The sequence below is a fragment of the Phasianus colchicus genome, chromosome 2 (assembly GCF_987193195.1).
Source record: "Phasianus colchicus chromosome 2, bPhaCol1.hap1.1, whole genome shotgun sequence".
Taxonomy (NCBI): domain Eukaryota; kingdom Metazoa; phylum Chordata; class Aves; order Galliformes; family Phasianidae; genus Phasianus; species Phasianus colchicus.
In genome coordinates, this window is record NC_143437.1 from 101,149,046 (window position 1) to 101,211,177 (window position 62,132).

The 62,132-nt window shown below is 39.9% G+C and overlaps 3 protein-coding genes across 3 annotated transcripts; 1 reads left to right on the forward strand and 2 right to left on the reverse strand.

Annotated features, from left to right (window-relative positions):
- The first annotated feature begins 992 nt into the window (after positions 1 to 992).
- On the forward strand, positions 993 to 17,041 carry LOC149919220 (uncharacterized). Its single transcript, XM_090136416.1, has 23 exons — positions 993 to 1,419; positions 1,518 to 1,576; positions 1,688 to 1,780; positions 3,380 to 3,507; positions 4,475 to 4,621; positions 5,460 to 5,531; positions 6,447 to 6,614; positions 6,700 to 6,796; positions 7,655 to 7,872; positions 8,884 to 9,037; positions 9,933 to 10,141; positions 11,338 to 11,455; positions 12,309 to 12,514; positions 13,083 to 13,200; positions 13,280 to 13,446; positions 13,571 to 13,671; positions 13,746 to 13,867; positions 14,281 to 14,331; positions 14,450 to 14,633; positions 14,716 to 14,839; positions 15,500 to 15,596; positions 15,805 to 15,897; positions 16,439 to 17,041. Exons 1-22 carry the CDS (start codon positions 1,391 to 1,393, stop codon positions 15,876 to 15,878), a joined length of 2,736 nt encoding a protein of 911 aa, XP_089992542.1. The 5' UTR covers positions 993 to 1,390; the 3' UTR covers positions 15,879 to 15,897; positions 16,439 to 17,041.
- A 4,727-nt stretch (positions 17,042 to 21,768) lies between these two features.
- Positions 21,769 to 23,745, reverse strand: TTC32 (tetratricopeptide repeat domain 32). Its single transcript, XM_031610876.2, has 3 exons — positions 23,474 to 23,745; positions 23,224 to 23,384; positions 21,769 to 22,098 (listed from the first exon to the last, which is right to left on the reverse strand). Exons 1-3 carry the CDS (start codon positions 23,596 to 23,598, stop codon positions 21,971 to 21,973), a joined length of 414 nt encoding a protein of 137 aa, XP_031466736.1. The 5' UTR covers positions 23,599 to 23,745; the 3' UTR covers positions 21,769 to 21,970.
- A 64-nt stretch (positions 23,746 to 23,809) lies between these two features.
- WDR35 (WD repeat domain 35) lies at positions 23,810 to 60,122 on the reverse strand. The gene is made up of 27 exons (XM_031610875.2): positions 60,016 to 60,122; positions 59,347 to 59,464; positions 58,017 to 58,088; positions 56,354 to 56,446; positions 54,955 to 55,083; positions 54,629 to 54,762; positions 53,949 to 54,114; positions 53,707 to 53,852; positions 53,119 to 53,244; positions 50,279 to 50,464; positions 47,273 to 47,333; positions 40,697 to 40,841; positions 39,664 to 39,733; positions 38,935 to 38,988; positions 38,142 to 38,251; positions 36,417 to 36,627; positions 35,760 to 35,840; positions 35,498 to 35,634; positions 34,188 to 34,391; positions 32,142 to 32,288; positions 30,862 to 30,994; positions 29,850 to 29,960; positions 28,628 to 28,792; positions 27,559 to 27,693; positions 26,616 to 26,772; positions 25,648 to 25,888; positions 23,810 to 24,421 (listed from the first exon to the last, which is right to left on the reverse strand). Exons 1-27 carry the CDS (start codon positions 60,037 to 60,039, stop codon positions 24,274 to 24,276), a joined length of 3,504 nt encoding a protein of 1,167 aa, XP_031466735.2. The 5' UTR covers positions 60,040 to 60,122; the 3' UTR covers positions 23,810 to 24,273.
- Positions 60,123 to 62,132: the final 2,010 nt, after the last annotated feature.

A 62,132-nucleotide genomic window follows, 5' to 3' on the forward strand; every position in this document is an offset into this window, starting at 1 on the left:
CTCTTGGAAGTGGCTTATCAGAATTGGAACGGTTTGCTATCCAAATATACTGAAGTTTTCACTCAAAAATCAAATTCTCATTGTTACACCACACTCATCACTGTGGTATCTGAGCACCGCCACTTCCAGCCGAATTCAGCCGCAGCTGGATTCAATGAAGAGTCACTCCGAGTCCGAGGACACGGTGTTACCGCAGGCCGGGATCACACGGCGCGTTCGATGCGAGCTCACGAGAAGTTCACTGCAGAAGTCAGACTTCAGGTCCTGCTGAACAGGAAAGGGTCTTACAGCCAACGGGCATTAATTATGAGATTGCTGAAGCCCCTGGGCTCTGCTCCAGAGCACTCCTATACCACTTCCCACTGTATAAAGTGAGTGTACGTATCTTGCAGGGTGGCTGTGTGCATTCTGCCATTTCTGCCAAGGACCTCTGAGCTAGGGGGACTAAGTGGGAAGTGGCTCTGGCCTGAGTAGACATCCTCACTGGCTTTTGTTGATGCCAAAGCAGTGTGAAGCATACCATAAAAATAATCCCATTTCCTTAGTACAGCTCTGCTTACACATCAACAAGAGTTAATTAAGATTGGTTGGGTATCACCAAAATGGAGACAAAAAGGTAATTGAACTCTGAATGTCCTGTATTCCCCACCTCCTCTTGCCACATCCATGCCACACAAGTTGTATTTCTGCCTCAGCCTTCCTGCTCCACAGCTCCCACCAGGAGCATGGACTTTCTCTTCCCAGGCAATAAGTTTGGCTGTTTACAGACCTGTACATGGTCTGACTGATCCAGTGATAGCAGAGCACAAGATGTTTGCAACAAAACACTCTCTGATAATCAAACAAATCAAAGGGCGAGCTAACTGGATCTACAAAAGTGAAGAGTGTGGCTGCCAAAGAACTGCTGTTATCTCTGGCATGGCTGGGTCATTGGGACATTTCACAGAAACAAAAATGTATTTCCTGTATAGACCCAATTAAAATATCTCCGGAGACATGTTTCATGTGCACTTGAGACCTGAAGCCAAAGCTACTCCACTGGCTTACCGGGAACAAGGTTGCTTCCCAGGGCCTGAAGGAAAGCTGTGAGCACCCCCTGCTGCAATCACTAAAGCTGGGCTCAGCAGCAGCCCCTGACCTTGGGACTCCTGGCAGGAGGGTGCTCTGCCCTCCCAGGGGCTGAGCGAGAAGGACGCTGCCTCCTGCTGCCAACAGTTCAGATAAAGTTGGAGGGCAGTGCAGCATTCAGGGGCTGGAGGAGACGGCACAACCTCTGTTGTAAAAGGTCAGATTTACCTTTCCCCCTGAGTCTGACTAAGCTCCACAGCTGGGTTAGTTTCTTTCAGAGTCAGGAGGACTTCGCTGCCCATGCACAGGTCTCTGTGGACTGATGGAAGCTGTGAGTTACTCGCTGTGCAGGTACTGAGGCTTTGGTTGCTGCTTCTTTCATTTTCCTTCTTGATCTTGTTTTTTTTTTTATTGCTCACCCCATTTTTGCACATATGTTTACACCGCAGGATCTGGATGCTTTTCTTGCTGTTCTGTGTGGGACAAGAGAGGCAGATGGCTCCCCCAGGTTGGTGAAAGGATAGTGGGAGAAGCAAGGATGGTTATTTCACTTGTAGTAAGTAATGCCTCTTGTCCTTCAGTCCCTCCGGCTAATCTGCTCTCCATGTGCCCTCACCAGGTTTGGTACAGAGCAGTTGCCACTCCAGAATTTTCTGGATGAAACTGAATAAACTTTTGCTCCAGGGGAAATTCTTCCAGCTGGAAATCAATGGTGAGTCACAAGGGGCTGTCCTGAGCACCCTGATGGATGGGGAATCACCTACATGATCACCATGCATGTGATCTGGATGCTGCTGCCATCTATGTTGCAATTAGCTGCTCATTACCCCAAAAGAACCTACCTACACCTAGCCTCTCACACTTCAGTCTGGTCAGCAACCGTACTGGTGAGCAAAGCCTGTATCTACAGCCACAGTCCCTTTGCCCCTTACTTGTAGCTTGCCAGAGGAAAGGTGGAAGGATGGTCCATTGAGGAAGGACTGACATTTGGCTGTCATGTTTTTCTCTGCTGAGACTTTTCACATCTAACAAGGAAAACTAAGATGAAATTGCAACTTGGATACATCCTAGATGGCATAAATGACTATGGCAGTATTGGCTGGGTAATACTTAGAAAATACTCTCAGTGAGAGCTGAGCAAGTACTTGAGCAAATAAAGGATTATCTTTTTTTTTTTAATTTAGCATCACAATATTAGCAAACTGTCCTATATCAAATCGAACAAATGGTCTCCATTTTGCTGAGGAAAACAAAAATCTACTTAACCAAGATGAAAAACAGAAAATGTTAGCATTGAATTGAACAAAGTATGCAATTTGACCCCAAAACAGATTTCTTTCTGTTGAGATCAGTCCACTTTTTCCTGGGTTTTGAGCTTTTTTTGATTGATTTGGAGGCAGAACTGAAAAAGTCAAGTACAGCAAGGGTGTGGAGAGAAGTGATAGCTTTTATGAGAGCAACTGATATTGCTGGAAAAAACATATAAGCCTTCAGGCACAAAAAGGTTGTTTGTTTCTTCCAGCTCTATCAGTTAGTCTCATGAAAGCTATTTTCTCCTCTTCCAAAATTCCTCTCACTTATCTGCTTAGTCTATCCTGGCTGCAAGAATACATCTACTGAAACAGCAGTTATTAGTACTGTTCGACATATAAAGATGACAGATAAATCTTGAAATTACAATGACAGCTAATTAAACCCTATCTATTTGTACAGATTCTTGTGTCTAACCCAAGACCAAAATAGCTCCTTAATCAGAAAAGCAGATAATTAACAGAATATGATGTCGTTAATTCTACCAGCATCAAGAGCTGAGCACAGCCAGCTCCCAATGTGCCTATTACTTGGCTCTCCCATAGGCTTAACAGCACACAGCATCCTGCCAAGATGAGCAAACCTGACCCACTCATAGAACTGCCTGTCCAAAATGCATCTTGAGGACTTTTAGAAATGGATGGCCCATAACTCTTTTTTTGAGTAAAATCAGGGAAGGGAAACACATATGATATCTCGGTGGAACTCTGTAATAGTGCTTCAAGAGCGCTACAGCACAAGCTTCTGGACACAGCACAATGGGCATTAAAGTGTATGTATTTAATGTGGGTGAGCATGAGACATGCCAGACTATCACATGCTCTCTAACACACACCAGCTGAGCTTTGCCAGCTTCTTAACAACACATGTTGTTGGAGCACATCCAACGCAGCTGGACTTCTTTTCTGAAGAGAGCAATGTGAGGAGGCCTCAGTTCTGTTCAATCTGCTGCTTTCAGCTTTCCAATCCACATGTCATTTCCCAATGCCCTTTTCTGTAGATCCTTATGCTGGCCCCATCCTGCTGGATGACAAACTAGCATCTCGCTGTGGCTATGTCCTGTCAGAAGATGTGTGGGGCAACCCCGTCTTCCGCGCGTCGGTGCTTAGCTGTCATGTGGCCAACGAGGTAAGACCTACAGATGGGCCTAAAGCCACTTCAGATGGTACATCTTCTCCAGCAAGGCAAGATTGGGATATTATATAGCATTCCAACAGCATGTTTGGAGAACCCAATAAGTATTGAACTAATGTTGATGGTGTGTGGAAATGAATAGGCAATGGCTCTTCAGTATGATGTTCGTTCAGTGTGACTGACTTGGGATTTCCTCTCCCCAAGAAATGACAGCGTAATGCTGCTGATAAGCTGCCAGCCCCCAAGCATATCCTTGTTACTGCTGATTTGCCAGAGATTTTCTTGAAAGCCTCTCTGGAAAGAAGTAGGCATCTGCTTGAAAAAGCAACATTTGCAGTGTGATTCTGGCAGACCATTTCCTGGCTTAATTTGTGTGGTAATGTGCCTGTTAACACATGCCGAAGGACATAGATCACACACATCTATTAGATCCAAATTTGCCTGGTGTAACTTTAGCCATCTGAAAGATAACGTCTGGTCTAAACTAGTTGTTTATGCTTCCACAATAGTCAATGGAGAGAATCAGGCATCTCCGGAAGGTGATTCACTCCTTCCTAAAATATGCATAAAGTTTAGCCTGGATTTCTAATTTCTAAATGTTAGTCAAAACTAAATGAACCTAGAAACAGAACATACCAGAGAAAAACCTTCTTATCTTGCCCACATATTTTCTGGCTTGTCCTGAAAGCCCCACAGAGAAAATAAGGTAAAAATGTATGGGGAAATCTTATGTTAACATGAACAAGGGATGTACACTGTGCTGTGCAATGACCGAGATTTTCAGACTGAAAATTTTTTTAGAAGGGTTTTGCCTTTGTTTGCTTTTCTGTAGATAAATATACTTCCATGTCAGATAGAAGCATAGCCCATGGCTTCATGTTCAGCTCCTGCAGGACTGAAGGATCAAGAAGACTTTGTAATGGAGCTAGTCAAGAGCGCTTACCTCCATTTTCCTTCCCAGGCAGATGAGCTGTTTTCACTGACTGTAAACATTAAGGTCTCCTCATTTGCAAGCATGAGGGCAGCTGTGACCTACACCTACCCTATGTACTGCTCCTACTCTTCCTGGGCCTCAAGAGAAATTGTGTGTGAAGAAAACTACATGGAGGTAAAAGTTTTACCACTACAGGCCAAGCTCTCTCCAAGCACAGCAACCTTCACAAACTCCTACCAGACGTAGATTTTGCTCTGTGCACAGCATGCATGCTGCTATTCAGCACAGGGTGCAACTGTGGATGCTTATCAATAAAACATTTACCTGCCTCAGGTATTTGCATGCAGTGAAATTCAGGTAAGTATACAGATGCTGTAAGCTTGACCCTATAAGAAAATCAGCAGTAAGGCAGCCTGACCTCTTCATGACAATAATGTCATGTTATAGAGTGCTGCAGCACAAATAAGAATGTCATCCTTCTATATGAAATATTAAAACCTGGAATCCATTGCATCATGCAACTCAGAAGACACCCCTTGTGAGCTAGAGCCTGCCTATTTCTAGATTTGGCTGTTCAACCTTCTATCAGCATTTCTGGGTGCCCATTCTGCTTGGGAAAGGGGGAACCAGTTCTGTTAAAGCAAGTTGCCTGTTTCCCTGTACCGTTAGTGAAGAGAACCAGATGCTTCTGGAAGTCTCCACAGAATGATTTAGTCTACGGCTTGCCAGTTATGAAACAGGACCTTTGATTTACCTGGTTATATACCAAGGTACCCCTCCTTCTGCACATGAACCACTAAAAATGCAATGGTTTTGACCTCCAGTTTAAGGTCACAGAACTTAAAAGAGTACAGAACCCTTCAGGACACACTTTAATCACCTGCAGAGAATGCAAATTGCTAAATCCATACAGATACTGGAAAAGTAATTTGAAAACCTTCTACCTGCCTCCCATGTCTGTAATAATGCTGAAGTTTTGTTTGTTTCCAAATAATCGCCTTTGTGTTCCCAGGTGTCAGTGAAGACCGATGTCCCTGCAGTTTCAAATGACTACACTGTAGCATGGATGTCAGCACTGCCAGAGGTATGAAGGAGTCTTTTCTAACAGCTTCTTCTTAGTAACCTCATGAGTAATGCTCAGGGCACAGCTCCCATCTCTGTCAAAAAAAGGGATACAACAAAGATGTCACCAGGTACTCAAAAACGCTCTCATGTTTTCTTCAAGCTCTAGATTGCAAAAAGACATTTAGGAGGGAGAGCAGAGCCATGTGCTTCTTATGTTTGTGGAAACTGAGTACAAAACAGACAAAGGTAGGCAGTTCTTCACGCAATGGGTAGTGAATCTGTCAAACACTCTGCCAAAAGATGTGGCTGCTAAAATCTTGCTTGGTGTCAAGGATAGCCTGGAAACGTTCACATAGGCAAAATCCAATAGGACATACAAAGAGGCTACAGAAAGCTCAAGAGTCTCTGAACTGAAAATAATTCGAGGCTGGAAAGTATTAGGAGGTAAATCTATATGCTTGTTCTATTTTTCTTACGTTTCACTTTCTTGGCCATTTTTCCTTTCGGTTACCCCACACACGCCCACCCCCCACACACATGGATACCATTTGAGAAGGAGACCATTCTAGATCACGATAGATATTCATCTCATCTTATCTTTGACACAGCATGGCCACTTTTGATAAAAGGTATTCTGTCACGTGACTACTGGACTGCTGCAATAATTGACAGATACAAACAAAGCAATCATTCTATTAAGTGTACAGGCATTTTTTTTCCAAGGGGATTTGATCAAGGCCAACAATCAGAGTTTCTGACAGAGTATAGAGATAGATGGAACTATCTCTATAGAAAATTCCTTAGTTTTTTATATATCAAGCATGTTTCTTGTCTGAGTGGACCAGTTGTGTCCTAGTAATAAAACAGATACTACAACATCACAGCTACTTATAAGGTAGACTTGGATCTGATGCAGCTCATCTCTCTCTTGCAGACTCAGAATGTTGCATACCAGGTATGGCAACTGATGTTTGTTTCTCCATCAGGGAGAAAGAGAATACTGGTAAGCGATGCAGCAAAACTGGGCTACAGCTTCAATAATACACTTTCCCGAGTGTACCTCCGTGCTCCCTACCACAGCAATGAATCTGAAATCAGTGTGGTGAGTTGCTGCTCTCACTTGGAAACTGTGCTCTTCCACTGTCTCCCTAGCACATCACTTCGTCTTTTTTCCTGCATCCCAACAGGTCGGTGGTATAGATATGAACATGATCACTTCCACTTCCATGTATAGGCAGCGGTGGTTACTTTTGCTGATTGACATGACAGTCTCCTGTCCTCTTGGTAAGGTTTTCTTCTGTGCTCACCAAAAATTACTACCTAAGTAGCTAGTAAGAAACACAGTCTCTCTGTTTCCCCGTGACCTAGTCTTTAAGAGAAGAGGTTTGCAAGTTGCCCTCTGAGCAGCATGAGCTAAGAGTCCATGGCCTTAGTCCTGAACAAACATGTTTGTTCCCTGCTATGACACATTACTTGTGTTCCTGGTGCAGTTTTGGCCCTTAGTCTAGTTTCTCAGACTCCCACATTAGAACTGGAGACAAATAAAATTGCTGCAGAAGGGCCAGGGAGCATTCCCTGTTCTAACCTCAGCACCTTTGGCTCTTCACTGTCACATAACTCCATCTGTGGATGAAGCTCTGTCCTTGGGACTCACCTAGACCTCTTCTGTAGAGATGTAGAGCTAGTCTGGCTACAGGGGTAGCTGCACCTTCTGTCTCTCAGCTCAATCTGAACAAATAATTTGATCAGTCAGTGAGGAAGAAGGATATCTTAAATTGTCACAACCTTGAACCCAGTATTTTTAGGAAAAAAATCCAAGCAATTGGCTGTGTCCTATTCCTGTGCCAGTAAAGCAAAATTCTGGGACAAAAAAGACAACAGTGCAGATAAGGGGGAGCATGATTGTCAGTAATTAATAAATTAATTGCTCATTTGAAACTGGTAATTGAAGTCTAGTATGAGTGTCAGGGTTCTGATGGCAGAAAAACCATCAGTTGGTAATATCTTACAAGGTGTTTCATTAGTGAAAGCTGTAGAAGTGCTGTAGTGGAAAGGAGTCAGGGAAAACAACCAGTGCAGAGGGAAGGCTCACCAGTAACTCCAACTGCCCGGCCTTCTAGGACTGTCTATCTAACTCAACAGATGGTACCAGCTTCACTGATACTGCACTAACATGGACTGTGCCAAGTATTATCCCCACATTAGTGCTTCAAGAATCCACCTTTTTGTCTAAAACCATTTTAATGGGTGTCGACGGCCAACATATAGTAAACCCAGACAAGAACAACTACTTACTGGAGCACAACAAGACACATATTGGAGTAACTATCCCCATTGGAGCAGAAGGAGGAAAACTAAAGGTTAGTATGAACCTGTCACAGACTAATACATTTTAGATGGATGATGCACCACGGAAAACATTTCCAAGCCATGTTCCAAAAAGTGATTGCTGTTTAAAATTCTCAGATACAAGAAATACCAGAAAACCTAGATACTCCCTCTCTATGTTTCAAAAGTACTTTCTCAAAAGTATTTCTGATTAGAAAACACGGTAGATGCAATAGACTGTATTTTCCTGATAACATCATTGCTAATAAATTATAAGGGCTTCCTGGGTACTGCAGTTCAATCATCTACATTATTACATTAAGATCTGGTCCTGGAATATTTCTGGCCAGGTCAATGAGCAGTTTCCCAAACAACTTCCATGCAGTCATCATGAGTTAACATGGAACAGGGTTTACTGCCAGAACATAGTTTGGGCCCAGCCACTTATTTGGACATAGTGTAATCTATGTCAATCTATAGTCACAGGCACAGAGGCAGAGACCAAAGAAATGTTAAAAGTAAAAATGGAGCTGGCAGTATTCTCACAAGACTCTTTACTAGTTAAGTTATGAAGGTGACAGTGGTGTGCCTTTGACTTATCCTCCTCAGCAGTTAACTTTTTGGTGTATCAGTGGATACTTACATCACCATGGGCACAGTAGCACCAGACACACTTAGTCTGAAGAGCTGCTGGAAGTGCTGAAAAATTTTCCAAGCAAAATGGGACAGAATGAGAGACATAACTGATTGCCCAGTGACAGCTAAAAAAGGAAATACATGCAAATACTAAACTTATTTACTAAATTTACTGAGGATGTCCCGGACCCAATACCACCTTACTAAGAATCTCAGCAGCATGTGAGCCAAACATGGACCTGACAAATGGGCCAGGCAAAGAAACAAGATCCCAACACAGCAAAATCCATCCCAAACTTCCCTACAACACTATTTTCTCTTTCTAGTGTAAGAATTTAAACCTTATTCCATCATTCCTTCATTGAGCCTTTGACTATTAAGGCCTAATCACATATTTTACCTCCTAGAGTTCTGTATCTGGTGGTGTATATGGAATCATTTACAGCATTGACTTGTTCTTGGAGCACACGTGGACAGATGCAGACTGGCAAACCACTAAGTATACTGTCTTCAAATCCATCACTACGCCTTTCATGCCACAAATACCAACTGTTATCAACAGTAAGTCGTTCTTCCCATTGACTTTCCCAGTCTCATCCTTCTGCTGCAATATATGTTGCTCCATTTGACCTTTGCTACACACTGACATTCGCCAGAATGTTCTCAACTCCCACTTCCAATTTGCTAGCCAAAGACAAGATTCGAGATATTAAAAAAACAAAATGAACCTTTAGCACGAATAAGTGTACCATTTATCTCCTGTCTTTATGAGATGAAACAACAATTTTAAGTTGCTGATAAGAACATTTCTGTCACTCCAACCACCAGATTTTTTTCCAAGAATAGAGATCTAGAGTAAAGATGCTGCATTATGCAATTATCACACTGAGAGGAAGAACTGTCTGAGACCAGTGTTCATGAACGGCATTTTCTCCTCAAACCAGCTTGCATTTGTTATCTGAAAATACTGAAATCATCATGTAAAATAGTGGTGCAGAAATGTTTGTGTTTTTTTAAATGATATTTTCCAATGCACTAAGGCACTAGACATCTTTCAGAGATATTTGGATAACCGATACTTAAAAGAAAATAAATTTTAAAAGAGCCCGTTAGCATTTATTATCATAGCTTTCCCCTATTTTATGCAGCTGAACTAGATTCTAGATTCCATGGCAGAAAAGTCATTGCATGTCCTAGTGCACCTCTAGAAAGTTACTGAACTCGCTTTCTATGAGGTTGTATATATGTATATATTTGTTGTTAATCTCTCACAGCTTGAAGCAATTCTCATGTACTCAGAGTATTTCAGATCTGACTAGAATACAAACAGTCATTAATCAGAGCCATTAAAGAGATGGCTGTTGGCTAAGTTTCCTGGAACATGAATGGGAGGCCACCCCAACAGTCTTAGTTACTTGATCCACATCAGCAATAATTTGATGTTCTCTCCCTACAGATACTCTGCCAGAGGAAAAGATATTTAATGTTGCATTTGGACACTTTCTTCCTGATGTCTCTCTGGTGGCAATAACAATAGGAAATGTGCCATTTACCCTCAGAGAAGCACAGCACCATGGGTACAAGATTTATGAAACTCCTTTTTCTAATGGAACGAAAGAATTTATCTTGGAAGTCTCCTTTGATGATCCATATGTTCTAAAGGAGGTAAGATACGGTAGATCTCTGCTGTGTGGAGGAGGTAGGGCAGTCCTTTTGCTGAACAATTGCCTGTCTCTTATTAATCAACAAACATTCCTTTATTGTAAAGGTGTCAGTGATCCTGAACTCATCTGAATTAAGATTAGAGATTTGCATGTTGCGTGTTACTCTCCCAGACCTCTGGGAGAAACGCAGCATCAAGTGTAGCTAGATAGCATGAAATATGACTTCCTTTAGTGTCTGTCAGCACAGCTAATTTCCAAGCACAATGCTGAGCAGGAAGAAGTTTGTCAAATCTCTGTTAAGTGCTGTCCCTTGAAACAGGAGTGCCTTGGAAAAATAAATCAATTACTGCAATCCTGCAAACCAGCCATTACCAACATCCAGTAACTCCCAAACCTGCTGTTTATGCAGAGCCATTTGCCTGTTGGCACAGGGCAAGCACCACACGGATAGGTGCAGGCTGACTCAGGTTATTCTACATGTAATTCTGTTCAGCTTCAGACCATTTGTAATCTAAATATTTGTAAAAAGTATAAACTAGCAGAGAGAATTCAGCATCTCATTTTAGTGGGAGGATGCTGAGCTGCACCTCTGCCACCTTTTTGACCAAATCACAGAGAGCTGCAGTGCTATTTTCTGTTACAAGGAACAACATTGTGAACACACAGGATCTGGACTTGCGCAAATAATTTCAGACTGCAGTCAAACCACAGTTAAATTGCATTAAGGAGCAAAGGAAGCCAAAACATTTCAGCAGAGCTAAGTACTTCTTTCAGGTTGAAAGCAGGTTTAGCTTCGGGGGCACTTTTACTGAAATAAATGAGAATATTGAGAAATTTCTCATAGCACCTCCTCGTATTTTCTACCTTACCAATTAATCATTCTCCTGCATTCAGACCACAGTAAAGATAAGGATTTGGACCCAGACCTCCCTCTTTGAGCTCTTTTGCTAGTGGGCTTCTGCCTCCATTTTCTGAGCAGCACTACATTCTCCATATTTATGTTTGGCCAACAGAGCTGTTGAATCCAGTCCAGATTTCTGAATAGTTTTAGGCCAACTGAAGCGACGTTTTTGGAGAAAAGCTGTTTGTTAAAGAGAGGAAAGTGCTAGAATGATTATTTAGTGCTGCTCAGGGTATGCATCCCTGTCTGTGCTGGAAGCCATTGCTACCACAGCCTTATACTTCTCTCTCTTTCAGTATGTGAATAGAAATGAAACAAAATATACCCTCCTTCTTAACTACACTATAAGCGTGGGTCCAGAGATGATACCCTATTATCATTCTGCAGAGGTGGAATGTGTGATTGCTGATATTGGTAAGTTTTGCCACAGTATTAAATTGTTTGCATCAACAGCACGGATCAAATTTTCATTGAACTCACAGTGAAGTTAGGCTGAGGATGAGAGCTTTTGGGAAAACCCCACCCTTCAATAGCTCATTATTGGTAACGAGGCCAACTTGCTGCTTTTCTGATGGCAGCTCTTCTGCATACTGGCAAGACAATCTGCCCTCGAGACACTGAGAGCTATAAAAACCAGTGTGTAAAAGCAGTTGGCTAGCAAACTCAGCGAACAAGATGCCTCATAACTTGAACATACATCTACTGGCAAAACTTTCAGACATTGCTACGAGTTTCAGTTTGTCCTCAAATGCAGTTCTGCCTGTGTCCAGGACAAAACACAAATGACTCAAATAAATTGCTGTGAACTCCAAAGAGAGCATTTCTATAAAGAGAAAATCATTTGCTAAGAGCTGAATTTAGCAGCTTATTGAAACAGCCAGGAGGTCCAATTGGTATTTTTTCAAACTTCTTAGATTTTGAATGTCCCAAAGGTGACAGTCTCTTCACTGTCCTGTTCCATCTTCAAAGTTGCTCTGAGCTCAACCTAAAGAAGACTGATCAAAAAAATCAATTTACATATGTAGTCCATCTTGCATTACTAAACAGGGAGCAATCCTGTCAGCAAGCTGGCAGGCCAGGGCTAAAGTATGAGGATTCCAGATCCTGCTGACTGTGAGCTGTACATCCACGGCACAGCCAACAACCGTAGGTGATGCCAGTACATGTGTGCACTGCTGCAGTGCCAGTGCAAAATTGAGAGACAGAGATCTATGCCTGAGGCAAACCCTCATTCACCGCTAACTCTTTATCCCACCTCCTCCCACAGAAATACCAGAAGCAGTTGGTTACTGTGATAAAGAAAACCTCTACCTTATCATTCCTGGTTTTGGCCTGCACCAGTACTGGAACCTCTACCTTGGTACCAAGCTTCTGAACAGGCACACTGCACATACAAATGGGTACCTCACAGCTACCAATGCTACTCATCTGATCCTGCAAATACCTCTGTTTGCTGTGGGAGTCATCTATGAGGTATGTGAACTGCATAACAGCCTTTTTTAAAGCACATAGGACTGTTTGTCCATACAGATACAGTCACACTGCCACAGTGCCACAGTATAACAGGTATTGGAAAACCTGTAGAGGGAATACAAGGAGGACAAGAATTACCAACACAGACTCTTCTGGTAATGCCATGTGTTACATGATCTGCAGTGCTAACGCTATAAGATGTGCACCAAGTGTTCAAAACAGACTCCTCAGTGTTAATAGTGAGAAGAGGCAAAATGTCCCATCTGCACAAAGCCAAAAATTGTATTTCAACATAGCTTTGATGTTCCTTTCAAAGGAACATTTTGTAGAAATGTTAAAATTGATGCGGTAGTAAATATCTGGAGCATTTTACAATAATCAGACAAAATTTATCTCTCTTTGACAGTGACAAATTAATTCATAACAGAAAACTCCTGCCTCCATGCTGCATCAGGCTTGAGTTGTCACACTGACATAACTCTCATGACTTTTTGGTATTCAAATGGCACAAACTAAAGAGCAGAATTTTGGCCTTAACAAGAGATCTCTTCCATCCCCTCCTTCACAGGAAGCATCCTTCCAGAAAATTAAAGCAAGGTTTGATGTTGCCCTAAGGAAAGTGAGAACCATGGAGATCTTGCAGACATTCTCTGTTAGCTGCAATTTTAATTCCCCAGCATTTATACGTAAGTTGTAAAAATGATCAATAAACAAAGAGGTCTGTACTTCTTCCCTCGAGTTTACAACCAACTCTGATTTTCTCAGTATGCTACCCAGATGGTACTGTAATTATATCTGCCCAAATGAAGACAGTTCCTGGCATTGATATGAGTAGAACCCAACTAAGGGATAGCTCATGCAAGCCTAAAGAGTATAACAAAGAACATGCCTTCTTCAAGTTCCATGTCACCACCTGTGGTACTTCAGTAAGGGTAAGTCTGTGGCCAGAACAAATATATCTGCTGCAAGTCTCTGTCTCTTCTGCATTTTCTCTTCTATTGCCTTGCCCCAGAACCTGAGACAATTCAGTTTTTAATGAGCTTCCTATATGCACAGTTTGAAGGTGACCGCATTGTTTATGAAAATGAAATCTCTTATGAGAAAGAGACTCTTCCAGGACAAAGCCAGCCGACAATCACAAGAGATCCAGACTACAGGTAGGAGCAGCAACTGCTCACTGACCACTTCGGTGGTGGAACGAGAACACAAATTACTGTTTTTTCTATTATAGATTAACAGTCTTGTGCTACTATCGAGCAAAAGAGACAGTGATGCTAGGTGCCTTCATTAGCAACCCTTCTGCATCGCATCCCTCTGGCTCTGGTACAATAGTGCCAAGGTCAAATTCTGCAGGTAGGCAATTATCTTTTTTCTTTTAATTAACTTTTTACTCAGGTAGATAGTGATAGGATAAGGGGGAATAGTCTTAAGCTCAAGGAGGGAAGGTTTAGATTAGATGTCAGGGGGAAGTTCTTCACAGAGAGAGTGGTGAGGTGTTGGAATAGGCTGCCCACAGAGGCTGTGGATGCTCCATTCCTGGCGGTGTTCCATCCAGCTTGGATGGTCTGGCCCTGGGCAGCCTGGTCTAGTACCAGATCTGGAGGTTGGTGGCCCTGCCTGTGGCAGGGGGGTTGGAATTGGTGATCCTTGGGGTAAAGAAGCATTCTATGATTCTATGATCTTCCTACAATTTGGAACTGCTGTGACTTTTTCACTTATAATCTGCTTTCTACTAAAGAACATCACCAACATTTCCTTATCTGCAGTACACAGAAGGATAAGACAAGCTCTGAATGTAGTTTCAAGAGTGTCCAAAAGTAAGTCTCCTTCAAAAAAAAATCAGAAAAATTCTACATGTGCTTTGATCTAAATAAAATTTTAACCAACAACAAAATCCTTTTAACCAACAACAAAATCCCCTGATGTTTTCTCAAGGTGAATCTTTCATGGATTTCTATGAGCCCAATATGGCAATACTCAAGCGACCCACAGAGTCTGTGTTTCTCGAGGTGGAGCTGAAAGATGAGAGCCCTGATACTGAGTTATACCTGGATAACTGTTGGGTGACAGGGTCTCTGGATTTCAACAGCACCCCAAGGTGGAACATCACTGTGGATGGGCAAGTAGTAACTGAATGACCAATGTGTTCATCAGAGGAACTATGATTTCTTCTAGATCTTTTGATCTGTTCTCTCAAATAGGTGTGAGATTAATGGCAGTGAGTATGTTGCAGAGTTCTGCTCAGTAGCTGCTAGCTCTAGAGTGAGACACCCTTCTCATTTCAAAAGGCTGGCAGTAAGGACCTTGACACATCGACTAGAACAGGTAAGGTTAAGTAAAAGGCTCATCCACCATTCATGGGCCCAATCTGGAGTACTTCTTAAGATCAATTAAAAACCCAGCCAATTTAAATACCTCACAGAGTTAAAACCTATCCAGCGTCCAGCCCAAGTAGCCTGACTGGTGTGTAAATTTAGTAAAAAGAGCAAAGAAAACCCAGGACAGTCAACTGGGAGTACATTGTTCCTCAGGTACCCAGTTGAGTTGATTCTAGCTCAAGTCATGGCAGCACCACTGTCTAGGCAGCTTAAGCACATGATTTTTTTACTTGGCCTTTTTTGAGCTGTTCAACTTGTGAACTTGCTAGAAATGAACATGATGCAATTCTGGCATGTGCTACTTCCTAAATGGGCAGCTGCATCTAGCGCAAGATTGAGTTTCTGTCTAGCTTTAATACTCAGCCTCACCGAGGCTCATGAGGTTTTCACTTCTCTCGTCTCAGTCTCTCAGTTCCCAAACTGCCTGAGGGCTTCTTTGACACCAAATTTGAAATTCAAAGCAGGTTCAGCTAGAAGGTGTCATATGCAAGTGTTCAGACAAACCTGAGTCTAATCAGCTGTAACTTCTGCAAAAGGAGAACAAAAGGCATAACAATGCTCTGCAAGAGAGATCTCATGTGGACCAAATGGTTCTGCTTCTTCTCAGGTGTATGTGCACTGTTCAGTGGCAGTCTGCTCTGCTGCTAACACACTGCCTGGAATTCCTTGCAGAGGACAGTGCAGCCCAAGCACGGAGAGGAACAGTAAGTGCTCAGGAGAAAAAGATCCATAGCAAAGCACTCCCGGCCTGATGATTTCAAGGGATTTAGGACTCTTGATTTTGGTATCTGAAATGTCTTGAATATGGAGTCTGTAATGTTACCTTGAGCTCATAGTTTAATACATTAGCGCTGAAGCACAGCATTTATATGTTCTTGAAAAGATACACAAATACGTGTCATTTCTTTCCAGGTCACAATTCAGCCCACTTCTATGGTTATGTACTTGCTGGACCAGTCTGGATTGTTGAATCAGACCTAAGATGAAGCACATAAACTGAATTTGGTAAGAACACTTGCACTCACTTAGGTCACCATGTTTTGAGTCACACATGTTACATACCTTGTCTTATGAGACCTTAAGTTTCTGGGACACTGTCTCCATCTTGGTTCTGCTACCTTTTCAAAAGCATTTGGGACAAGAACTTGGGAACAGGCAGGGCATGTGGTCTCCTGGTCTAAGCTTGAACCAATAAGAAAGGAAAAAAGGAGAGCTACCTGCCAAGCAAAACAGGCAGTACAGCTCTAGGGAAGATGCCAGCAGTAAAGCAGGGTATGCTGGAATCAGGCTGTAGAAGGCAGTTTTGGAAATCTGGAAGATGCTATTTCAGCAGGTTTTCAACTGGACTGCCTTCATCAGTCATTGGAATTCAACTGAAAGAAAACAGATTTAAAATATTAGATACAAAGAGTAACAAAACATCATTGCATCCAAATCCCCCCAAAATGTTAGGGCACGCCCCATAGCTTTGTCTCTCTTTAGAGGACCAGAGCTATTCACCGAGTGCTCCAGCTTCACTCATCACTTTGCTGTGTGTCTCCAACAGCACCCAAAGGCTCTGCTATGCTGGCTACTCTCTAAACGTGCATCCAGACACTGAAGCTACCTCTCAGTGATTACAAAACTATCTTGCTTGAAGTGAAAAGTTCAGACTGTGGGACTCAGGACAGCTCTACAACACTGGAAAGTGCTAAGGTCTGCCAACAGGATTAGCAAATGGTGTAACCTGTTGTCTCTCTAAAGTGACTACATAAGAAAACTTACCAGAAAATAACCCCAAGCTTCAAAATAACACTTCTTGCTTCTTCCAGCTGTTGAAATATGGACTTGCAGATCACGAAAATTATTCTTCCAGCTGTTGAAATATGGATTTGCAGATAACTAAATTTATTCCAATCCTGATTATGGCTGCTTCTTGAAGTGACTGCCAATTCCTCCATGTGAATGTAAAGTGAAAATCTGAAAAGTCAAATAAAAATACATACAAACTAATGTAAGCACAGAACATCTTTTTGCTAGCTTGCAACAGCAACCGTCTGGTGTAATACCACTGGCTCCAAAGAGTCAGGCAATCTGCTACTTAGAGCTTCTTCCACATGCAACACAGTGTCATACCAGTTGTTCTTTGATTATAATACTGCATTGATGTGAGCTTCTTGGAAACTTCTTAGTTCCCTGCTTTTGTCTCCCCTAACTCCAATGAGGGAGAACAGATGCTCCAACATCAGGGAAATTAACAACTCATTTGATTACTTATTTTCTTTGAGCACAGAAAACATTTTTTAAGAGAATAAAAACATAAGAAGAATTTTCCAGAGATCAAAGACAGAACAGATATGTAATCACTTCTAACTCATTCTCAGGATGTGCCTACGCTAACTGAAGGTGGGACTGCAGCATGATTTGGTGTTCAACAGCAGCAAAGATGTGGCAACTGCAGCAATGCCAACAACACACACAACTGTGGTGTCCGATGGGTTTGTACAGCTCATGCAGCCTGATCAGTGCATAGACGTGGATGTTTCCCTCTAGCAGCAGCCTGACAGATACATTCCTCTCTGCTGTACATGCACTGCACTCTGCTGTCCGGAGCTAGCACTGCACAGCCCAGCTGGCCTACCACACGTTCTTCGAGGCAACACAGTCCCCATTTTTGGTGCTCACAGTAGCAAGTTCATCATTTTATCTTCACTTAAAAAGCATTTTGAAATATGTAAACTAGGGCTGAAAGTTAAATACTGATAAGTGAACACGAGCTCTCCTTTTCCCCATCCACAGGGGACACCATCTGGTTCCACGCAGATGAGAATCGTAGAATCATAGAATACGATCATAGACTGGCCTGGGTTGAAAAGGACCTCAAAGATCATCTAGTTTCAACCCCCTGCTACGTGCAGGGTTGCTAACCACTGCCCAGAGCATCAGGTCCCCCGAGGTTCACTCACTATGCATCTCAGGAAAACTCCTCTGCAGCGAGTGGAATAACCCACATCATTCCCTTTTGCCCTGGGAAGCCAGGAAGGAGTCCAGCATTGCTTCCTACTTGTGCAGCCAGCACCTGGCCAGCAGGGAGATAATTCCCTCCCTGGCAGGCTGGGAGGGGACAGGCAAGAGGTGAGATGCACCTGCATTTCTTTTTCCACAAGCATTTCAGTTTCCCACATTTACAGAGATCCAACAGAGAAATACCACACTTTGCTTGCCTCCTCCTAGTCTGGTTGCTCTTCTTGTCATACAAACTTTTTAATGATCAATCACAAGCATGTTGGGTTTCTGCACTCAGTTTAGATTTGAGTGCATCCTTCCAACACTGTGCTTTAGTCAAGCACACAGCTCTTCCAGCACACATGAAAGCTACAGATCCAGCCTCAACCTCAGACCTACACAAATGCACTAACACACAAAATGCATCCTCCTTCTATCAGTAGTTTTAAGTTCTGAATGTTGTTTTTGCCTTTTTGAACCTCTGCCTTTCCCATAGGGGCCAGCACTGCTGCATAGCTGAGCTGGGTTGCACGAAGGCATCCATTCCACCCTGTATGAACAGCACACCTTTCACTCCTACTTCACTTTTAACTAGGTTACCTAGCAAATGAGAACATGCATAGCACAGCCCTCAGTTTTAACAGATTTTCAGCTATCTAATGTTGGCTTACCTCTGCTGCCGCTATGTTGAAAAAGAATTAATTCTTACCCCTTACAACGTAGGCCTTTCCCCTCAATGTGCCACCAGTTCCCTGTCAGAATGACCCTCCTTGTTCTCCATGCTGCACCTCACATGCTAACAATACATGAAATGTTTCTCAGACTGTTCCATGCCCTGGTTTGGCCTGCTAGCCTGCCCTTCTGTCATCTTTTCCTACCTTGCTGCAAAAGCATGGAAGGACCTTTGCAACACAAAATGGGCAAGCTGTGTGACTCCTCCTCCTGTGTCTCGGAAGAAGGAAAATCAGGGTACTAGGAAAAAGCACAGGATGATGTCATTCTTTGCCACATCCTCTGAACAAGTAAGATTTTGGAGGCTGTTGATTGTTTTCCTTCAGTACCTGGAACATTCTGTAATGCATCAGGGAAAGCAAGACTTTTTATTTAACTTAGGGTATCATGCGATGTGCCCAGGTGGCCAAGAAGGCCAATGGCCTCCTGGCTTGTATCAGGAATGATGTGGTGAGCAGGAATAGGGAAGTAATCCTGCCCCTGTAGCAGCATTGGTGATGCCTCACCTCAAGTACTGTGTTCAGTTTTGGGCACCTCAGTACAGAAAGGACATTATGGTGCTGGAGTACCTCAAAGAAGGGCAAGAAGGCTTGTGAAGGCCTTGGAGAATATGCCCTACGAGGAGCAACTGAAGGAACGGGGGCTGCTTAGTCTGGGGAAAAGGAGGCTGAGGAGAGACCTTATTGCTCTCTTCCAATATCTGAAAGGTGCTTACAGCGAGAGCAGGGTTCGTCTTTTCTCACCGGTGACAGGTGACAGGACGAGGGGAAATGGCTTCAAGTTGCACCACGGTAAGTTCAGGTTGGATATCAGGAAAAACTTCTTTACAGAGAGGGTTGTTAAGCACTGCAATAGGCTCCCCAGGGAGGTGGTTGAGTCACCATTCCTGGATGTGTTTAAAAACCGCTTGGATGTGGTGCTCAGGGACATGACTTAGCGGAGGGTTGTTAGGGTAGTATGGTTAGGTTGTGGTTGGACTCGATGATCTTTAAGGTCTTTTCCAACCTGAGCAATTCTATGATTCTATGATCAGATGAGAACAGTTACTTGTTGCCAAATTAATCCCAGCTATGGGGAACAAACCACACAGTGGAACTGCCAGTGAAGGCTACGCAAAGGAAAGAATCAATGGCTTTTGGAGAGTAGGTTTATAGGTAGGAAACCTTGGGAAAGCGGCTGTGAATTATTCATGTCTGAAACATTTCTGGCCAGAGCAACAAGCCAGTCAGCACACATTAGCAGCAGCCACCTGTTGGACTTAATGGTACCACACTGCAGCCGTGGCGAACACTCTGCAAGGGGTGGTGGAGCGGACAGCCAGGACTGACCCAGATGCTCTACAGAGCTTTGCAGTTTTCAAGCACAGACAACCCCTCAAGCCTCGTGAAAGTATAAAGCCACCACACCTCAGTGTTGCAATGCATCCAAAATAAACAGTCCGGGCTTCTTTCACAAGCTGAAGTTTGTCTGAATTTCATATGGAACACTATGTAAAGAGTTTTACTGCTCTCCATTAGATTTTTAGTTCTTAAAAGGATTATAAACAGGAAACCTTGCAGGACAAGGAGAGTTAATAAACACGTCCTCAAGCCTTTTGATACATTTTCAATAGTCGTGAGTGACAGACCACCACACAGCTCTATGTAATAATTTCTCAAAGTAAAACTTCAGAGGTCATATTCAACTGTTCATATTGCCTTACAAATTTTGATGACAAGTACACTCACCTTCTCACCATCAAACGAGCTGGTAAGATTTCTCAGCTTTGGAGACTGTGGTAGCATGAAAAATACAAATCCTTATGTGCTTTTTTGGACATGGAGCATCAAGATTCAACAATGGAAATGGAGCGTGTGCTTAATATATTCACAAAGTCCAAAATTCATCTCTGTAAAACATAGTCACAAACTCCTACAGCCACATTCCAAACTGTAAACGGTTAAATTATGCCATCACGCATCACATTTACTTAATTTGTCCATTGCAGCTGTTAGTCACTCATCCCAAACCTGAAAGCAATCTTAGTATGACTGCTAGGGAACCACAGAAAGAAGGCAAAGAAGTTCAGAGGCTGACATCTGCTCCTATAACTTACCCAAATGTTTCTACCACTAACTGTGCATGCTTCAGGATCATCCATATCGTCACAGGAAGGAGAATCATCATTAGGACCATTTATTAAAATATATGTGTGTGTGTGTGTGTGTGTGTGTGTATTCTCCTAATGTCAAGTGGGGCAAACTAATATTCTTTCTTTCTTAAAACCTTTATATTTTTATAAGCATTATTAATTCTGTTTTTAATCTCTGACTGATGGATATTTTTACAATGACATCAAAAAAATGTTCTGTTGCTATCTGTTTAGGTAATGTAAAAGTAGCTCTAGAAGAGAATGAACTTAAAAAGGACTGAACTCTTCATGAAAGGTACAGTTGGTGTCTCCTGAAAAGGTCTGCAATTTTTCTCAATACACAAACACCCCGAAGCCTTTAGCTTCAAACTGCTGTCATGCAGACAAACACTAAGACCTTCATTACTGTCACTGTACTTCTCACAAATCAGTCTTAATAATTTAAGTGTTTTAGATCATAGAATCATATAGAATCGTAGAACGGTGTGGGCTGAAAAAAACCACAATAATCACCTGGTTTCAACCCCCCTGCTATGTGCAGGGTCGCCAACCACCAGACCAGGCTGCCCAGAGCCACAGACAGACTGGCCCTGAATGCTTCCAGGGATGGGCATCCACAACCTCCTTGGGCAACCTGTTCCAGTATGTCACCACCCTCTGTGTGAAAAACTTCCTCCTAATATCCAACCTAAGCCTAATCAAACTAAATGAGGTTGCCCACAAAAGTTGTGGATGTCCCCAACCCTGGAAGTGTTCAAAGTCAGGTGGATGAGGCCTCGGGAAACCTAACCTAGTTGGCAGCAACCATGCCCATGATATGGGGCTGGAACTGGATGATCTTTAAAGATCCCTTCCAACCCAAACCATTCGATGGTTTTTCTCCATGAAGGATATTTAACACAATATGAGAAAAAAGACAGAATCACGGCTTTAATAAGGGAACTACATAATTCTATAGCTGCTTCTGACCTTCCAATAGCTTTATATCAAGTGCTCCTGAACAAAATGACAAGTGACTCACAGAAATCTAAAACTACACTTTTCCAAAACACAAACAATATCCAAAAATAGTTTATTTTAAAATTACAATACATTTTTAACTTATTTACCCCAGAATGACGTTTCTTCAGTAGAGCATAGCAAACGTAAATAAATGATCTTGTTTCATCCATCAACGACAAAAATCACTGAAGTGTTCAGTAAAACAAGTTCACACCATTAGCTGTGTTTTCAATAACCTCGCTTTTGTTTTTCTTCTTTGTCAAGAATAGCCTGTTTTAGACTTAATGCAGCATCTTCAAACTGAGGGTTCAACTCTAAAACTTTCCTGAAATCTTTCATGGCCTCGTCAAAGCAACCTGTCCAGAAAGAAAAAAATAAAAAAAAAATAAAAAAATCTTTCTGTTAACTGCATAGTCATAAAACAGAAGAAGGGCTCCTAATCATAGAATTATTGAAGTTGGAAAAGACCTCTCAGATCACCTTGTCCAACCACCCACCCATCCCCACCATGCCAGACTTATGCAGTCTGGAGCACAAGTCTGGGGTCTGGAGCACAAATCTTACGAGAAGCGGCTGAGGGAGCTGAGATTGTTTAGTCTGGAGAAGAGGAGGCTCAGGGGAGAGCTCACTGCACTCTACAACTTCCTGAAGGAGGTTGTGATGAGGAGGGGTTTGGCCTCTTCTTCCAGGCAATGAACAGGACCCGGGGAAATGGCTGCAAGTTGCATCAGAGAAGGTTTAGGTTAGACATAAGGAAAAACTTTTTCTCTCAGAGAGTGGTCAGGCACTGGAATGGCTGCCCAGGGAGGTGGTGGAGTCGCCATCTTTGGCAGTGTTCAAGAGGTGTCTGGATGAGGAGCTACGAGATTTGGTTTAGTGCTTGTGGTAGCAATGGCAATAGGAGGACAGTTGGACTAGATGATCTGACAGGTCGTTTCCAACCTTGTGATTCTATGATTATATGCCCACTAACCACATCCCTCAGTGCCACATCTCAACAACTCTGGAACACCACCAGGGACGGTGACTCCCCCACCTCCCTAGGCAGCCTGTGCCAATGCATCCTTAGAAGAAATGTTTCCTAATATCTGACCTGAACCTCCCCTGGTGCTACTTGAGGCCATTCCTCTCATCCTGTTAATGTCACCTGGGAGAAGAGGCTGACCTCCACCTCGCTACAACCTCCTTTCAGGGAGTTGCAGAGGGCAGTAAGGTCTCCCCTGACTCTCCTCCATTCTGAACGACCCCCGTTCCCAGCTGCAGCCCCATCACACTCAGGTTCCAGGTATCTTTCCCCGGCTCGTCGTCAGTCTCCAGGCTCCCGCAGACGGAGCTCTCCAGCCCGGGCCGTCATTCAGACACCACAACCCCTCCCAGCTCAGACTGAGCTCCCGCCCATCCCGGCTCAGAGCAGGGCCGAGGGTCGCTCCGCCCGCCCGGGGTCAGACCGGCCCGGGTCACTCGTGGAGGCGGTGCCGTACCCAGCCGGTAGAGCACCAGGCCCCGGTTGTAGTAGGGCACCTCGAAGGCGGGCTGGCTCTGGATGGCGGCCGTGTAATCCTCCATAGCGGCGTCGAAGTCCACCCGGAGGTATTTGATCTGCCCGCGGTTATTGAGGGCGGTGGCGAGATCGCGGCCGGTTCTGCGCGGGGAGAGAGCGGCCGTCAGAGCCGTGAGGGCGGGTAGGGCCCCGCACCCATCCCCCCGTCCCCCGTCCCCTCCCCGCCGTACCCCGCTCCCCCCGCGATGAAGCGGCTGTACAGCTCCTCCGCCGCCGCGAACTGCCGCGCCGCGAACTGCGCGTGCGCCGCCGCCAGCAGCTCGGCCGTGCCGCCCGCCGCCGCCTCGCGCTGCATGGCGGGCTTCCCGCGCGGCGCTGTGTGGAGACTTCCGGGGCGGCGGAGGGGACGGGCAGGCGCGGGAAAGAGCGCCGCGCTGCCCGCCGTGGCGCTGCCTGAGGAGAACCGCCCCCGCTTCTGCGGTGCCTGGTGCGACCCCCAGGAGCTGTGACACGAACGGAGAAGAGCCTCGCGTGTCAGAATAGAAAAATATTTAATAAAATCATTCTACACAGAAAGCCGCGTTTGTTCTTTGTGCAGTAAGATGGACGGATCAATGTGGCCGGCTCTTGAAACAGCGGGCTTGTCGCTAAATAGAAATGCCGCTTCAGAAAAATGGTAGTAGAAAAATGTATATAATTCTAGCACAATGATTTCAACTGAAGAATTGCGCCCTCCAAGAAATGGCCTGTTTGACAAAATGCAGTCGTTTCTTATGGGACTGCAACAATGAAAATATAATAAAACACTTTGCATGATTCAGAAATCAGGCTCAAAGAATGCTGTTACCTTAAGCCGTTCTTACAGAGGAAAAAAGGTGGTTATTTTGAATCATTTCTGTAACAGTAGCACTATCTGCAAGAGTGCAGAACGGGCAGTGTAGTTTGAAATGTTATACAAACAAAAATAACCATTTTTGAAAGTCCTTTTCTGAGGTGCAACAGACTGGGGAACTCGCAGTCCTGTCCTCCACTACGCTGAGCAGTGGCACAGAGGACAGAAGTTGTAATTGCTTCTTTCTTTGGCTTTCATACAGTGCTTACACACACTGCACATCCAGAATCGATACTCCAGGATAGGGTCTCCTGTTGCAACACATACAGGAAGCTTCCCATCTCCGCTGTTTAAGAAGAGTCATAAAAATTAAAAAACATGGTTTTAAAACAGTAAAATAAATAATTTAAAAAAACCCTACTTGTATAAATTTGTAAAACACCATAAATACCTTTAACTATGTCCTAATTGTGTGCTTACAGATACTTTGAAAAGTGCTGCTGTTCACCTATAAAATACTGCTTCTCTATTCAGGAATGTGCTTCTTCCTTTTTAGAAGCTACTACATCATGTAACTATGGTTAGCAGAGCCAAGTATGTAAATCTTCACACAATTGAATGCACACCCACAGAACCATACAGCCAACAAATTAGGACCAGCTGACCCAAGGACTAAGAGAAAAGCAGTGAAGAATATATAAAGGTAAGGTCCAATTAACACCTGCACTACTACTGCATTTATTCCTCTGAAGAACCAACATAAAAGCTATTAGTGAGATTCTGAAAAGTTAAAATGTTACTAACTGAAAATAACATGGATTCACAAGCAATTTCCATACTCATCTTTTCATGCTTTTAGCAGGAAGCAGATATCAGTGACAGCATTTGGAGTACAGCTGCTCCAAAAAATTACACCGTATGCCTTTCATACCCTGATTCTTTAATTTGCAGTACACATTTCACACCATACAGATGTAGGTAATTCACAGAATACTGCATACGTAATGGTTAAACTCATTCACATTTGCATCATACCACAATGGTGATGCAAACACAGCAACATGATTACCTTAACGGTACGTGATATTTAGTAAAGGTACTAAAACTTTTGTGCTCTGTCCACGTGTATTTCAAATTAAGATGCTACACCCTTCTGACCAGTTGCTGCAACATCAACAATCTCAATTCCCTCTGCATATTTTCCTCCCCCAAATTACAATAGAACAGGCTGCTCAGAGAGGCTGTGAATGCCCTGTTCCTGGAGGTGTTCAACACCAGGTTGGATGGGGCCCTGGGAAGTCTGGTCTGGTATTAAATGTGGAGGTTGCCCATGGCGGGGGGCTTGGAGTTTGGTGATCCTTGAGGTCCCTTTCAACCCAAGCCATTCTATGATTCTATGATTCTCTCAAATGAAGCAATTTTTTATTACCTTTTCTATGAACTGGCTAACACCTGCCTCATTCTTGCACAGTATTTGGTTTGAACAAAGAGACTGCTCAAATGTTTACAGACCATAGCAGGAAAAAAAAAACAAACAGATGAATAGTTTTATGTCATACATGTATAACCCACCTCTCGAGAACATCATCCAGATCAGTTTTTTTGTTGTTCTTCGGACAATGTCTTGTGAATATCTCTAGAGCAAGATCTTCATACTGCTGCCTTTGCTCCTGGCTAAGGGTTTCCAAGGATTCTAGTTTAACAAAGGCTTTTGAACAAGTATCAAATGCTCTGTTTGCACACGCACAGACAGCCAAAAGAGAATAGATTTCAACTGCAGGGATAATGTCTTCATAATCTCTCAAATGAAGAGCTAAGAAATGAAAAGAAGAAAATCCAAGGACATTATTACATGTCTCCTGAGAAATGCAAGCTTCTGTACACAACAGTCACTATGGATTAGTATTTAGATTAGTGTTAGTCCTGCAAATAACGTCACTGGACAACATAAAACAAAGTCTTTTTGCTCACATCATTATAAAGCCTGCATTCATGATTCAACATATTTCAAAAAATAAACAGAAATAAAGGAAAACCAAGTGCATCTGAATGGCAACTGAAAGAGTCTTGTTGAGGTTGACACACTTTTCCCTCAAACACACTAAAAAAATATTAGTAATAATTGAAAAAAAACCATGCTAAAAGTATTTGAAATGGACCTCCATGACTTGGAGCAAGTAGAGGGCACTATTTATTTCTTTAACTCCCACAGATACTTTAAAAAGCTGTCTACAAGGATGTCCAACATGAATTAAAAAAAAAAAAAAAAACTTGGGCAGAACAAAAACAGTCCACAGAAGGTATGAAGAGTCTGTCCAATTTAACCAGGTAATACTTGGGAAGTTACATTTCCATTGTATCCAAAAAGATACTTTCCAAGTATCTTGACTGCAGCCAGATTCAGCTACAGTTTGTTACATGGCTCTGTTTTAAATTCCATGGATCTAGCAACAATAGAAAAATGTATGAACTGTAGATGAAAGTATGCATGCCTGTAAAATTAGAGCAGTTTCTTTACATGCTTAGAGAAGAAATCCTACCTGTTTTAAGTGCTGCATCTACAGAACCTTTATAGAGCTGTCTTTGTGCAAGTATGAAAAAATGGTAAGCTTCTGCTCCTCGCCAGGCATTGTCTGCAAAGCGATTAGTTGAAGAAAGGACATCTTCTTCCAGCAAACCCGCCAGAGCTGAAGCAGTCTAAAAACAAAGCAGCATCACAAGTCATTTTCATACAGAAAACAGATACAGTGGGAAATGGTGATACATGAAAAGAACTTTTCTGTATTTGGTGATTATACCAACTGTTTGTGTTAACTGGAGAAAATATAAATACATGGACCTAAAATGAATGCTGTTAGGCATTTTATACAGTGCATAAGCAGAACATATGGTGCAGATGTGTATAAATATATTATGTGCACATCTGCAGGCTAGTATGTACTTTGGATTAATACTGCATTTCAACACCAGATCTCTTAAAACTTTGTTTAAAGTCTTTCATTTGTGCACACAAAGATGAAAGTACAAGCATTAAAAAAAAAAACCATCCCTTTGCTTCCCCCATAACTGGAGTAGTCTCCCTGTTACATTATAGCCAACTTAAACTAATCAGAAAATCTCACTGTGAGATTGATAGTTATTCCTAAACATCAGTAAAGTGAGATTCTCAAAGGAAAAGAAAATCTGCATTTCTTAGTATGATTTTTGTTGTTACAGTGAAAATCTCAAATAGAGTACACGCACACACACATTAACCTCAGGCAGAAAAATTACTATTAGTACAAGCTATTTAAATGTTTTAAAACAGTATATTAAATGGTTTGTTTTCGTGGTAGATTTGCTTTAAAGAAATAAATAAAATCTTTGTTCTAGAAAGAAAGGATGTTATTAAAAAATGACCTCACATTAAGGCAGTTTTATTTATTCTGACTAGGGAGCATGTAAGAGTAAATGTGTAAAACTTAAAAAAGGAAAAGACTCTACCTCTGAACCTTTAACTTTTCCTCTCTGTGCATTCTGCATTTGCTCATGGCATTGCTCCATAAGTAAAGCTGATAATACATAAAGCTTTTTAACTCGCAAAGGCTTTGTTCTTTTCTTTGCCTCTTCATCTGCAATCTGAAAAATCCAACATGAAGGAATTTATTGTAGATATATGTGCATATATATATACATATGTATGTATAAGAAAAATAACAATTCTCTTGGAGAGAGACACACTTGTACAAACCTCAGAGTTTATGCCAAAAACAATTTTGCATTTGAATATAATAAATTAGACTGCAAACAGAACTATAAATGAATGTCTCAGTGAAGAATGCACATCATACTTTACTTGTTTAGCTAACAACTATGTGAAGCCAGATATTCAAAAAAGATAAATCAGTGTAACTATTATGTCTGCTGAGAATAAACAAATATTTTTCAACACTGTAGGTTAAGAAATACATTGCCTTCAATAAGAAGGAAGCATTTTGAAAGTAACATACATACAAAAAAATATGTGTTCACAACAGAAATTGCACATCACTCTTACGGATTTTATAAGCCAGGTACACAAGTCTCTGCAGGTAAACCAAATATAGGAAAAATCTGCAACTTGAAATCACAAAAGCATGTTTCAATTGAAGAAAGAGATACCAAATTTAACTGGTACTTCACAACATTATTATTTTTAAAAATAAAGAGATAAAACCAGCATAAAACAATGCAGACGTTGCACCCAGGCTGGCTTATATGCCCCTTCAAGTAGACAAGGACCTTTCCTGAGGTGCAGTTCATCTCATTCAGAAGAGATGGTCTCAAATCAGATGGTTTGTGTTCTGAAATTCGCTTCATCACTGGCAAAAGAGAACATCTCTATCTTAAAGAATTACCCTGGATATCTTAAACTTTAGAAATAGATTCATCCTGGCAGTTTCTGTTTACAGGTACATTTCTGTACATTTCTAACAACAAGATAACCCCAAGAAAATAAACAGCATGGAAATAACTGAGGTTTTGGACTAGCTTTTGATACCTGATATAAAAATAATAATAAAATCTGCAATACCTTGAACATGAGCTTAGCAGCTTCAAAGAAATAATTGGCTTTACGATAGAGTTCTATTGCATCAAGGATTTTATTCTTTTCCAGTAAATGAGTTGCATATCTCGCTAACAAGGATCCGATCTCTTTCATGTTGTGATTTTTAGCCAGCTCCACAGCTTTATTCCACTAGAAATGAAAGCAAAAAAGATGAATCTACATTTTTCAATACACTCTGAGAACAAGCTTTCTAATGAATAATTCACAACAACTGTGCACAATCCTTCATTGCTATTTAGAATGACTCTACTGTACAATTCAAGTAGAATTCAAGCAAATAGCATCATTGCCAATCATGTGATGCAGGAGACTTGTGAAACAAATACTGGACTTCGGTCCAAAACCACATAGAAAGCAGTTGCTTCTGCTTAGATAAAAGCTTTGCATAACCATTGCTGCTCATATTTGAATATTTGGATTTTAACACTTAGATGTTATTGAAACTCAGACTCTCAAAAGCATGTCTAAAAGAGCATGTCAATCTATGAGCTCAAGGTGTAAGCAAACTTCTACACACCTCATTTTTGTCCATGAATTTTCCTGTCTTCAACAGTTTGGCTTCTGTGTTTGCCCACAAAGTTGGCAGCACTAAGAAGCCTGGCTCAATCTCATATCCAATAGCCATCCATAAGGTAGGAAACTGTCACATAACAGCATCATTAACCAGCCCTGACATTTACATAGATTTTCTCATTGCCATCCTCAGTTTCTCATTTGTGTTGACACAGTATACACACAAGCAAATCATACTAGGAACAGCTCTATCAGTGAATATGCTGATAGTTTCTCACACCAGCTCTTTTCCAGCTACATCCTAGTGCAGCCACAAGTAATTTGCATCTGGAGAAGAAAGGAAAGGGGATACAGAAGCTTCCTAGTTTTCCTCCCAATTGCATCAGGAAGCAGCACTGACTTGAGCTGAGCCTAGCCCTACAAAAGCCACAAGGCCATGTATTGCTGTATGCTAAGCATGCTTACCACAGAGCAGCACTGATGTAAATGTACATACTGTTCCTTTGTCTAGCACTCATTTCAAATAACTGGCTTATGAATCAATGTATAAATTTTCCAGAAGTCATGAAGAATCATCTGATACTTAACAAGGATTTGTATTTAACTGGGCAGTAGGATAAAATCTGAATGGCTAACTGGCATTGCTAAAGCACATCAACTACCGTTGTCCCACCTGGTTAAGATGTACACAGGTATCTACTGCATCCTTTGGTCGATTACATTTCAGAAAGGCAGAAACAGCTTGTTCACACATCCCCACTCTTACAAACATATGAGCTATATCCTGAAAAAAAGCAACAGCACCACATTAAATTAATTTCCATATTTTTCCTACATTGCATAGAAACTACAACAGGTATGGTTTTTTTTAGTTTAATTCCAAACTTTGGATAAGAAGGTTGTTTGTTGCACAGATGCTGTGAATACAACATGTGCAGTTGTAAGTCTTCCAGGCAGCATGCTACTCTCACACACTCATTCTGGAATTACACATTGGTTCTGAATTTAAAGAAAATACTGCTTTAAAACTTTCTAATTAAATCACACTAGAAGGACTGTGTTCTTACTACATATTGTCCACAAAACTTTGCTAGTACAGATTAAATAGAAAATGCAATGTCTCGCTTTATTACAACTACTGAAAATGACATTAAGTTAGTGTGTTTTACATTTTTCAAGCATTGTGGAGTAATCAATCATATAATAGTTTTAAATTAGCCATTGCACAGTAAGTCATGAACTTCCTTCCTTTCAGCAAGGTATCTCCAATTTTCACTGCACATTAGCATTCCTACCAGAGTTATCATGTGAGAAGTTAAACCAGGAAGAATTTGGGGGAAAAAAAAAAATAGTGTAGCTTAGATGACAAAATGAAAGCTTAAGTATCCAGCCACAAGGATTAAATTCTTAGTGAAGCATAGCTATTTTAGAGACATATGCCAGCAAACTGTAATTTAGCAGTGTGACCACAGAGCCTGATGACTAATCAGATCTACCTGTGGAAGTGGCCAATAATGGAACGATGGAGAATGAAAACAGTAATGTTTCAGATCAATACCAAAGTAGAATCATTATGCTTAAATACGTCATACAGTGCATTCCTCGTTTTGCTCCTTCCAAAGATGGGATACTTAAAATAAAAAGTTGAGCATAAGACAATGAAAAAAGAAATACTTCTTGCTTACAGGGAGTAACTTATTATTCTCTGGAAGTGAGTTAGCCAGATTCTCTAGTCCTTGGTAGTCCTCTAGCATGTAGTAACATTCAGCTAAACGTTCCTGGTTCCGTCCTTGTACATAATACTGTACAGCATTTAACCTAATAAAGAAAAGACATAAATGTGGTATAATTAGACATACAGACACAAGCCAAACTTCAAACTGGGTAAGCCTTTTGTGTCTGTAAATTTAAAATGACCTCTTAAACGGGTAACCTTGCTCAAGATCTTCAGTAACTAAATTTCTCTTTTTCTAAAATGCACTACATGTTTTACTTTTCAGAAATCACTACACTGAAGTAGCAGTAAGATTCATTCTCTGACTAGCATAAGGTTAGGATGCCAATGAACCTGAAAATCATATTCCCACATCTGCACAGATCATGCCTGATAGTCAACAGCAACTCAGAACAAAACTGAAAGTTGAGCACTTTAAAACATGAGTACTAAGACCTCCAAGACCAACCCCTTAAGTTGCCTAAATTATCTAGAAATGAACTTACAGAATCTACTCACAAGTTTTTAACTAATGGGGACAAAGTCTTTGTGGTAGTGCATTTTGCATAACTGTAATAATTAGTGGAGCTTTAGCAGAATGTTCTGGATGCTTACAATACACGTAAGCTTAAAAAGTAACAAGAAAAGTGTACAAAGGTCTCATTGCCAGTTATTAACTACTAAGACATCACTTCTCAGTTAAGTCTCCAACTGCAAAACATGTTTTGGAGAAATACCATTTGCATGCAGTTCTTAATACATTCATGAGTACTCAGTTTTGTCAATGTCTGGAGCCAAATCCAGGTCAGACAGATCTCTGGACCTTCTCAGATGCCCCTGATTTTAAATGTTCTAGAAAATCTGTGGTTTTGAAACTCACTGTTATTTAGTATCTTTTTCCTGTTTATTTTTTAATATTGTATATCCACACTAGTATCACTGTCTCTACATTGGATTTTTGTTTGTTTTATTTTCCCTCCCTTCCTCCTTCTCTTCTTTGAAGTGACCAGACTCCTGGCAATACTGAGATTTGTTTTTTCCTTCATTCTTTAGATAGTTGATCAACAGCTCTCAAATGTGAAGGCTGTGACAGAATCATAAAGGTCAGAATTAAATCTCATCATTGTAAAATCATCCAACTTATTACTCTGACTTTCCTGATATCTGTCCCTTCTCATTAGGTAAGTCTTGTCATCAGCCTTATCATTTCCTTTGTATTTTCCTCCTTACTAGTTCCCCTACAGAACATACCACTTCTGACGGTCTGCAAAATAATCTCCAATAGCATTGTGTGCTTGTTCAAGAAGGGCATCATCTGAGTCACCAGAGCCAGTTTTCAGTAGCTGCAGTACTCGAAACCAATCTCCTAGTTTTATCCGTAGTCCAATGGCAAGATCTCTGACATAAACAGAAAATAGCAGGAAAAGACAAAATAGCTAACAAAAAATCTTGAGGTAAGGGTCCAAAAATATTTTCACATTCATAACCCATATCACAGTGATCACAATGATCCCTGATACCTTGTGCAATTTAAACTATGTTCCAAGTAAATAAATGAGCTCAAGAGAGCTCACAGATTACATCATACAAATACACTTTCCTATCAGTCACATTACTGCATGAAGTACACTGAATTACAGTTGGCAATGCAATTGCCAAATGTCAGGTTCTCCTCTTGCTCTGTATACCTTTCATCTTCCACTGTTGAAAAGCAGAAGGGAAGGGGAATGGCCAAGGGAAAGGAATATGAATGATGAAGGATGACATGTAATAAGGTTCATTTCAGAGACTCAATTCTAGATGACTCTGAAAGAAGGAAAAAGACTTGGGAGTAATCTTTCCTTTTTATTATTCATGCATATTTATGCGACCCACTCTGCATCTGTCTAGCACATTTTTCCTACCATGTAACACTGAAACTGTTTTGTGTGAAAATGCATGTGGATTGAAAATAAGTGGGAGAGATACATCAACCCCATTTTAAAACACTCTAAATTTACCAGTGAGCTGAAGAATGAGATATCAAGTCAGTGCAGTCTGTTAAGTAAAAACTATCGAAAACATTCAAAATTGCATTTGAAATATATATTTTGGCCTAATCTACAGTAGGTCTTCATCAAGAATTTTCTAGTGGTGAACAGACACACAGGGCAATACAGAATTGTATGCTTGTAGCTGGAGAATAAGACATTCTACAAAATCAGCAAAAAAAAAAAAAAAAAAAAAAAAAAAAACAGGTCTGCCTTTGCCTTCTACAGTCTCATGTGAATCAAATATCTCCTCAGTCACACATCAAGAAATGTGTCATTTCTGGAAATCAGCATTTCTGGGCAAGTGAAGGTCTTACAAGACCTTCCACTTGCTATATGAAAACTTTTCCATCGCCAGGATCTAACATGCATCTTCCTCTAGCTTCTCCTTTTTCTCCTTCTCCATTTCATACTGGGGAAGAGGGATGTTCCTCATTCTTACATGATAAAAGAATGACATTTTCCTCCAGCATTCCCTTTTCTTTTTTTCATGACTTCATTAATCAAAGCTTAAACATTTCATCTATTCAGAAGTTTGGACACTGTGTTGAGGGACATGTTTTAGTGAGAACTACTGGTGATCAGTGGATATTGGACTGGGTGACCCTGTAAATCTTTTCCAACCTTGGTGATTCTATGATTCTAAGTGATTCACGTGTCTCTTCATGTCTGATCATCACTTTCAGGCTGCATCACACAACTGCTGCTTATTACAGAAAAAGGACAGTGAGGAATACAGTGCTAAACCTCGTTACTTAGCATTAATTTATATTTCTCAGTAATATTGTCATTTAGTTTTGTTCTTGTTTTCATTCCTCAGCAAAAATTCTACTGGCCTACAGTCCTTTCTGTCTCTCCTAAGATTAACGTTAATTAGAAACTTCATTGTTTGTAATTCGAAAGAATGCGTGCTTGGCAACAAGCTGAGAGCAACAATACATAAATTAAATATTAGTTTTAAGACTTTTGTTTGTATTTTTGGATATCCAGATAAAACATCTACAAAATATTTTCCAAAAACATCTAGAAAAAACAGCACTACCTAGAGCAGCTCAGAATTTTCAGACGATTTGTAACGCACTGGTTCACATAAGGAACTGCTTACATATCAATATAACAAAGTTCTTCCCATCTGATGTTGTTCTGTCTTTCCAGCAACTGGTGAAGAGTCCTCAATGCTAAACCAGTCATTCCTTATAAGGATGAGTATTTGTTTTCCAAGACATTTTTTTCTTTATTTGCTGCTGAGATGACAACATGCAATTACCTTCTGTCCATATCCAGATACATTCTTTCAGCTTCTTCAAATCTGCTGAAATAGGCTGCCACTTCTGCTTGCTTCATTGACTCGCTCTGCAGGTTGCCTAGACGCTTCACAAATTTAATACCTTGATAATCCTTGCAGCGCACAAAAGCTTGTTCAGCAGTCTGCAGATCTAGCTTCTGAAGGGCAGCTTCAGCCAGGAGACGCCTGTGTGAAAAACAAATGCAACACATAGAAAAGCAGCTATAAATTAAATGTCTCGTGAGGAACAGCTAAGTGAACTGGTATTGTTCAGCCTGGAAAAGAGGAGGCTCGGGGTAGACCTTATTACTCTCTACAATTGCCTAACAGGAGGTTGGAACAAGGTGGAGGCCAGCCTCTTCTCCCAGGTAACAACAATAGGATGAGAGATAATGGCTTCAAGGTGGGCCAGGGGAGGTTCAGGTTGGGTATAAGAAAATATTTATTCTCCAAAGGAGTAGTGAGGCACTGGACCAGACTGCTCAGGAAGGTGTCACCGTCCCTGGGGGCGTTCAAGCACCACAGTGATGTGGCACTGAGGGACATGGTTGGTGGGCATGGTGGGAATGGGTTTATGGTTGGACATGGTGATCTTAGAGGTCTCTTCCAACCTTAATGATTCTATTATTCTAACCCCTGAGATATGGGACATTAACTAGATTTCCAGAACTGTTTTCACAATTTTATTCTTACAAGTTTGCTGTGCAGGACTTAAATTCAGTTTAATAGTCAAGTTTAACTTGTTAAACTTGTTTAACTAAGTTATTTTCCTCAGATTATTCCATTTTGAAAGAATATAACAAATTATGATTGATGTACTCTCCCCATTCTCACATCTTTCCTTTACAGCATGTTCTAAATGGTCCATGGTTAGTTATGCATGCTTAGGAGGAAAAACCTCTTTCTTGCCTTCAAGAAAAACATACCACACAGCCTGAAAACACACCAATTCCACAAGAGGCAGGAAGCCAGGCTTGCAGAGGGAGTGCAAGGTTCTCTTCAGGTCTTACATCAGCACTATAAAATGCCTTTGTAGATGATTCAGCTTCAGTTCCCATTTAGAACAGCAGCTCTTCAGACTGCAGCAGAGTACTGCTACTACTTATCATTATTATTATTATTTTTTAAACAATGATTCTCATTAAATTGTATGATGGTTGGCTGCTCTTACTTTGAGGATTTTTTTTTTTCCACTTGGATAATTAGATCTGTCTGAATAAGAAGACTACAAAAGAAAGAAAACATTTAAGCAAAGAAAGTTGGCTTATTATGAGATTTTTATTTTATTTTACCAAAGTCTGGGATGTGGATTATCTTCTATGAACTGGGAAGATTCCTCAATCCCAACTTCTTCAATCAGTGCTCGACTGTCTCGTAATGATCGAATCTCAAAATTGATGATGTAATCTTTGTTAGGACGTTCAGGATTCTAACATAATGAATAAAGAAATACATTTTTATTCTGTTATGTTTATTCTCACCTATCCGTGATATCTACTGTTCAAATCACTTAGACACCAACTATTCCCACAAAATAAAATTCATTATACTTACCTTTAGTATTTCATCCAGAAGAACAGATTTGATTTCTAAATCTTCAAAGTTGCAAATATATCCAGAAGTTTGTATAGGTTCCTTAAAGTAAAATAGTTAAAAGGGAATTAACCTGTATTCTAATTACATTCTAAACAAATTTTTGATGTATGTAAGAAGACTTCCCCCTTGTCCAAACTAGGATTTGACTGCTTTTCCAACAGGAGATAAAACCATTGGTGTTACTGACAATCTCATATACACAGACATAATTAAAAATCATGGTTTTTATAACCAGATGAGAAAAACATAAAGGAAAAGTATCTGGACTCGCCAAAATCACGCACTGCAAATACCTTTATTAAAATTGGGTTTACTGTTTCTAAAGCATATTATTATTTTCAGGAGCATAATTTGTATAAGTAGAAGAAAAGGATAGCAAGCATTTTTTATTTTTTAATCTTTCCATGTCTAATAGATTATTTCACCCTTATTTCATCTTAAACAAGACCCTCACATCAGAATTGATGAGATATTGAGATGTCCAGTTATTTATTTATATTAAGTTTATTGATATCAAAATACTTAATTAAACTACAAGCATAAAAACAATTCTATTCAACACAGAGCCATTATCTTAGAGTGAACTTGTAAACTGAGTAGTTTGTTTACATTTACCTCTGGATCCAAGTTTCTGAAAACATACATTCTTGTTTTCTCCATCACTGCAAACAAATCTGGATTATCTCTGGCCCATTTCATATCCCAGACATCTTTGCGTTCCAGTTTGAGCTGCTCTCCAATCACTTGCTGTCCTGTACTGCTTATTACTCGTGCATCCAAGTCAAAGAAAGTCAAAACACCTGAAAGGTCTATGATAGCAACACGGCTACAGGACAGGAGAGAAAAAAAACCAAACAAACAAAAAAAAGAGTAATAAAAGGACAGCTAAGTAACACTATTCAAAGCTGTACATCTGAAATAAATTTCCTGAACTGGCACACTCAGGCCAAATTTCCCTCTAAACTAACTCCACAACTTCAGCAAGATGCCTGTGATTTTCATTTATCTGTACAGCAGAGAGAGACTAGAAACATGGAAAAGAGGCCTTCATCTTCTCCTACTGGATCTGGCCCTGGACTGTACTGACCCGTGCCTGTTTTTTATCCAGCATTCTGAAGATGCTTTGTACTTCAGATAAAAAGTTTAGTAAAACACCGTTTCAGCTCCTGACTAAACTGTTTTCTTGATAGAGCCTAAAATTAAGAATTTAACATATATGTTTTTCATTATTTACTAGGAGGCAGATTCCTAAATTAAAAATATAGTGCAATGATCCAGAGTGTTCATCCCTAAAACAAGATTTCTAATATTACTACTACAGATATTATTATTTTTTAAGATAATAGTATGCATAATCCAATTAATCTTTGACATCATTTAAAATATAGGGAAAATACAATTTCTAAAGGGTTTCATTTGAAAATTTACAGTTACATACATTATCAGTGAATGACAGTAGCCTGTATTTACTGTCAGTCATTTACTGCAGTGCTGTTTTAAAAGCATTTTTAAATATTTTTCAATATTGGAATGCATTTAGACAACCTTAAGCTTCATTAAAATTTCAAAAACCTTGTAAATCTGAGTATGTTCCACTAATACAAAATCATTTAGGAAGGTAACAGCTCAGGTTCAAAACAAAACTAATGCAGATCTGGCTTGGTCATGTAGCTTTTTAAGTGGTCTATAAATGAAGATATCTACACTTATGTTACGAATTTTGTTTGAAATTATGAAGGTCTTTTGAAGTGATTACAATTGTCTTATGAGCGCTCATTAGTGTATTTTTGCTTTTTCTGTCAAGATTCTCTAATTCTCCTGGGAGGAGGGGGAACCAAAAGCACTGTTAAACATTAATGGTTGTCTACCAAGTAGAATGTAGCTTCAGTATTGGCTTAAGAAAAGCCTTAGTGGGAAATCCTGCTAGGAGCTTTGCCATCAACTACAGTTTGCAACAGTGGAAAATTAACAGGGGATGAACAAGGTTTCTAGGGATTAGGAGGACAGAATAGAAAGAAACCTCAAAGATATAAAGTTTCATGTTATGACAAACTTTCATCAATTCCTGACCTCAGGAAGCTTGCGTTTGATTTATCTTTTAACAGAAATTTTCCCTAGTGTTTCCTTACAGACCTTAAAGAATGTAGCACACAAGGAAGCTTTACCAACTCAGCCTCTTACAGCAGTCTGACTAGTAAGAAATAAAGAAACCATTAATAGCCAGTAAAGTAAGTAATTTATATTGAAGTAAAATGAGTGCATTATTACTAATATTTTCACCAAATGTAGTGGTTTAGTTTAAAATTGTTTGCCTTTGTTAGAAGCAGACCTGTATCTTACCTAGAGTTGCAGTTCAAAGACAGCTGCTGTGCCCGACAATTCAGGGTATACTTCTGAATTATGCCAACATTAGGAAGACTGTATCTGTGAATAGTGCCAGATTCTCTTCCCTAGAGAAAAGCATTTTTTAAAAATGTTTCTATGAATAAACAGCTTAACAAGGTTTTCTTTATATGCTGTTCTGGACTAAAAAGAGTTCTTGGATGAGTGGCTGAACCAATGTGGGGAGAGGCAACGCCATCACTCTGGAGTTCTTAATTCTGCTATTTTAAGAAAATAATTTTTTAAGATGCTACAGGCTAAAGATCTGCTTAAATAAGATGTTAAAACATAGTCATGTGGAACAGCTCAGTCAGGTCATTTTACCTGCTGCTGAAGCCTTACTTTGGAAGATAGTCAATAATTTTAAAGGCAGCCCTAACATTTTTTTCCCTATCCAGTTCACCTGGAAAGATCCTCCTTGCCTTTCACATCTTTGACTTTTTTCATATATGTATACCCTATAAATTGAAAAGCAGATTTGGCATGAAGAGTTAGAAAGATTTGACCACTGTAACACACATTATTGTAACAACTAATGACTTTCACATTTTCTCCATCTGTTTTCTTTCCTGTGTCTCAGTATATTTGTCTAATTCATTCAAAAGATGTAAAAAAAAAAAAAAAAAAAAAAATCACTGGAGTAGGAGCATGGGAAAACATTTTAAATATGACTGCTCGTGACTTAACTGCACAAGAGTCCTGCCTACAAGAGCAAGTGGCAACTAGAAGTTGTTTTAATCCCCTAACTTACCACAAGTAGTATCTTATCAGATGCTGTTATTGCACAAATTGGATCTCTTGTTCCCTGAAAGCATACAAACAACATCGACACTTGTTTTAATATTACAGTAAGAATGAATCTCTTCAGGAAAAGAAAAAAAAAAAAAAGTTATGCTTAAATATCCAAGAATGCTGCCAAGTGTTTACACAAAAGGGGGCTATCAAACTTTATCACTGTACAATAAATGGATGGTTTATGATATTTGGTATGGGAAACCTGGTAACAGTAAGAGCTTCCTTTCTTCTCCTGCTCCTCCTTCCAGAAAATAAGAAGAAGAAGAAGAAGAAAATTAACAGATGTTTAACAGAAAACAAAAGAAGGCAACTATCCCTCACTTGTGAGGCCCGTAATTAATTTCAGGCATATCAATGCGTGTATTCATGTGCATAAAGTGAAAAAGACCAAAAAATACTAGGATCCATTGCAGACACTGAGTTTCAACAACATGCTTATACTTCATTGGAGGAGCTCCTTCTAGGGCCCATTAATTCTCCAGAATACAGAATACACTTTTTCCCTGCATTTTATACAGTGTGATGCACATTTCTAATAATACATAATGATACAGTAACATTTTACTAACCAGAAGTAACATTTTTGTACAAAAAGGAGAAGAAAATAAAAAGACCCCTTAACGAAAACCTAAGCAAATATATACAGCAATGCCAGCATAATAAACAAGTTAAAAACAAGGCTCACTTCAACAGCTTTACTGTAATCAAGGTGTCCATTTCCAGATCCTGAAGGAGTGTCATCAATATGATAAATCCTGTAGAGAAGGAAGGAGAAAGAGTGCCTCTGAAGAAAGAAGGGGCATTTTTGATAGGATACAGGTATCTTCAATCATTGGAGAAGGAACCAGTGTAACCAGAAAAAAAAGTAGAAAGCTAAGCTTGTTCTTGTGTTCCAGTAGTGCTCCCCCCAGTAACCCAGCTTTGAGTTGATACACACATGATACTTGCTTTCACCTTCACTACACGATGGCCCATGTCAGCTCCATATGACCTACTGTCTTTCATTCTGCAACAAGAAGATCCTGCAAATGATCAATCATCTCAGCTGTCTCCTTTCAAATACTGTATTTTCCTCATGCTCTTTTCCATTACTTAGGAAGAGTTTCACTATCACATCCACAAAACTTACATATTACTATATTCAAAACTTTATCAAAACTCTTCTGCCTTGAAAAGTAGCATTAGAAAGAGAAAGTTAATGTAACTAAGTTAATGCAACATGAGCATGGAATTATTATATGAAGGAATTATTTTGGATGGGCAGATGATGACAACTTTGGCTTGTTTAGTTTTAGAGAACAGGCCATGCAGGATTAGAGGCCAAAGATACAGTAGGGCACAAATGTATTTAGAGAATAGCTGGACAGAATATGCCCTAATAGGCACTGACACAGAAGTAATGATTAAAGTTATCAGAATGAATAAAGTTGCTGAGAAATCAAGGATATAGTGAAGACAAAAACCTGTATGCATCAGACATGCAGCTCTGTAAAGGAGGCATTCACAGGTAGCAAACAGTGACAGTAAGCAGAAAACTAATTGAAAAAAAGTCTAAGAGATCTGGATAACAGCTATGCATTTGTCATGAAAAACTACACTTAACAATTTTGATTAGGAAAACAACAATGAGGAGTTCATACTTTAGGTATGGGAGAATCCACTTTTATCAAAATCATATTTATGCAAAAAAAAGGACATGAAAAAGCTCGGAGACAAACCTTTCCCTGCCTTCTTTTCTGGTCCGTGCTACCTGATTAATCTCCATTGCTGTGAGCTTCTTGGCGACACGATATTGCCAGATGTAAAACGCTTCTTTGGAAGCTGCTATCACATGTGTTCTGGTCATTGTGACAAACAACGGCCCTGTTATGAAATCCAAATGGTTGTAAAATTAGAGCAGCAAGTACTGGACTAGACAGTAACTTGTCATTTTTTTTCCAAATTTGTGAAACCGTATCTCCATAGGATAAAAGACCAAAAAAAAAAAAAGAGTAGATTTACTGAATTACAAATAAATTAATAAATTTCACTGCTGCCTTGTTCAGACAAATAAAGAAATTCTTTCAAGGCACTGCTTTTATGATTAATACTTTTCTCCCCATTATTCCAGCAGCTTTCCTTTTCCTTAATGTGAGTCCAACTCCCCTGCAATGAACAGAGACACCACAGGTATCCCAGGATCAGGCAGCCTAAGGCCTTATCCAGCCTTGCCCTGAATGTCTCCAGGGATGGGGCATCCACCATAAGGACAGGTAACCTGTTCCAATGCCTCATCATCTCACTGTCAAAGATTTTTTCCTTATGCCCAACCTAAATCTGCCCTTTTTAACCTTGAAGCCATTTCCCCGTGTTCTATCACCCCAGAACCTGCTAAATAGTCTGATCCCTTCTTTCCTGTAGCTCCCCTTCAGATACAGAAAGGTATCCAGACATCACTGCATAGGGAAAGCCACGGTCCTTTTTTACTTTATCCTTAAAACCATTTAAATGCATGGCTTAAGGTAATGTCTCATTCCTGCTGTCAATGTTTGGTGGATACAGGCACTCAAAGCATTACATTATTCTTTATACCACACTCATTTGGTTCTATCATGACTTTTTCTTTCACATTTTTTTTATTTCTGAAAATCTGAATCAGCACATAAAATACATAGAAAAAAAAAACAGAAATCAATAAATAAATCCCTCAATGTCTTCAAACTCAACACTTAAATCAGTATGTCACCAGACAAGCTAAGCAAATTCCATTTTACAGCCCTGTCTGTTAGTGAAGCGTGTCACAGATAACATGGTGTAAGCACAAAATCTAATTGTTTTACAATTAATCTCTCAACTTTTTCCTTATACTAGCACAGGATGGAACTCTGGGGGGTGCTATAGGCCTGCCATAAGGTAAAATAGTACTATGATGGACAGATTGGTGAAGACTAGTTGAACAGATTTCATTTCTCTGAAACCAAGAGGATTATGATAAGCTACCTAACAGCTGTTTAATACTTTTTAGTATAAATGTCAGTACTGGACGAGAAGGCTTAGAGGCAATGCTTAACATGTGAGCCGTAGCATAGATACAGCAGTTGTTTACATTTCATGAAATCAATGTATTTCATTTACCTGTAACACAGCTCGATAATTAGTTTTGTGCTCACACCTGAAGGATACAGTCTCAGATTCAATAAACAAATTCAATAATTCTGCATATTTGCTGTAATTATCTTATTAACTTGCAGCTGTATCCGTCATAACAACCAAAACTGAGCTGCTTCTCACCCAACAAACCCTCACACTTCCCTGCCACTTTTAATCAGCTCTAGGAGTAGCTTAGCCACAGAGAAAATTGGATCAGTTTGTTGATTTATCTGACTGAAAACTAATCCCAAAATTAAATAAATAAAAGATCAAGTTGGATTAAATAGAGAATCACAAATGATGGAGCTAACATAAAAGAGAGCAGGAATGAGAAGCTAACATGAGGGCCATGAACCTTCTCTTCTTTGCAACAGCAGGGCAATTAGAGTTGGGTTTAAGTCAAATGTGGAAACACAGGGAGAGGGATAACTTTATATACAGCACAGAGAGTCAACAGGATCAGATTGATTCAAACAAACATCTGGGAGAGATGCATCTGCACATGGGAAGTGGCCAATTGCTACATAATTAAAACTGGACAGAAGTGGGATGTATGGAGTTTTCTTCTAGAATTGATTAAGCATTTTATACTGGATAGTCACTGAACAAAGACTAAAACAAACAACTCATGCAGAAATGTCTATGAGTAAGGAAGAAAAACATCCATCTCCCTCTTCCCACTTCAGGGCTGAACCACTGGGCTACACTGCTCCTGAAATGACTTCTATGTTGGCTGCAAAACAGCATAGCTTCTAAAGAAAAGGATATGTCCTTCCTGGGAAGGGAAAGATGCTTATTTCAGTTGTCTCACGCTGAGGAAGATCTAGAATCCCTTCCCAGGCAGTTAGTCTAACTACTTAGTTTCCTAACTGTTATTCCTATTACATTTTAACAGCACTTACCCTTTGGAACTTAGGCAACAGTCCCCTCTAAAGAATTTGTGCTCTTAGTCATAAACTGAGAGAAAAGCAAGCACCTTAAGTCAGAAGCAGGCAAGATAATTGGATACTCCTTTGCTCAACACTTCTACCACACAGCAGCTTTCCACGCTAAGTGCAGAATTCTTCAATTCTGTAGCCCTTCCCATCAATTTTGAAGACAGCTAACTTCAGTATTAAGGTCCTGATTTTTCAGAATTTGAAAATATGTACAGAAAACATTTAGACAGGTGCCTTACTTTTCAGTAATCAAATACTTAAAAGGATTTAACATACCATGCCATTAAAACAACAACAAAATATAAAAGAATGACACTCTAAGTTTCCTCTGGCCCTTTCTCTTCCTCACTCACTTCTCTTCACTGTTCCATCATAATACCTCCTCCCTGAAGGAAAGAAGCTTTATATTTTAGAAACAGAAAACACCTGCTTTCATGTCTAATCTTCTGAAAGAACAGTAGATAGAAAAGGTACTGATCCATGACTGTATTACTTTGCTACATGAAAAAGCTGAGACACTTTTTAGCATCTAAAATAGGATACAGAATCACAAGAGACAAGTAATCCCACTTAAATCTGATGGAAAGGAAGTAATCTGACACAGAGGAGTAAATTGTTTTCACATAAACCTGTTCACATCTGCAAAATCCAGAGCAACCATAACTAATTTAGTCCAAAGAATAACATCTACCTAACTTCAGAGTTTGATTAAAATGTCTCTGGAGGTGTTAGCTCATGAGGAGAAGAAAATCATCAGGCAACAGCAGGGACAGCTGATCTGCACATGGAACAGCTTACAGTCCAGCAAACTAAGGAATTTCAAAATTCAGTTATAGTTCACTTTTAAACAATCAGCTGTAAATAAAAGCAATTCAAGTGCTGTTTCAGCCACCATTAAGGCAAGTTAGGAGGGAGTCAAGACAGATGGCTGATGTCCCACATCCATCAGTAAGGCATTTGGACAATGCCCTCAACAACATACTTTAACTTCTGGCCAGCCCTGAAGTGGTCAGGCAGTAGAACCAGATGATCTCTGAAGGTCCCTTCTAACTGAACTTTTTTGTCACAACATGATCCTGACTCTGTCAGCTTTCTGCCTTCAGTCCACCTATGTGCTGATCAGGCTGTTCTGTGCATTACACTGGGCATTAGTACACATGTGAAAGATGGTAACATAACAATGTTAGTGCTCCTATGCACATGTAAGATGATAATAACCCAGTCTGAGTGATATTTTCCTAGCAGATACCATCTGTTGTGTTTCCATTAAAAAGATATTATAAAACAAGGTATTTAACCATCTGTAATTTATATTTAGCTACTCACAAAAGGACTTTGACAGAAAGCTTGCAAGCCTATGTTGATTAATTTTTTGGTAGGATGGGATATAATGCCAGTCAATGAAGAGAAAAATCAATTTAAAGGCCAGCAAACATTAGCTGCTCTGAAAGACCCTATAAACACAGCAAACAAAGGAAAAAGATGCATTAGATAAAATAACGAGGAAAATTAGGTAGAGCTTAAAGGTGTAACCATCCATCAGAGCCTACAGGCAAACATTAGAAAGCTAATGACATAATTTGAAAACCAACAGACCAAAGGGAACGATCAGTATTTTCTGTGAACTCATCTTAAGCTATTGGTTTAGAGCCAATTTAAGATTTGCAGTTCCTGAGGAAGAAAGGAACATTGCATGATTTCAGTTACTTTGTCATTAGAAGATTAGTATTGCTTTTTAAAAATAATTTTATAAACCGTTATAAAAATTAACAATGCACTGAAATTGTGTTTTAACACACATTCTCAGATGCATTATTGAAACACTCTGTCAACTACTTAACATCCTTATTAGAAACCTTTCTTGTTCAGTACCAATTTCCTACCAGGCTGCAGCCCAGGAGTCCTGCAGAATACCAAAGACTCGTGAAACAAACATTTATGCTCTGCAGGGCTCCAGGTGTTTGCTACTCCAACAAGAGGCACTCTGACAAAAGCAGAGCTACTGTCTGTTCAGTATGTAATAACTGACAAGGTCACTCAGAAAAACATAGCTCAGGCTCATGGCAGTCAAAAGTGCTCACTTAAGAGGAGGCAGGAGCACACTAACACCAGCTGGTCTGTAGCAGAACTTCCTATTATATCAGAAGGCATTTTTCATAAGCATTTGTGAAATATCAAATAAAGTAACTGCCTTAGTGGTTTTAAAACATATATGAAGGACTGTGATTAAAAATTTGACATAAAGCTTCAGAAAATATTCTATTTGTTTTGAACTCAATGTACAATTTTATAGCTTGATTAAAAAAAGAACAGCCTGAAAAAATGTACTAGAAAAAAAAAGAAACAAGAATTCCAAAGAGAGATAATATATTTTTCACAACCTAGAAACAGCCCTCTAATTATCTTGGGTGAATGATGTTAATCTTATTCACACAGTGTTTATTTCTTAAACTATTAATGATTATTCTCACCTAAATTCTAATCAATTAAAAGCTGATTTTTTCAATTTATAAACAAGACAAAATAATTACTTCATTAGAAATTATGAACAACTGGAATCCTAGAAGAACTTGCAGAGATATAAATTACAGCCTCTAAAGATTGATAAGGTCTCCCCTCTGTACTGACCTCAACAAGGCAAGTTCAGCACCCTGTAAAACTGGAACAACTGCACCTCCTCCTGCCATGAAGCACCAACTGTGATAAACAGCATGCTACACTGTATATAAAGACCCTGACTGTATACCAATATTATATAATATAATCAATTTATGCAAGGAAATATTTCAAGTTATTCTATAAAGCTGTATCTTCAAAGGTTAAAACAAAGGAAAGCAACTATGATAAAACCTGCACAATGTAATCCAAAAATGTTTCATTCTCACATGGAACAGCTTACAGTCTCACCTGCAATCTCTAAGTTTGGTTAGCTAACTTTAAAGGAGTCTTGAAGGAGTCACATCTGAAAAACAGAAGTTGTATCTTCGGCTGTGTTTACCACACACTAATGAAAGACTGGTTTGTTACATTTGAAATACTGAGACTACAAAAATTCTTCAGGACTCAAGAATGCAAATAATCCCAACCTCAAATATTTGCCCTCCTATGAAGATGAAGGCTCTAAAATCTAAGATTTTCACACATAACTCATACTTGCAAAGAAGACTGTGAGCCTATGCACCACATTGATCAACTGACACTGAAAGGAAGCAGATCATGGAAAACTTAAGGTATAGGAAAGAGAGAAGTTTCTTACATACTGTTTCATCTCTTTAGGACAACTCAAATGCAGTTGCAATAACATCATCTCTTAAATTAAATGGCATTTCTCTTTAACTGTTTTTAGTCACTGGAGAAGATTCTTTTCTTTTGTAGAGACAGTTCTAAGAGACAGTTAATAATGGGGGAAAACAAGAACTGCTACGTTAATTTTATTTAGTTACATTATAAACAATCATAGACAGATATAGAAAGCTTACAAGCAGAAAACTAGAAAATGAAAAACTTTAAAAGGAGAGTTAAAGATGTACACACAAAGCTAATTTTAACAGTTTGAGTGGGATCCATCACAGTGTAATTGTAGACATCTCTGACAGAGAAAAGCACATTTAAGCTGTTTGCTCTGGGCTTCTTTGTAGCCAACACAGAACAAATAGGCCCCATCTAGGAATCATTCACTGAACTTATTTTAGATGCCAGCTGTAGAAATGAGATGAAATGTGGCCCATAAGTCCCCGATTCCTTCTTCTTCCACCCCAGTTCCACCTATTAAGTGAAGTCCTGGATACTGGTAAACAGTAAGCAATGCAGATAGCTGACGGTGGATGGGAGAGGCAGGGAGGGGACAACAACCCCTACACAAAACCACATAATCTGGCTTCAGTGCTCAGCCTTTTTTTTTTTTTTCCCTACAATCACTGCAAAATTTGTGCATTGAATTCCCCGGGCATTTTATTCCTGAAGATTCCAACATACCACCACACGTGTAAGAAGTGACAAGACAGCATCAAATTGATGAACAAAAATTATGAGACTAAAAAGTACCACAATATTTCATATTCCATAGGACAAATAGGACACTTATCAGAGCAGGACAGTCTACACTTTAATTATGATCTGCAATATAGGACATGAATATTGCAGAATGTTATTTGACTCACAGCTGATTTCCTACTACTACGACCAAAAAGCTAAACAATAAAAAAAAAAAAATCACAAGGTGCTTACCAATATCGATGTATTTTGGGTCCAAGGGAGTGCCAATAGAATTACAGAGAACCAGCACATACTGTAGGGAAATAAAATTGTTATTAATACCACATTTTTCTGTAAGTTAGCAAGCTGCACAAGGCTTTCAGTGAAGGCGTATCTCACAGTCCACATTTTACACAATCTAACGCTGAACAGCAACAGAAAACAGGAAGAACATGGCTGCAGAAAATATAAAGATTTTTAAGCATGATAGTAATGGGGTATTTGCCAATTAACACTGTAAATGAAGCCAAGCACAAAACAGGCAGGTGATCAGCTGTTTTAAGCAGATAATCAAATCTATCGGACAGAATACATTAGGTAGGATGTACCACCAGTGGGGTCCACAGATAAGATGCTGGTGAGACAGCCAGTCTCACCTCTGCTTTGGAGAGCACAAACTGCACTCAGACTGTTTTCTAGCGTGACAGACACACCAGTATTTTCTCAGCAACTCAACTCTTCTCTAGTTGTTCATGCATAGGATAATGTGACAAACTGCAGCAGGCCTCGAGCTCCCAGGTGTATGGGCTCTTGTTCTATTCTTAGGAAAACTTACTTGATCTTGAACCTCCTGAGGGCTACCTCCAGGGGAGAACTGGGAGTGAAGCTATTCCTCCACACTACTCTAACAGATGCCACAAAAAAGACTGGTTTTGTTAGTTTTGACCTTCTTGTAATTCTACTTGGGAAAGCTTTAATCAACACAGATAACTCAGGAAGATTTAAAAAAAAAAAAAAAAAAAAACAACATTTAATTGGTTGCTTCCAAGTGCCAACGCAGTTTTCCAGATGTAAACCAAGGATTAAATAGCTTCATCATGATTACACAGGGAAATAAGAATGTTTCAAATAAGAAATGTGAAAATTAACTAGTGATTTCTACTGCAGGCTCTTTAGATTCAAAGAACACTTTTGCTAGACATTGAATCACTCAAGAGCTGGCATCCTGATTCCCCAGGAAATGGAAGACTGTTAGTTGCTCATTAATTCTTTCACTTCCCAACTAATTCATGTAATTGAGATAGCAGACCACTGCAGCTGTACAGCTTGTTCCTTTGAACTGATGGATTGATAGCTTTTAATAATAAGAGAATGGCAGAATGCAGAGAATTGAGAGCTTCATCTACTGTCAGAACTATGTTCATTCAAAGACAACAATCTGAACAAGGATTTCTTTCCACTGAGTTATATTTTTCCTCATCCCGTCATCAAAGAAAACACCTCAAAAGCATTATTTTTATTTCTTTGTTAAGTTAAACTTTCCACCAGCATTTCCAGCTCTCCCCTTTATGTAGCCCCTGCAGGAGCCCTTTTTAACCTTTCTAACTGTATGCTGTTTGTTTCTGTTATATTTATATTCATTCTTCTTCAGCACTCACTCTGTTTGATTTCTCTTCTACGCCCTTTTTACTTGTTTCTGAGACTCTAAGTCAATCTATCAGGGACTACCAAGGAGTGCTGGAGTGACAGTATCCAAGACCGACTGCATGAGCAACACAGGGTGGTGGGGTTAGGACCAAGGACAGTGAAACTGTCCCATTTCATTGAGCAGAAAGCTCACTGTGGTTATCAAAACTGAGTTCTTCATAATTTACTAATGCTGCCTTCCTCTCACAATACAGCAGTTCCTGCCAAAATTCATCTTGTTTGCTCCATCAGCTACTACTATCCATATTTTGCACTCTTGAAATCACAATTCCATCACCTGAAATCTATTGCAGAATAGGTGTGCTTTTCAGAAAGCAATGAATGATCTGCTATCAAAAGGATAAACTTGTTTACTTTAGTTCCTAAAATGTGCCTCCCACGTAGCATTAATAACTAGACTGAAGCCATTTAGAAAGAAAGAAACTTACTATTCTGTAATTTTCAGATGAGAAGTGCAATCTCTTATACAATTGGAGTATAACTCCAGACACTAAATCTCACCACTCTTTACTTCGCATTTTAAAAATGCAACCCAGAAAATCACATTACTTTGTACTCAACTTCACCAAATGCCTTTGTTCACATGTATCATATTTTCACATCATATCATAGCACACCATCTACTGCACACTCCAACAAAGCAGCACTAAGACATCTTTACCGTTGCACCAATTGACTCCATCTCATGCTCCTCCTTTGTAAGCGATGCATAAGTGATACAGAAAATAATTCAGAAATGAATCCAGTAAGAAAAGCTGTGTGACAGTAATATTAACGTTAACTGATGAATGTATATTAACCAAAGGATATGTCTATCATATAACCTATCACTAAAATTAAAAAAAAAAGAAGAGAATTTTGTAATAACAGGCATTTATCATCCAAAAACTGTCCCTTTCTTACATTTCATTTTTCCATTTCCAACTGATTAAGTAACTCTTAATGTTCTGGTCTTCTATTTTTTGTTCTGCTGTGGAAAAATATGTCCACAGAAATAGTAATCCTGAAGTCTGTGACTTTCATGAAGTTATTAGTGGCTATAAGTAGAGGCAGTTAGTAGGTTCTGAACATTTTTGCTAGCATTTTGGTTCTTGGCTTGTTAGCTTCATGGGGTTCATATTATTTAAACATGGAGCCTGTTCAATGCCCTTCTGTCAAATGACAGTTAATCACAGAATCATAGAATTGCTCAGGTTGGAAAAGACCTTAAAGATCACAGAGTCCAACCACAATCTATCCACACTACCCCAACTCTAACAACCCTCCTCTAAATCATGTCCCTGAGCACCACATTCAAATGGTTTTTAAACACATCCAGGAATGGTGACTCAACCACCTCCCTGGGGAGCCTAGTGCAGTGCTTAACAACCCTTTCTGTAAAGAAGTTTTTCCTGATATCCAACCTAAACTTACCCTGGTGCAACATAAGGCTATTTCCCTTCATCCTGTCACACACTGAAAAAGATTCAGGATGTTTAATCTTATTTCATTTGTAAAGCACTGACACATACACTACAGTATTTCAAATGACATTTACAAAGAAGTCCTTACCTGAGGTTGATCTTCATCTGCTTTGGTTGCTAACACACAGAAATCTCCATAGGTTGTGATGGAAATCAGGCTCTTGACATATTTCACATACTTCTCATTGTTTTTTGTGTCCCAAAAAACAACACAGTACTCCGGACGGTCAGGTCGGGTGTACGCATAAACCACCGTGTTGGAGCAGTAACCCCACTGCCAAGAGAAACTACTTTGAGAAATTCCACAAGAAATGGGACTAATTCAACATAAATTCTTTCATGAATGTGTTTACTTCATATCAGTACATAATACAATCACTATTTAATGTTCTTTACCTGTCGTGCAATGAACTTGTTTATAAAAAGAATGGGAAGAAAGCCCTGGTAATACGTTATTTGTATACTAGTAACATGGAAAAAGAAGCCTTCCCATCACCAGAAACTGACCTGATCAAATCAGAGAATTGTTCTCAAAATGAGAAAAAAAACTTTACTCCACATTTCTTCCTTGTTCAGAGAGCACAGAAATACTTACTGCGATGATGGCTTTTACCATGAAAACACTTGCGTTGACAAGTAATTTGGAAACACAACATTCACTTCCCAATGAAAGATAATTAACACCTCAAACAGTGCACTTCCTGAAGCATCTAAATAAGCAATTATATTAGAGCACTGAAGTAACTTCTATCCATTCTTCTGTATTAGTAGCATGAGAAAAGCTCTCTTGCTCCCCCCAGAAGAAGCATTCATATAACAAGGAGGAAAAAAGGCAAAATGAGAAAAATAGAACATCCAAACACTACAAAAATTCAGCAAAATTATAGAAGTGAATAAAAAGCCTTTCCAACACACCAGAAACTGGAAACACCTCTGAAAGGGAGGTGAGGCTGACAGGCAAACAAGATATAGAGAATCACTTATGGATGATGATGGCATTGTGCAGAAGTCAGCAGACCTCTAAGTAACCAGCATTTACTAGAGAGATGAGGAAAACCTGTTAGAGAGCTGCCCAGAAGGGTTCTTAGATTTTACATGTAATGAAACTACTGTCATATCAATTGAGAATCTACTTTTTCTTCTTATGGCAACACTTGAAAAATACATTAACTTGGATTATGCAGTAAATTGGTAATAGGACACTAACATTTCATCTCCAGGTCAATTCCAATCCAGCTGGAATACATGACAGCTTTGAATCACTGTCATTTAACGACTGTTACCTTTCAGAATACCTGGTTCCTAAAATAAAGTTATCAATACAACCAGATAAAAGTATAGTGATGATAAGGTGCTGCTCACTGGAGGATGACACACATCATCCATCACAAAAATATTTCATGTTGCAACTGAGTATACAACTAACAAGTTAGAGGTTATTTGCCACAGAAATAATTTGAGCACATCTTTTTTCACTTTAATAGGGAGGGGAAAAAAAAAATAGCTTACAAATGCAGCATATTGGCAACTGGAAAATGAAAATATGAATAGGAATTACATCTATCAGGCTGCAATCATTTCCAGCATTTAACTCACCTGGTTCTATTAAATCACCACAACAAAGTAACAGAAAAAGGCTCAAACAGTTCCCAATTTAACACTCTGCTCATCCACTTTAACCAAACAACAATGAAAACTGTGGAGCCCTTCTTGGAGCCTTACTTCAGTGAGAGCCTCAATCACTGCCAAATTCAGAATCGTGCCTAGTTCTGTTAATACTAACAAGTATACATTTCCTTGATATGAAATAAAACCACAAATTCATTATTGAGAAAAAAACTGCAAAGTCATTCCATCACCAACAAAGACGTTTACCTGTCATTAAAAGTCATACCGTTGATGAAATAGAAATCCTAAATTAAGCACTGGTTTATTTATTGGAGTTTAAAAAAATATGCAGCCATGATATGACTGGGTCAGAAAGCTCTGTATTGGAATTTCACTTAAAATATCAATTTGAACAAAATCCAAAATCTGGAACAATTTTGGAACTGATCACAGGCAGGAAAAAGAGCATGAGCAATATTGTCACACATTAATTGGTGAAGTCTTAATCCAAATTCCAAACAAGTAGCTAGATTATAAGTTTGCTTTGCTTGGCTGCCTTCCTCAAAGTTTGACATTTTTCAGATCTTTCATTTGAAGGTATTCTATTTTGTACAAACAACCGAAAATAAAGACTGACTCTGTAGTTGACTATGGCACTGACCTGGTACAGAGAAAGTATTTTTAATATGTTTCAATAAACACTGACCCAACAAAGTCAACAGCATGGAACAACTCCAAAAGGAAAGAGTGAAAGTGAACCCATGGCACAACCACGAGACTTCTGCTCTTCAAACCTCGGTCCCTCAGAGTTTTAGTGTTGGAAGCCTGTTTAGCAGTGGGAATAAAATGTATTGCTCATAAAATGTTCTCATCATTACCTAGGTCTGTATCCAAGCTTTGTCTTTGGAAAGTTGCAAAGTAATTCAAGAGAGAGCTCTGCAGTGAGATCACAACTGGTGAATGTGCAACAGGATGTTCCAGTGCTCTACTAATGCTTCTGTTTGTGAAGCCCATAGAAACTAATCTCATAGTTAAAAAAACAAATAAGTACATAAAAAAGAGCCCATAATACCATAATTTGGGTCTTTCCCTTACAGTTTTTACAGGATGTTAAAAACTATTTCCTGCCCAATGAAAAGAAAAATTGTCAGTATAAAAAAAACTACTGTATTTTCCACTTTCCGTGAATAAATTCTCCTCTCCAATTAGCTTTGAAATCCATTTATCACCTAACTATCCTTTTATCCTGTATTAAAGTCCCATCTTCTTCTGCTTTCTACTAAATTTGCTAGTCAAACTAAGTGCCACATAACCACTTACCTTGTAGTCTGGCCGAATGTTTGCAAAATATATGTAAGAATCAACAGCTAGTGCAATTTTCAGTCCACCTCCCTCCCAAGACAAAGCTGATATCTGCTTGCCAGGAACTTTCAGTGTGCGCAAGTGCTTGTTTCAAAACAGGAAAAGAAAAAAATACTGAATATCATAAGAAGACTGCCCTAAAATACATCAACAGTGCTGCTGGTTGATGAAATACAAGCTCATACATCTTCTCTTGAGTACCCCATAATAATTCCCAAATTAGCATACACATGCTAACAAGGTTTGACAATTTGATAAGTATTACAATAAACCACACCTCACTTTTTTAATTTTCTTCCTGCCACTACAGAAAGGGAAATATTTCATTTACATACTAAATTTTAAAAAATTGGAAAAAAAATAAACAGTGGAGAATGACAGCATAACTATTTCTTCTTTTGTATGGTAATCTGAATCACCTTTACTATTTCAGTTACTATTCACAGAATAGCTCAGGTTGGAAAAGACCTGATCATCAAAGATCATTGAGTCCAACCACAACCTAATGAATACACTAGGTTTCATTAGTGTATTAAATATTTTTACCTCACCAAATGGAGTGTAGAACTGCACAACATTTACATCTTTATCTGGAGATGTTCCTTTTAGGGAGCCTGCCAGTGCCAATACGCTTCCGCAATGGTTCCATTGAATACACACTACATTCATACCAGTATCAATCAAAACAGGATCTGGGTTTTGAGAAATACATATTGAAAATCTAAAGATTAGTAGATGTTTTAGATCAATAAAAGCTCAGTAATTAGCACCCCACATTCTATACTTACTGTGGTCATTCTCATCTCTCATTATCTGGCACCTTCCATTTTCATAACAGACAGCAAGACAAGGGCAATCTGGTTCAACATAGCCTTCTGTACCATGGTACCAATGTATTCCAGCAATGCGGAAAGTCCCTGTTAAGTTCACCAAACAACTCAGCTTCATTTTCACCTAGACAAGAATGGTTAAGTACTGAAAGTCATGTATAACACTCTGTGCAGAGGAACAATTTATATCTACACAAAGAGCTTGCAAGAGACCAGATATATACATGAAAAACTGTTCTCCTGAGCCAAGGAAAGAACTGGCATAGAAAATTGAAGAGTTTGAAACTCTTAAATTGAACTCTTTATTCAATGCTGGAACAGACATGAGAACACATCTTTTAATTACAAAAAAGTATTTCAGTTCTGGCATTTTTATTCTTTGAAAAGTATCCTAGAAAATAAACACATACACACAAAAGCCAATCACTACCACAATAGAACTTTGCAAAAAATAAAACTTTTTGTTGTTACTTTCATTATAAAATTGCAACTGAATAAATCTTGCATAAAAATGTTACACAAAAAGCCTTGCCCAAACTGAACTTTTCCAACTAAATGAATACGAAATAACCTAAAGAGAAAATACATTTTTATGCATATTACATTTAATGCTTTTATGACAACGAGCATGAACTTACAATGAAGTTTCCATTACTGTCATAAATGTGGATTTCTCCATTTGCCATTCCAAAGAGCAAGACTTTGCTATCAGAGGACCAGGCTACATGGCACAGGTGTGTGCCTTTCAAATCTTTACCCCAAATGCGATTGCCTGTAACAGAAGCACTTAATAAGCATGCCACAGAATTAAAGGAAGGATGCAATCCCATATAAAAACTAAAGCTGCTAAAGAATTTAAGCAACAACTTTTAAAATAACTATTAATTGTAAGAAAGAGTTACTATGAACAAACTTCTGAAAAATGAAAGCTATTTAACAAGACGACAATTAGCAAAGCTTTTACCATCCACAGATCCAACAATCACAGCTCCATCTTCATAAACAATGCAAATCTTCTGTCCATCAGCATTCCAGCTCATGCTTCGAACAACAGATTTATTTCTGTTGTTTATCATCTCTTCATACCAAGCACCTATTAGTAGTGAATAAAAAATTGAGTTCTACTTCTGATTTAATAATCCTCTTGTTGATTCAAGGCTAATCAGCAAATTTATGAATAAAACTACTCCCGATTAAAAGATATGCAAATAGGATACCAATGAGATGCTAATGACATTTCTTAGCAATATAATTTCAAGAAGCTGCTAAAAACAAATGCAACATAATACAGAAACATACGAGTTTATGAAAATTACCAATGAATCAAAGTAGAAATTCAATGAAATGGAAAAACATTTGAAGTGTCTGCTTTTAAACAAAGATAGGAGACAAGTTAATATAACTCTGAAATGCAATAAAGAGCTGTAGAAATAGTCTGTTTTGGAAAGAAATGAAAGAGAACATTGTTGCAATCTTTTTGTGAAACTTCATAAAGACTATACCACTGTGTGTGAAATCCAGTGTTTTGGTGTGGTTTTCTTATTCCCAAAAAGATACGAACAAATAAGAAATAAGAAAGGGAAGCCAAAGTTTGAAAGGGGCCCAAACAGGGAGAAATCTATGCTTACATAATTTCAAAAGACACCAAAACATACAGGGAAATAAACAGAAGAAAAAACTGCCACTGATAAAAATAAGTACTAAGTAACTTACAAATTCTTTTCCCAGACTAGAACCATAGAATCATAGAATGGCCTGGGTTGAAAAGGACCACAATGATCATCTAGTTTCAAACTCCTGCTATGTGCAGGGTCACCAACCAGCAGACCAAGCTGTCCAGAGGCACATCCAGCCTGGCCTTGAATGCCTCCAGGGATGGGGCATCCACAACCTGCTTCGGCAACCTGTTCCAGTGTGTCACCACCCTCTGAGTGAAAAACCTCCTCCTAATATTTAACCTAAACCTCCCCTGTCTCAGTTTAAAACCATTCCCCCTTGTCCTATCACTATCCACCCTCGTAAACAGCCGTTAAACTAACGGAGATTACTCATGTGCTTCTTCTCATTGTTCAGTACTATTTTTCTCCAAGGAAATAAAGTAAAAGACATTTAAAATAAGACATTTGTAGTGGCTTACCAAGCACATGGCTAAAAGTTGCTATCTTTTCCTTAGACAACTCTGCAGAACAAACACCTTTTCATAAGTGGCGCTATAAGAATTCAGACAATTACAATAAAAACTTGAAAAATGTTTTAAACTTATTTTGACTTTTTCAGAAGCCTGAAACAGGGTTATTAAATTACTAGCTAAGATCTCCCACCGTATGGATTATTATTCAATCTCAAAGTTGTCTGCGGAATACCTTTATATATGATCCACACAATGATGAGCCCGTTTTGATCACTGGTTGTTAATTTGTGGTACTGTTCATTCCACGTCACCACCTGCACAGAACCTAGAAAATCATACACTTTTTGTGTTTATGTCATTTAAAGAAGTTAAGGGAAAGCATGACATACAAATTGATTTCCCTGGAGCTAATAGAAATTTGTACTGCCGACTTGGATTTCATTTTAGACATTCTTTCTGTACCATTCCTTTCCGCTTTCAAAATTCTGCTAAATGCCTCCCTTTGCTCCTTTATTCACTCACCTCAGCAACTCCTTCAAATTCTACCCAGAATATTGTTTCAGTATGCAAAACAAATCATAATTTCTGGTGGATTCTGACTGCCTCAGACATATTTGGGAACTTGACAAAACTTTATTGTCATAAGAAGGTTTCTTGGTACTCTTTTCTTTTTCTTCTTCATAGAAATAGTTTGATCCTCAGTAGTGCTGTAGGTTTAAAACCAAACATCCCTCCTGCTTACCAAAAAGCACATTCTCCTCACTACTTCAAACCTTCAGGTCTCACAGAGGATCCTCCTTGCAAACATTTAATTTGATTTGAAACATCTTCAGTTTCTAATATTAGTTCATATCAGTCTAATACTGGATATGAACTTGATCACTCCAAGCACCACAGTAATTCAATTCTTCATCAGTGGTTATCCAGTTCCTCTTTATCCTTTCCGTTTCTCTTTATTTCAGTCATAAGCTTTACTGACAATCGAAGATATACTGAATGGAGGATAAATGTAGCCTATTTCAGAATCAAAGACATCCGTTTAAAATACCACTAAATAAATTCTTCAAAATTAACCTTTTTATCATAATTAGGCCCCTAAAATAATCTGCTATCAAGTTTCAAATGCAAATCTTCATAATAAGATCATTTATTCGTCTAAGGATTTCAGCACCCCCATCTTATCTCACTGTCCATGGATAATGGCTATTTATCATGTGAGACTCCAATTCCTCCCTAATTTCCCTGCATTCAGTTTTTACTTTCAAGCACTCTATCCTCCTGTAACCTGTTTTCTAACCTCTTTGTCTATCAGCTGTAGACAACACACACTCTATGATTTGTCAACAAACAGGAAATGAAAATAAATATTTAGGAGGAAGACAAGATTTGCTAAACAGAAAACATTAAGCTACCATAACATGTAGCATCCTCCACTTCAAAATAAACCAAAGCACTTTTTCCTGAATAATGAACAGAGACTGAGGAATTTAGAACAAGTCAAAACTGAAGCAATAAAAAATTAGGCTGTAAGGTCAAAGTTCACAGCCCTAACCATGAAGAACTCATAAGCAAACTTTAAGTATTAGAGTCAGGCTTGGTTTGTGCAGCATGCATTCTGCATCATGCATAGCATACCAGCCAGAAGAACAAGGCTGATAGATCAGTTTGATTCTCAATCCAGTAATTCATTCACAGATCATGAAGGATTAACTATAGATATTTGTTTCATCAGGTACCTCAAGTAAATAGTCAAGCTGTTACATGCCTGATTATAATACTGATATCTTTATTTTAGACTTCTAATTAAAGCTTTGAGAAAAAATATTCTATACATTTCCCCAAATCCTCTATTTTTGATTATAATTTAAAAAATCCATCAAATGCCCAAGACTTACCACTATGGCCTTCAAGAGTTTGATTCATAGAAAGATTGCTAGGAGCTGCAAGTCCCTTTATTTTTGCTTCATCTAAAAATAACAAAAATAACTATAAAATAAACCTAACAAAGTAAGGTTATTACTGTCTGTAACAGTACTTCAACACTAATGACCATTTACATAAATAAAATTATAAAGGCATATCTGTAGTATGGATTTTCCACCTCTCAGTTCAACATGTTTGATATCCAAATTCAGATTGATCATTATGCTTGAACTTCTTCTAAGAAAACAAAACAAAACAAAGCAAAATCTATGGCTATCACACCAGAAAGAGGTTTAAAAGAACTGGAGAATACATCAGATTTCACTTTTCTCTGAACATGTTTAACTTCAAAGAAATACACAAGTTTCTAGCTAGAATAATGCAGATGGTAGACAACATTTAAAAATAGACAAGAAATCAATGAAATTCATTTCAAAACAAACAAATCACAGAAAAATAGAATGGCCTGGGTTGAAAAGGACCACAATGATCATCTAGTTTCAAACTCCTGCTATGTGCAGGGTCGCCAACCAGCAGACCAGGCTGCCCAGAGCCACATCCAGCCTGGCCTTGAATGCCTCCAGGGATGGGGCATCCACAACCTCCTTGGGCAACCTGTTCTAGTGTGTCACCACCCTCTGTGTAGAAAGCTTCCTCCTAAGACCTAACCCAAATCTCCTCTGTTTTAGTTTAAAACCATTTCCCTTGTTCTATCACTATCACTCTTGTATACAGCCATTCCCCCTCCTGTTTATATGTTTCCTTCAACTATTAGAAGGCCAGAATGAGGTCTCCCTGGAGCCTTTTCTTCTCCAAGCTACACAGTCCCAGTTCCCTCAACCTCTCTTCATAGGAGAAAATGTCATATAATAGAATCACAGAATGACTTGGGTTGAAAAGGACCACCATGACTATCTAGTTTCAACCCCCTGCTATGTGCAGGGTTGCTAACCACCAGTCCAGGCTGCCCAGAGCCATGGCTATATAAAAATAATATATAAAAATGTCTATATAAAAATAACAAAAATGAAAGTTATGCCCAGAAAGAAGATGCACTGGAAGTTCAGTGAGTGTAAAGCTCAATAAATGACAAGTATGCCACGTAAGGCAAGCAAAAGGAAAACAGTGGAAAATGGCAGTGCTTCTGATGCTTATGCAAATATATAACCATCTGTAACAGATTTAAAACAAATGCAATATTGTCAAGCAAGTTCTGGAGAGAGTTGTGCTTTCAGAACTTTGAAGTGCAGTGCGTTCTGTACTTTAAAAAAAGGTGTTTCTTTTTTTTTAAGTGTGAATTACCTGTCTGTGTTTCTAATCTTAAAACTTTCAGTAATCCATCCTCTCCACCACAGGCTATGAAGCCTTCTTCCTTGTTCCAGGAAATACATCTTAATCGGACATTACCAGGAATTGCAATCTGAAAACAAAACATCTTTTTATCCGTACATAGTAGCAAAGAACCATTTTTTTTTTAAATGTCAGAATACTATAAGAACGCCTCAAAAAACCTATAGCACAGAATTTAAACGGAATTATATACAGAAGTAAAACGCTGCAACTCAAAACTTTAGAAAAGGGGAACACAGTGCATGTAATGCATAATCATGGAACGGTTTGGGCTGGAAGGGACCTCGCAATTCCATCCCCCTGCTACAGGCAGGGACACCTCCCTCTAGCCCAGGCTGCTCACAGCCCCATCCAGCCTGGCTTTGAATGCTTCAGGGAGGGGACATCCACAGCCTCACCGGACAACCCGTTCCAGTGTCTCACCCCCCTCACAATAAAGAATTTCTGCCTGATATCTAAACCCACACGGCTGCTCAGCGCTGGGCTCAGCCGCTGGGAGAACAGCCGAACCGAACCCCCTGAGGATCCCTCAAGGGCCCCCGCGCCACCGCTCACTGCAAGCGGAGAATTCCGCCCCCTCCCCGTGAGCCGCCCGCCGCCCCCTCGGTCCGCCGGCAGCACCTTCTTGCACAGGTAGATGAACATCCTGGGACAGGAGCGCGGCACAGCGCCACAGCGCCAACCTCCTTGGTTGCCCTGGCAACGGCCGCCGGAAGCGCACTCTTGGCGCTTACCTCCTACTTCCGGGCAGCAGCGGCCCGCCCCCCGCTCATCTTTCCCCTCCTCCCTTCCCCCCCCCCCAACGCCCCGCGCACAGTCTTTGTGGCTACGAAACGATCCTGCTCGTACTCAGTTAATTAATAAAGACCATTCTGCTTTTACATAAAGGAAAATCAAAAAGCGTGTGAATCCCACACCGTATTTTTATATAAAGAATTACCCCAGAATTGCCCCGCTGTTGGCTGAGGTAAATGATGGCGGGCAGCAGGCATCAGACACAATTATGCTCCCTCACAGGCTCTGTTGCACGCTCACAATTTACCTGGGCTGGTACCCGCGCTCAGTGTGTAAAAGAGCCTGTCAGAATCACAGAATGGCCAAGGGTGGAAGGGACCTCAAGGATCATGAATCTCCAACCCCCCTGCCACATGCAGGGCCACCAACCTCCACATTTAATGCTAGACCAGGCTGCCCAGGGCCCCATCCAATCTGACCTTGAACACCTCCAGGGATGGATGGGGCATCCACAGCCTCTCTGGGCAGCCTGTTCCAGTACCTCACCACTCTCTCTGTAAAGAATTTCCCCCTGATGTCCAACCTAAATCTTCCCTCCCTCAACTTAAAACCATTTCCCCTTGTCCTGCTGTTATCTACCCTTTTAAAGAGTTGATTCCCCTCCTGTTTGTAGGCTCCCTTTAGGTACTGAAAGGCTGCAATGAGGTCACCCCGCAGCCTTCTTTTCTCCAGGCTGAACAAGCCCAGCTCCCTCAGCCTGTCCTCATAGGGGAGGTGCTCCAGTCCCCTGATCATCTTTGTGGCCCTCCTCTGGACCCTCTCCAACAGCTCCCTGTCTTTCTTGTACTGGGGGCTCCACACTTGGACGCAGTACTGCAGATGGGGCCTCACAAGGGCAGAGGAGAGGGGAACAATCACCTCCCTGTCCCTGCTGGCCACCCCTCTTTTGATGGAGCCCAGGATACCATTTTCTGAGCCAGCACACTGCTGGCTCATGTTAAGCTTTTCATCTATCAAGACCCCATGTTCTTCTCCACAGGGCTGCTCTCAAGGACCGCTCCTTCCAGTCTGTATGGATGCCTGGAATTCCTCTGGCCCAAGTGGAAAACTCTGCACTTTGCTGTGTTGAACCTCATCAGGTTCACCCAGGCCACCTTTCTAGCCTGTTGAAGTCCCTCTGAATGGCATCCCTTCCTTCTACCGTGTCGACCGCACCACTCAGCTTGGTGTCATCAACAAACTTGCTGAGGGTGCACTCGATTCTGTCATCGATGTCATTGATAAAGATGTTAAAGAGCACCGGACCCAAGATAGACCCCTGGGTGATGCCGCTCGTTACCGGCCTCCAGCTGGACATGGAGCCATTGATGACCACCCTCTGTCTGCAGCCTTTCAACCAGTTTCTTATCCATCAAGTGGTCCATCCATCAAATCCACATCTCTGCAATTTGGAGATAAGGAAGTGGTGGGGGACCATGTTGAAGGCCTTGCTCAAGTCCAGGTAAATGACATCAGTCACCTTCCCCTTGTCCACCGATGCCGTCACTCCATCATAAAAGGCCACCAGATTAGTTAAGCATGACTTTCCCCTGGTAAAGCTGTGCTGGCTGTCTCGGATCACACACCCTTTCCTCATGTGCTCAAGCATGTTGTCCAGGAGGATCTGTTCCATGATCTTCCCAGGCACAGAGGTGAGACTAACCAGCCTGTAGTTCCCCTGGTCCTCCTTGTTCCTTGTCCCTTTCTTCAGAGAGAGATAGGTGCTGGGTCCATGCACGGTGCCTCAGCAGCAGTAGGATGAGGCCCAGGCCCTTGTCCCTGCCACTGTTGCAGAGGGCTCCAGAAGCAGCCTGCAGCCAACTGAGGACACCACTATGAAATACCATGCCAAAGCCCTTTAGGTGATGGGCAGAAAAAGCATAGGAGTGGACAGTAGGCTATTTGTGTTGTGTCTTCTGCATCCTGCTCTGAACACTCACCCACTTCATGCAATACAAGTGCTA

Coding starts and splice junctions, on each gene's coding strand:
- LOC149919220 (XM_090136416.1), top strand. CDS start 1,391: ATGGAAGCTGTGAGTTACTCGCTGTGCAG. Junction 7,873..8,883: donor CAGAAGGAGGAAAACTAAAG/GTTAGTATGAAC, acceptor TTTACCTCCTAG/AGTTCTGTATCTGGTGGTGT. Junction 14,840..15,499: donor TGACACATCGACTAGAACAG/GTAAGGTTAAGT, acceptor GCTTCTTCTCAG/GTGTATGTGCACTGTTCAGT.
- TTC32 (XM_031610876.2), bottom strand. CDS start 23,598: ATGCAGCGCGAGGCGGCGGCGGGCGGCACGGCCGAGCTGCTGGCGGCG. Junction 23,385..23,473: donor TTCATCGCGGGGGGAGCGGG/GTACGGCGGGGA, acceptor CTCCCCGCGCAG/AACCGGCCGCGATCTCGCCA. Junction 22,099..23,223: donor CCTGGTGCTCTACCGGCTGG/GTACGGCACCGC, acceptor CTTTCTGGACAG/GTTGCTTTGACGAGGCCATG.
- WDR35 (XM_031610875.2), bottom strand. CDS start 60,039: ATGTTCATCTACCTGTGCAAGAAG. Junction 53,245..53,706: donor TCTACACTCCATTTGGTGAG/GTAAAAATATTT, acceptor TTTTGAAACAAG/CACTTGCGCACACTGAAAGT. Junction 24,422..25,647: donor CTGGATGATGTTCTCGAGAG/GTGGGTTATACA, acceptor CTTCTTAAACAG/CGGAGATGGGAAGCTTCCTG.